This window comes from Panthera pardus, unplaced genomic scaffold (assembly GCF_024362965.1).
Source record: "Panthera pardus isolate Hobbes unplaced genomic scaffold, ASM2436296v1 HiC_scaffold_25, whole genome shotgun sequence".
In the NCBI taxonomy this organism is placed as follows: Eukaryota; Metazoa; Chordata; class Mammalia; order Carnivora; family Felidae; genus Panthera; species Panthera pardus.
In genome coordinates this window covers 69838695-69910783 of record NW_026526821.1, presented here as the reverse complement: position 1 = coordinate 69910783, position 72089 = coordinate 69838695, and positions in this window count along the sequence as shown.

The following is a 72089-nucleotide window of genomic DNA, read 5'->3' as shown; positions in this document are numbered from 1 at the left end:
GAGTTACATTAGTCTACATCCTCACCAGCATTTGGTTTTGTCAGTATTCCATTTTGTCTATTCTGGGAAGTGTTCAGTGGTATGTCATTGTTAGTTTTACAATTTCTTAATGAGATAAGATGTTGAACATCTTTTCATATGCTAGCTTACCATCTGTATGTCTTGTATGGTGAAATATCTTTTCAAGTCTTTTGCCTATTTTCTTATTGTTGGGTTTTAAAAGTTTTTTTATGTATTTTGGATAAAAGTCATTTATATGATGTACTTTTGCAAATATTTTTCTCTGGTCTGTCATTTGTTTTCTTATTCTCTTGACATTGTCTTTTACAGAGCAGAATCTTTAAATTTTCATGAAATCCAGCTTATCAGTTGGTTCTTTCATAGGTCAGGTCTTTGGCGTTATATCTAAAAAGTCTTTGCCTTATTCAAGGTATTCAAATTTTCTCATGTTATCTTCTAGAAATTGTATAGTTTTGCATTTTTTTTTTTTGAGAGAGAGCACAAGTGGGGGGAGAGGCAGAAGGAGAAAGAGACAGCAGAAAGAGAGAGAGAGAGAGAGAGAGAGAGAGAGAGAGAGACTCCACACCTAGCACGGAGCCTAATGCAGGGCTCCATCTCATGACTGCTCATTTCTGATATTAATACTCTGTGTCCTCTCTTATTCTTAGAGCCTGGCTAGAGGTTTATCGACTTTATTGATTTTTGCAAAGAATCAGCTTTTGGGTTTGTTGATTTTTCTCTGCAGATTTAGTGCTTTCATTTCCACTGATGTCTGTTCTAACTTGGACTATTTTAATTAATATTCAATTTAATATTAATATCAATTAATTGATTAATATATATGGAGTAATATTTAATTTAATATTAATCATTTTATTTTATTTATATATTTTTTAGAAACTCTCATATTTTCCATAGTGGTTGAACTCTCAACCATTTTCCATAGTGGTTGAACCAATTTATATTCCCACTAACAGTGCACAAAGGTTCTCTTTTTTTCATGTCCTCACCAATACTTGTTATTTTTTCTCTTTTTGATAATTACCTTTCTAACAAGTGTGAGGTGATATCTCATTTTGGTTTTAATTTTAATTCCCTGATGATTAGTGATGTTGAACATTTTTTCCTGTACCTCTTGGCCATGTGTGTGTGTTCTGTCAATTCCTTTGTCTTTTTGTAATTGTTTTCGTTTTGTTTTGTTTTTGTTTTGCTATTGAGTTATATGAGTTATTAATGTATTTTTGAGTTATTGATGTATTTTTATATTAACCACTTAGATACTGATTTTTCAAATATTCTCCCCCATTCATAGGTTGCCTTTTCATTATGTGATTTTTTCCTTTGTTGTGCAGAAGCTTTTTAGTCTGATGTAGTCCCACTTGTTTATTTTTGCTTTTGTTACTTTTGCTTTTGTTGTCAATTCGAAAATATCATTGCCAAGAACTTCATCAAGGAGCTTACCGCCTGTGTTTTCTTCCAGGAGTTTTATGATTTCGGGTCTTATATTCAAGTCTTTAATCCATTTTGAGTTTTGTTGTTGTTGTTGTTTGCAGATTGTATTTTATTTTAGGACATGTGCAGAGAAACTGTTGGCTTTTACCTTTTATACCTCAGCAACAATGGATGATAACAGAAAGAAGCAACGGCAGCTCTTCTATGTGCCAGACAGTGTTTTCTGCACATTATTCAGTTAATTTTCACAACAACCACAAGCAGTAAATATGATTATTGTTCCACTTTATAGATGAAGAAACTGAGGAATAGATTATGTGATATGTTCAAGGTCAGATATGTGCAATCCTGGTGCTTCCAGGATTTGTCCTGGCTATAGACCATCAAACTCACTCTTAGTCACAATTCTACCTTCATAGTATTGGCCTCTCACAGAATTTATAAGTTTGATATTAAAAAGAAAAAAAAAAGCAAAACCCCCAGAAAAACAAAGAAAATGGGGACACCTGGGTGGCTCAGTCGATTGAGCGTCCGACTTCACCTCAGGTCATGATCTCACTCACAACTTGTGAGTTTGAGCCCATGTCAGGCTCTGTGCTGACAGCCCAGAGCCTGGACCCTGCTTCAGATTCTGTGTCTCCCTCTCTCTCTGCCCCTCCCCTGCTCATGCACTGTCTCTCTCTCTCTCTCTCTCTCTCTCTCTCTCTCTCTCAAATGTAAATAAACATTTAAAAATAAAAACAAAAACAAATAAAACAAATATCTGACCAACTTGAAAAGTATGATCCTGCCCATATTTATTATCACTATTAATATTACTTTTATTATCATTATTTTCCAATTTTGTATTCCTTTTTTAATGTTTATTTATTTATTTTGAGAGAGAGAGACAGAGTAAAAGCCAAGGAGGAGCAGAGCGAGAGGGAGAGAGAGAATCCTAAGCAGGTTTTGCACTGACAGCACAGAACTCCGGGCAGGGTTCGATCTCACCAACCATGAGATAATGACCTGAGCTGAAATCAATAGTTGGGCACTTGACTGACTGAGCCACCCAGGGACCCCCCCAATTTTGCATTCTTGACTTTATTTTTTTAATTGGGTATAAGCTCTGCTATTTTTTTTTAATTGAACTATGTTAGTTTCAGGTGTACAAAATAGTGATTCAGTATTTTTATACATTATGAAATGATCCCCACGATAAGTCTAGTTACAGTCTGTCACCATACAAAATTAAAATGCTGTTGAGGTGCCTGGGTGGTTCATTCGGTTAAGCATCCAACTTTGGCTCAGGTCAATAAAATAAAAATAAAAAATAAATAAAATATTGTTGAATATATTCTCTATGTTGTACATTGTATCCAATGACATTTATTCTACAACTGGAAGTTTGTACCTCTTAATCCTCTTCATCCATTTCACAAGCTCCCTAATCCCTTCCCACTCTGTTAACCAAGAATTTGTTTCCTCTATCTATGTCTGTTTCTGTTTTATTTTGTTTGTTCATTTGTTTTGCTTTTTAGATTTCACATATAAGTAATATCATACAGTATTTGTTTTTCCCTGTGTGACTTATTTCACTTAGTATAATGTCTTCTGTCTCCATCCATATTGTCACAAATGGCCATGTTTAATTTCATTTTTATGATTAATATTCCATTGTACCTATATGCCACATCTTATTTATCCATTCATGTGCTCATGAACACTTAGGTTGCTTTCATGTCTTGGTTATTATAAATAATCCTGCACTGAAGATAAGGGTGTAAATATCACTTTAAAATGGTGTTTTCATTTTAACTAAATACCTAGAAGTTAAATTGTCAGATCACATGATAATGTTATTATTATTATTATTATTATTACTATTAATGGCTACACCAAATTCCATTCCCACCAACTGTGTACAAGTGTTCTGTTTTCTCCATATCCTCACCATCACTTATATTTTGTCTTTTTGATAATAGCAAATCAAACTGGTGTGAAATGATAACTCATTGTGGTTTTCATATGCATTTCTCTTGTGATTAGTGATGTTAAGCATCTTTTCATGTTTCTGTTGGCCATCTACACATCTTCTTTGGAAAAATATCTATGTAAGTTCTCTGCCCATTTTTTGATCAAGTTCATTGCTTTTTTGATAATAAGTATTATAAGTTCTTTATACATTTTAGATAGTAACCCCTTATCATATATTGGATTTGCAAATATTTTCTCTCATTCAGTAGGTTGCCTCTTTATTTTGTTGATGATTGTTTTCATTGTGCAAAAGCTTTATATATATATATATATATATATATATATATATATATATATATATATAATTACTTATTTATTTTGATGGGGGGGAGAGGGAAAGAGAGAGAGAGAAGTAGAGAGAAAATCCTCTCATTCTGTGTGGAGCCCAATATGGGGCTCAACTCACTGCTATAAGAACATGACCTGAGCCTAAATCAAGATTTGAAGTTTTAACCTATTGAGCCACCCAGGCACCCCAAAAGCTCTTTAGTTTGATGTAATCCTTTTTGTTTATTTTTGCTTTTGTTACCCTTGAATGAAGAGACTTGTCAAAAATATATATACCACTAACACCAATGTCAAAGAGTTTACTGCCTGTGTTTTCTTTTAGCAGTTTTATGGTTTCAGGTCTTACATTCAAATCTTTAATTCACTTTGGATTTATTTTTATATATGTGTACATGTGGATGTGGATTTTATATTTTGCATATGTCTAAGATAGTGATCCAGTGTCATTCTTTTGAATGTAGCTGTGAAGTTTTCTCAGCACAGTTTATTAAAGAGACTGTCTTTTCCCCATTGCATAATCTTGCCTTCCTTGTCCTAGATTAATTGACCATATTGGCATGGGTTTATTTCTGCACTCTTTATTTCATTTCATTGAACCATGTGTCTGTTTTTGTACCAGTACCATACTATTTTGAATACTAGAACTTTGAAGTACAGTTTGAATTTGGTGAGTATGATTCCAGCAGCTTTGATCTTTTTCTTCAATGCTGTGTTATGTATTCTGGGTCTCTTGTGGTTCTATATGGATACGGAGATTTTTTTGCTTTATAAAAATTCCTTTGGACTTTTTATAGATGTTCCATTAAAATCTGTAGATTGCTTTGAATAGTATGGATATTATAACAATATTAGTTCTTCCAATTCATGGACAGTATCTTTTCATTTATCTATGTCTTCTTCAATTTCTTTCACCATTGTCTTATAGCTTTCAGTGTATAGGCCTTTCATCTACTGGTTAAATTTCTTCCTAGATGTTTTATTCTTTCTGATGCAATTGTAAATGGGATGATTTCCTAATTTGTCTTTTTGATAGCTCATTGTATTAGTGTATTGATGAATGGATAAAGAAGTTGTGATATCTATCTATCTATATCTATAGGTATAGATATATACATATATGGAATGGAATATTACTCAGCAGTCAAAAAGAATGAAATCTTGCCATTTCCAACAACATGAATGGAACTACAGCATATTACACTAAGTGAAATAAGTCACTCAGAGAAAGACAAGTTTCATATGACTTCACTCATATGTAGAATTTAAGAAACAAAACAGATTAACATAGGGAAAGGGAAGCAAAAATAAGGTACAGAGAGGGAAGGAAACCATAAGAGACTCTTAAATACAGAGAACAAACTGAGAGTTGCTGGAGGAGTATTGGGTGGGGGGGATGGGCTAAATGGGTGATGGGCATTAAGGAGAGCACTTGTTGGGATGAACACTGGGTGTTATATGTAAGTGATGAATCACTAAATTCTAGTCCTGAAACCATTATTACACTATTTGTTAACTAACTTGGATTTAAATCAAAAAATAAATAAATTTAAAAAAATTAATTGTGATAGATTTTTAAATATTGATTTTGTATCCTTCCATTTTACTGAATTTGTTCCTTAGCTCTAACAGTTTTTTGCTGAAGGCTTTATGGTTTTATACATATAATTTCATGTTAACTACAAACACTAAAAGTTTTACTTATTCCTTTCCAATTTTCATTGTATTTCTCTTTCTTGGCTAATTACTTTAGCAAAGATTTTCAATACTATGTTGAATAAAAATGGAGAGAATGGACATCTTTCTATGGTTCCTGATCTTAGAGGGTAAGCTTCAGTTTTTCATCATTGAGTATCGTGGTAGCTGTGGGCTTGTCATGTTTTATGTAGACCCACTTCGTTGAGAGTTCTTTTGTAATGTATGTTGAATTTTGCCAGATGCTTTTTCTGCACCTGTTGAGATGATAATGTAATTTTTATCATTCACTTTGTTAATGTGGTGTATAACATTGATTTATTTGAGGTTGTTAGAACATTTTTGCATCCCTGGAATAAACCCTACTTGATCATAATACATGATTCTTTAATGTATTGTTGAATTTTCTTTGTTAATTTTTATTGAGGTTTTTTACATATATGTTCATCAAGGATATTGGCATGTAGTTTTGCAAGACTAGCTTTGTATAGGAGATGGTCATTGTTTAACTCTACCCTAGCTCTTGGTTATATCTTAAACTTTTTTTAATTTTCCAAGCAGCCTGTTTTATTTTTAGTGCCTCTCTGTAATTTAGAGTTTGCCAAAATGTGCCAATGTCGCAAAGGAGATTTCAGTTGACACCTACATTCAGGCTGATCAGAAGCTAGATCCTCAGGCAGCAGCATTTAAAGTATCCAGATATACCTACTTTAGTGGAATGCTGAGCAGTGGGTTTTCTGTCATCTGCTTTGAGCCCTGGTATGATACCCAGTAAGAACTGTTTCATTCTGTGCTACAACTCCATTTAACCTGTGAACACAAGCCCTGCTGGCCACCAGAGAAAAGGCTATTAAGGGATGTGTTATCTTGGTAGCAGACCCAAAACCAGGTGCCAGGCTTGCATGCAATGTACTGTCTCTGAACCTCAAGCAGGGAAGAGGGATAACATAGAGTTGGCACCTGCCTACCTCCCCAGTTTTGAGAGAGAATTGTAGTCAGTACCTAGATGTGTATTTAATTAGAGGCCTGCCTCTCAGACCTCTACAGCAATGAATGTAAGTTAATAAACATCTTGCATGGATACTGGTAGCCTAGAGTGAGACAGAGAGAGTACACATATGCCATTGGAGAATACCTCAGTAGGTGGGAGCCTGGCCCTCAGGCTGAAGCTCCCAGTCAATCATATGGGCCTTTTTCAAAGTTGGCCTGTGGGTATTTGTCCTTTATCTCTGTGATGTCCCCTGTGATGACAGCTGACCAGAAACTACTTCCCATTTGTTGTGGTACCATGGGTAATATGGAATCAAGCCTCACTGGTCACTAGAGCCAGGCAATCAAGAGGCATCACTGAGGCAGCAGCCACAAAATCTGAAGTACCAGGCATAAAAACTGGGACACAGACATGTATACAAGCCTCCAATTTTAGAGAGTATTTCATTAGAACCTTAAGTGTGTTAAATTGGCTGCTAGGCCCTCAGGGTGATGCTTTAAGGTAAACAAACTAGGTGCTTTCCCATAAAGTCTGGTTGTTTGTAGGTCAGCCGCCTGTGCCCTGGGGTCTGGGCCTAGTTTGTCTGTGTATGTAAGCTCCTTAAGAATTGTTTCTCTGTTAAACAGCCTTGGGGGTATCTTGTGTGTAAGCTCTATTGGCTTTCAAAGCTAGATATTTTATGTGTAAGTCTTAAAGCTGAGGTTACAGCTGTGGAGTTCTAACTTTTCATTCCTCAAGGAGAAGCTTGGGGTTGTGAGTTCCCTCTATACTTTGGGTTGCTGAGCCAGGTGTGGTATTAATGGTGACATTCTTTCTCAGCTTCTTCTACCCCTTCAATGTGTTTGTGTGTGTGTGTGTGTGTGTGTGTGTGTGTGTGTGTGTGTGTGTGTGTTGTTTCCCAAAAGTGTAGGAGTTAGTTGCTCAACTAGTTTTGTTTTTGTTTTTCAGAGGAAATTGTTCATTATGTAGTTGTAGATATGATGAGTCTGTGGGAGGAGATGAGTTCAAGATACTCCTGTATTACTGTGTGAAACTGTTTAATGACACTAGAGCTTCCTTTGACAAGAGTTTTACCATTGGCTCTCATAACCATGAGGTCCATATATTTCCATACTTATTCATTCTGACAATATTACTTTATTACAGGCTGTCCTATGAGTTAAATATTCCTTTCCTAAGTCTTTCAATCTTGCTAGAGGTTTATCATTGTTTTATTTATTTAAAAAAATTTTTGAAGATCAAGTTTCTTGTTTCATTGATTTTATTATCTTTTCTTTTCCCACATTCAAGTATAATGGAAAATTATTGACATTTTCAAATATATTTCGGGCTGAGTACTTACCATCATAGTCTCAACTGAAAAGAAAAAGAAAAGGGGAATAAAGGAAAGAGAGTGGATACTGAAATTTGCATGAATTTTTTTTTAGAAAAGAAATAAAAATAATTACGCTTAGATGTAAAGAAAGATTGTTTAATAGTATATTTAAAAAAAAAAAAAACGCCCTGAAACCTGAAAATATATAGCAGATGCTTCATGATATAGGAGATGAATGAAAATATAAAGATAGTGGTTTCTTACTAGGTATTACCATTTGGGTAAGGGCCAAATAAATATTCACTAAGCATTTGATGTTATCAATTTAAATTTACAAAATACAAATTTAAGTGCTATTTCTGGATTTAAAATAAGTTGTAAAACTTCCAAACCTGTAGGGAAAAAAAAAGTTGGATTAAAGAAAACTTAAAAAAAAAAGAGTAGAAAAGAAACACAATTAAAAATAATAAAAATAAAAATGTTAAAAAATGTTAAAAACAAACCCTGAAAATTAAAAAGGAAAATAAAGTTGATTTAACTCTATCATTAATCATGATAAAATTGATTCATGTGATTTCCCTCACAGATTTTACAAATTAAATAAATAAATAGATCCAACATATTCTAGCTGTATACTACCTAGGAAATAACTTTTACAAATAAATAGAGAACTCACAATAAAAAGATGAGAATAATATAGTGGATAGAGACACACACATGTTGCATATTTTTTTTTGTAATTAACGTACATTTTAATAAAATGATATAAAAATGCAAAAATTAGGTGCTATTCTAACTATTCAGAAGAAAATTTATATTAATTTATTTTTATTAAAAAACAAAAGACGGGCTTCTGGGTGGCTCAGTCAGTTAAGCGTCCAACTCAATTTTGGCTCAGGTCATGATCTCACGGTTGTGAGATTGAGCCCTGCAAATGGCCTTTGCATTGAGCATGGAGCCAGCTTAGGTTTATTTCTCCCCCTCTCTCTGCCCCTCCTCAACTCACTTGTGCTCTCTTGCTCTCTATAATAAATAGAAATACCATATGGTCCAGTAATTCCGATACTGGGTATTTAACCAAAGAAAATGAAAACATTAATTTGGAAAATATTTATGCACCCCTATGTTTATTGCAACATTATTTACAGTAGCCAAGATAGGGAAGCAACTCATGTATCCATAGATAGATGACTAGATATAATAATGACTATACATTTATATAATGGAATATTATTTAGCAAAAAAAAAAGAGTGATATCTTGCCTTTTGTGACAATATGGATGGATCTAGATGGAATTATACTAAGTGAGATAAGTCAGATAAAGACAAATACCATACAATTTTCACTTTTATGTGAAATCTAAAAACACAACAAAAAAAAAGAAACCTGAATAAATTCTCATAAATAGAACAAACTAATGTTTGCATGAGGGGTATAGGCAGGGGAATGGGTGAAACAGGTAAAGGGGATTAAGAGGTACAAACTTCTATGAATAGGGCAGACAATATGGATGGACCTAGATAGAGGGGATAGTGCTAAGTGAAGAAAGTCAGAGAAAGAGAAATAACCGTATGATTTCACTCGTATTTGGAAGTTAAGAAACGAAACAAGTGAACAAACTAAAAAAGAGACAAATCAAAAAACAGACTCTTAACTATAGGGAACAAACTGATGGTTATTAGCGGGTAGATGGAGGGGTAGTGGGCAGGGGATGGATGGAATAAGTGAAGAAAATTAAGAGTGCACTTACTGTGATAAGCACCGCGTAAAATTGTTGAATCATATTGTATACCTGAAACTAATATAACACTGCATGTTCATTATACCTCAGTAAAACAAAACATTGTAAAAGACGAACATACTTCTCATTATAAAATAAGTAAGTCACAGAGATGAAAAGTATAGCACAGGGAATATAACCAATAATACTATAGTAACATATGGGTACAGATAGTGACCACACACACAAGACTAAAAAAAAAAAGAAATAAGCATTTAATCTCAGAAGATAAAGTTAAAAATGTACAAACCACAGTAGAATGGTTGATGTGATTAAATAAATAATAAACAATAATAAAAAGGAATAAGAAGTAGTATAGAAGATAAATAAAATCAAATAAAATCAAATAAAAAGGAATAAGAAGTAGTATAGAAGATAAATAAAATCAATAACATTACCATTAAAGCAAAGTAATAGCTAAATCCTTACTAGTATTATTTTTTAATATGATAAAGTTTGATTAAAAAAGATTAATAAAGAATATAAGAGATTTTTAAGGTTTTTGACAGTCAAAAGAATTTTATACCAGAAAAATTTCATGTGTTAAATATAATGTATAATTTTTGGATATTAATATACCAAAACTGATGAAAGTGAAAGTGTAATATGCATAGCCCAATAGCCCTAGAAGAAATTACGAGTCAAGGAAATGCCCCTAAATATTTACTGAATTTCAACATATTCATGAATGAAATTTATTTTTATTTTTACATTCCTGTACTATAGAAGCCCATGCAGAGAACCAAAAATATATACTATCTTCCAGGGAAATGATACTGAAAAAGAATCAAGATTTTTAAAATAAATGAATAAGTTACAAATAAAATAAAGGCTTATTTAATCTTCTAGTGATAAAATATGTATTATGTTATAATCAAGCAGTAATTAACAGAAAAGCATAAGTTTTTTAATGAGCAGATATATTCATGAAATAATATTAATATAGAAAATAATAAATCCTCAGAAATTATTTTACTAGATTTTCTACAGTAGTATTTGATAAAATTGAACATACATTCTTGATTTTAAAGCATAAAAAGCTAAGAAATCATAAATTTGTAGCTATTTAGAGACCAGATAATCATTCTCTTAATTTTATGAAAGATACCCACAAGAAATACCCAACAAACATCATGTTTAATAGAATATTTGAAATAGGCACATAAAAGTCTGGGACCAACCAAGATGACTATTATCACTAATGTTACTGAGCCATGTATGAAGGCCTTAGCCAGTGTAATAAGAACAAAGATATATTAATATTGTCAAAGATAGAGACTCAACACTCACTATTTGAAGTCTCTATGATCAGTTACCTAAATATTTCAAAAGAATGGCTAGAAACACTCTCATTCTTTTCTAAGTTACATCAAATCCAACAGTGAATCCTATTGTCTACTTCCAAGACATATATTTTTTATTTTTTTTTAAATTTACATCCAAATTGGTTAGCATATAGTGCAACAATGATTTCAGGGGTAGATTCCTTGATGCCCCTTAGCCATTTAGCCCATCCACCCTCCCACAACCCCTCCAGTAACCCTCAGTTTGTTCTCCATATTTATGAGTCTCTTCTGTTTTGTCCCCCTCCCTGCTTTTATATTATTTTTGCTTCCCTTTCTTTATGTTCATCTGTTTTGTCTCTTAAAGTCCTCATATGAGTGAAGTCATATGATTTTTGTCTGTCTCTGACTACTTTCACTTAGCATAATGGCCTCCAGTTCCATCCATGTAGTTGCAATTGGCAAGATTTCATTCTTTTTGATTGCTGAGTAATACTCCATTGTATATGTATACCACATCTTCTATATCCATTCATCCATTGATGGACATTTGGGCTCTCTGCATACTTCGGCTATTGTCAATAGCACTGCTATAAACATTGGGGTGCATGTGTCCCTTCGAAACAGCACACCTGTATCCCTTGGATAAATACCTAGCAGTGCAATTGCTGGGTCTTAGGGTAGTTCTATTTTTAGTTTCTTGAGGAACCTCCATGTCAGTTTCCAGAGTGGCTGCACCAGCTTGCATTCCGACCAACAATGCAAAAGAGATCCTCTTTCTCCACATCCTCGCCGACATCTGTTGTTGCCTGAGTTGTTAATGTTAGCCATTCTGACAGGTGTAAGGTGGTATTTCATTGTGGTTTTGATTTGTATTTCCCTGATGATGAGTGAAGTTGAGCATTTTTTCATGTGTCGGTTAGCCATCTGGATGTCTTCTTTGGAGAAGTGTCTATTCATGTCTTTGGCTCATTTCTTCACTGGATTATTTGTTTTTGGGTGTTGAATTTGATAAGTTCTTTATAGATTTTGGATACTAACCCTTTATCTGATACATCGTTTGCAAATATCTTCTTTCATTCTGTCAGTTGCCTTTTAGTTTTGCTGATTTTTGCTGATTGTTTCCTTCTCTGTGCAGAAGCTTTTTATTTTGATGAGGTCCCCATAGTTCATTTTTGCTTTTGTTTCCCTTGCCTCTTGAGACGTGTTGAGTAAGAAGTTGCTGTGGGCAAGATCAAAGAGGTTTTTGCCTGCTTTCTCCTCGAGGATTCCAATACTGTGTTGAATAACAGTGGCAAGAGTGGACATCCCTGTCTTGTTCCTGACTTTAGGGGGAAAGCTCTCAGTTTTTCCCCATTGAGGATGATATTAGCGTTGGGTCGTTCATATATGGCTTTTATGATCTCAAGGTACACTCCTATCCCTACTTTCTTGAGGGTTTTTATCAAGAAAGGATGTTGTATTTTGTCAAATGCTTTCTCTGCATCTATTGAGAGGATTATATGGTTCTTGTCCTTTCTTTTATTGATGTGATGAATCACATTAATCATTTTGTGGATATTGAACCAGCCCTGCATCACAGATAAAATCCCACTTGGTCATGGTGAATAATTTTTTAATGTATTGTTGGATCTGGTTGGCTAATATCTTGTTGAGGATTTTTGCATCCATGTTCATCAGGGAAATTGGTCTATAGTTTCCTTTTTAGTGGGGTCTCTGTCTGGTTTTGGAATCAAGGTAATGCTGGCTTCATAGAAAGAGTTTGGGTTTTTCCATTTATATTTTTTGGAACAGCTTCAAAGGAATAGGTGTTAACTCTTCTGTTCTTAAATGTTTGGTGGAATTCCCCTGGAAAGCCATCTGGCCCTGGACTCTTGTTGTTTTTGTTTGTTTGTTTGTTTGTTTGGGGGGCAGATTTTTGATTACTAAATCAATTTCTTTACTGGTTATGGGTCTGTTAAAATTTCCTCTTACTTCCTGTTTCAGTTTTGGTAGTGTATATGTTTCTAGGAATTTGTCCATTTCTTCCAGATTGCCCATTTTATTGGCATATAATTGCTCGTAATATTCTCTTATTATTGTTTTTATTTCTGCTGTATTGGTTGTGATCTCTCCTCTTTCATTTGATTTTATTTATTTGAGTCCTTTCCTTTTTCTTTTTGATCAAACTGGCTAGTGGTTTATCAATTTTGTTAATTCTTTCAAAGAACCAGCTTCTTGTTTCATTGATCTGCTGTACTGTTTTTTTGGTTTCGATAGCATTAATTTCTGCTCTAATCTTTATTATTTCCTGTCTTCTGCTGGTTTTGGGTTTTATTTGCTGTTCTTTTTCCAGCTCCTTAAGTCGTAAGATTAGGTCTTGTCTGAGATCTTTCTTCCTTCTTTAGGAAGGCCTGGATTGCTATATACTTTCCTCTTATGACCGCCTTTGCTGAATCCCAGAGGTTTTGGGTTGTGTGTTATCATTTTCATTGACTTCCATATACTTTTTAATTTCCTCTTAAACTTCTTGGTTAGCCCATTCATTCTTAAATTTTTTTTTTAACATTTTATTTATTTTTGAGACAGGGAGAGACAGAGCATGAACAGGGGAGGGTCAGAGAGAGAGGGAGACACAGAATCTGAAACAGGCTCCAGGCTCTGAGCTGTCAGCACAGAACCCGACGCGGGGCTCGAACTCACGGACCGTGAGATCATGACCTGAGCCGAAGTCAGCCGCTTAACCGACTGAGCCACCCAAGCGCCCCAAAGCCCATTCATTCTTTAGTAGGATGTTCTTCAGTCTGCAAGTATTTGTTACCTTTTCAAATTTTTTCTTGTGATTGATTTCGAGTTTCATAGTGTTGTGGTTTGAAAATATGCACGGTATGACCTCGATGTCTTTGTACTTGTTTAGGGCTGATTTGTGTCCCAGTATATGGTCTATTCTGGAGAATGGTCCATGTGCACTAGAGAAGAATGTATATTCTGCTGCTTTAGGATGAAATGTTCTGAATGTATCTGTTAGGTCCATCTGGTCCAGTGTGTCATTCAAACCCATTGTTTCCTTGTTGATTTTTTGATTAGATGATCTGTCCATTGTTGTGAGTGGGGTGTTGAAGTCTACTATTATGGTATTACTATCAATGAGTTTCTTTATATTTGTGATTAATTGATTTATATAATTGGGTTTTCCCACATGTGGCGCATAAATGTTTACAATTGTTAAGTCTTCTTGGTGAATAGACCCCTGGATTATGATGTAATGTCCTTCTGCATCTCTTGATACAGTCTTTATTTTAAAGTCTAGATTGTCTTATATAAGTATGGCTACTCCACCTTTCTTTTGTTGACCATTAGCTTGATACATGGTTCTTCATCCCCTTACTTTCAATATGAAGGTGTCTTTAGGTCTAAAGTGGGTCTCTTGTAAACAACATATGGATGGATCTTGTTTTCTTATCCATTCTGTTACCCTGTATCTTTTGATTGGAGCATTGAGTCCACTAATGTTTAGAGCGAGCACTGAAAAATATGAATTTATTGTCATTATGATGCTTGTAGAGTTGGAATTTCTGGTGGTGTTCTCTGGTCCTTTCTAATCTTTATTGCTTTTGGTATTTATATATTTATTTATTTATTTATTTATTTATTTATTTATTCATCTTTTCTTCCCTCAGAGAGTCCCCCTTAAAATTTCTTGCAAGGGGGCGCCTGGGTGGCTCAGTCAGTTAAGCGTCCGACTTCGGCTCAGGTCATGATCTCACGGTCTGTGGGTTCAAGCCCTGCGTCAGGTTCTGGGCTGACAGCTCAGAGCCTGCAGCCTGCTTCAGATTCTGTGTCTCCCTCTCTCTCTGACCCTCCCCCATTCATGCTCTGTCTCTCTCTGTCTCAAAAATAAATAAATATTAAAAAACAAAAATTAAAAAAAAAATTCTTGCAGGACTGGTTTAGTGGTCACAAACTCATTTCATTTTTGTTTGGGAAATTTTTTATCTCTCCTTCTATTTTGAATGACAGCCTTGCTGCATATTTTTCTCATTCAGCACATTGAATATATCCTGCCACTCCTTTCTGGCATGCCAAGTTTCTATGGATAGGTCTGCTGCAAACCTGACTGTCTCCCCTTGTAGGTTAGGGACTTTTTTTCCCTTCCTGCTTTCATGATTCTCTCTTTGCCTGAGTATTTGTGAATTTGACTATGATATGCCTTGTTGATGGTCAGTTTTTGTTGAATCTAATGGGGTCCTCTCTGCTTCCTGGATTTTGATGTCTGTGTCTTTCCCCAGATAGGAAAGTTTTCCACTATGGTTTGCTCACATAACCCTTCTACCCCTATTTCTTCTGGGACCCCTATGATTCTGATGTTGTTCCTTTTTAAAGAGTCACTGATTTCTCTAATTCTTAAATCATGCTCTTTTGCCTTAATCTCCCTCTTTTTTTCTGCTTCATTATTCTCCATAAATTTGTCCTCTATATCACTGATTCTCTGTTCTGCCTCATCCATCCTTGCCGCTGTGGCATCCATCCATGATTGCAGCTCAGGTATAGAATTTTTTTTATTCCATCCTGACTAGTTTTTACTTCTTTTATCTCCACAGAAAGGGATTCTAGTCTATTTTTGACACCACCTAGTATTCTTATTATCGTGATTCTAAATTCTGGTTCAGACATCTTGCTTGTATCTGTGTTGGTTATATCCCTGGCTATCATTTCTTCATGCTCTTTGTTTTGGGGTGAATTCTTTTGTTTAATCATTTTGAAGGGAGAAAAGGAATTAATGAGGTAGAAAAATTAAAATTAAAAAAATAATAAATTTAAAAAATATTAAAATTAAAAAATTAAAAACACACACACACAAACTGAATAAATAATGCTAGATCCTAGGTGTGTTTTGGTCTGGGTGTTGAAAGTGGTTTGATAGATTAGAGGAAAAAAAAAAGGAAATCGTTTGAGAATGTGAAATACTGGATACACTGAAGTAAACCAAAATTAAATGATGGAAGTAAAATAGAATATGAAAAAATTTACACAAAAGTAAAGAATGTAGTATAAAAAATTAAAGAAAAATATTTTTAATAACAATTGAAAATAAAAATAAATTTTTCTCTTGCTGTATTAAAGAAAAGAAGTGAAAAAGAGAAAAAAAAAAAGAAAATTGAGTAGATGGACCTGCTAACACTTCGTTTTCCCCTAGAAATCAGACTATGAAGCGCTTTATAGTCCATAAACTAAACAGGTGGTGAGACTTGTGTTCTTGAAGAGCAAGGTTTGCCCAGTTGGGCGGGGCTTAGTGTAAAGGCTCCCTTCTTCCCTAGATGGCGATGCTAGTCTACTTGTTTGGATTGTTGTGGTGTACCTAGGTGCGTATGCACGTGCACGGGACCGGTGAAAATGACGTCACCCAGCTACCCAGTCTCTAGTATAGGAACTCTGTTCTCCCGATCAGCAATCATGCACCTGTCCTCTGTCTTCAGCTTTTGTCCACTCCCTGCTTTTTCACTGTCTGTGACCAAGGCCCAGGCAGTACCTCTCTCCCAAGTTTTGTCTCAGATATGACTGTTTTCCCCAGCCCCTTACTTCTGAAGAACTGGGGCTTTCACCCATTCTGCCCATCTGCGGGAGGGTCTCACCGAGCAATGGCCGAATGTTGGATGCACCCAGGAACGCTTGCTGGATCCTGCTGCTGCTGGTGCCCCAAGATTGTGGCCAGGTGTCAGTCTGCCCCAGAAAAAGTTCGCGAGATAATGTAGCAGCAGCGTTTCAGGGATTATGGAAAATCACAACACACATCTGGCACCAGGCTTCACACTTAATGACCTTGTTCCAGCACCACCGAATGTGGCCATTCTCTGGGGTCTACTGGGACCATGTGGCCTCAACAGTCTCTACCAAATGTCCTTCCAGCAGTGGAACTGCTTTTCCCCGTGTGGCCTGAGAACCTCTGGGACCCCCCTCTGCTCCTGGGGAGTCACCCTTCCCACCAGAGCACTGCCAGGTATCGAGCTGCAGAGTTGCAGACTCTGCACTCTCCTTGTTTACAGTCTTAGTGGAATTTAAACCCTCTCCTTTCTCCTTTCACCCATTTTAGTTTAGTCCCTGCAGCTGTTTCCAATTTTTCACTTTCTCTCCAGCTGCTTTTGGGGAGGCGTGCTTTTCCTGTATTCTACACGCCCCCCTGCCCCATCTCAGTCCTCTCTCTGCCCACAAAAGTGGCTTCCTGCCTGCTGCAGTTTCTTGCTCCCCACATTCATCTCTCCATGCCACATACTTGCTGAATTCTGTGGTTCAGGTTGTGCAGATTGTTGTGTTAATCCTCCAATTAGTTTTATAGGTGTGTAGGATAGTTTAGTGTTGGTCTGGCTGTATTTCATGGACGCAAGACACACAAAAATCTTCCATGCTGTTCTGCCATCTTGTCTCCCCTCTCTACTTCCAAGACATATTTGAATCTGACAGCCACTCATCTAATACTAACTTCCTAAACCTAGACCACCAACATCTGTTGCCTGGACTACTTTAATAGTCTATTAACTGTTTTTCTATTCTTTTCTTGTTCCTCTCATCCCACCTCGAAGTCCTGCAAAATCTGTTCTCCAAAATCTCTATCTCCAGATAGATCTTTAAAAAGTGCAAGTCTGATCATTTCACTTTTTCCTCAGACTTTGCAGTAGTTTTCCTCTCACACATAGGGTAAATCCTGAACAAGACCTATAGTGCCCCCTTTCATCAGATGCCTGGATAACTACAAATTCAGATACTTCTCTCTCCCTCACTTGCTGCAACCTTTCTGGGACTCTTTGTTAATGTTCATATTTCCCTGACTCAAAAAGTGCCTCTACATTTTTGTTTCCTTTTCCTTAAGTGGCCTCAACAGTCTCTACCAAATGTCCTGTAACCAAAATTTGTATGGCTCATTTCTTTTTTCATTTCTGTTTCACCTCAGATGTTATCTCTTTATAAAGGGTTTTATGACCAACTGACATGAAATACAGATTTTCTCAGCACTTTCCTCCTACCCATATGACTCAAACATTTCTTCATAGTTTATATCATGGTGATATCTGTAAGTATAACTATGTTATCAATTACTGCATATATCATTTATTTGTATGTGAGAAAGAGAGAAAGAGATAATGAGAGAAATTTTGCAAGAGGGGGGAATCTGTTTTTCAGAACCTACCTCTAGTTCCTATAGTGAGTACTCAATAAATATTTGTGGGTTTGTTTTTTTTTTTTTTTTACATTTATTTATTTATTTATTTTTAGAGAGAGAAAGAGAGCTAGCAGGGGAGGGGCAGAGGGAGAAGGAGAGAGAGAAACCCAAGCAGGCTACATGCTGTCAGTGCAAAGCTGGACACAGGGCTCAAACCCACAAACCGTGATTACCACCTGAACTGAAACCAAGTCTGATATCTAACCAACTGAGCCACCCAGGCACCACTCAGTAAATATTTGTTAAATATGATTAATGAATATTATATGATAAGTGTGATGATTTTATTCTGTGGTAGAAAGGTTATACTAATGAGTTTATGCATTGTGAAAAATAAGTTAGATGCATATGACCAATGTTATTAACAGATTTAATAAATATAACCAAATAAAATTTATTAAAATATAATAAAATACATAATTATATTCTATAGTATTAACATATAATAGAATATAGAAATAAGTTCTATTTTGGCAAAAGTTTTTCAAGTATAACACCTTGAAGCTATAAATAAAGGAAAAACAGATTTGGCTACATGCAAATTTTAAAATCAATATTGAAAAGGCAGCATACACAAGACTGTAAAAACACAAAATTTATAATATAAAAGATCCAAAACTGATTAATTTTTAAGTATCTGAAAAGAATATAGAAAAAACAAAATAGATCTTAAGAAAATGTCAAATAAAATGTATATACATTTCAGAGAAATGCATTGAACAAATAAAAAAATTGCCAAGCTTTATAATAATACAGAAAATATACATCAAAATGAGATGCAACTTACCTTTTAACAGATTGACCAAAATTAGAGGATTAATAATATCCAGTGTTGAGCAAAATTTGACTAAATGGGCAGTCATATGCTACTGGTGGAGTTGTGAAAGTCCAACTTCTTTTGATAGTAATAGTTTCAAAATTTTAAAATAACTATACTTCTTTATTCAGAATTTCTGCTTCTATGTATTGACCTGAGAAAAATACTGTTACATATGAACAAAGATAAATTCATATAATATTTATTGTTGTATTTTTATAAGGGTTAAAATTAAATACTTAAGTTAGTTATGCTACTTTTATTCTATGGAGTATTATGCAACCATTGAAAAGGAGGCAGATCTAGAGATAATGGTATGGATAGATTTCCCTATTGTAGTTACGTGAGAAAAGAATATGTGCAGTATAGTTCTGTTAACATAAAAAATATTTATAAATGCATGTTCATATCTAAACATATTGATTAGCAGATAGGTAGGTAGGTAGGTAGATATATACATAGATACATAGATGTGTGTATGTATGTGTGTAAGCAAATATACACCAAACTATTAACAGTGGCTATATCTGGGCGGTTTATGGAATTGGTCAGAGTTGGATGGGGAAATTTTACTTCTCACTGTTTATATTTCTTTCTCTGTACTCTCCTCCAGTATTCATTTATATTCATGCAAAACAATAAATAAAATAATTAGTTGACAGGATATTTACTATTGGCTTTCTCCAAAGTATGCTCAGTGTAATATGCCCAACATGATTTAAAAATACAATTAATTATATGTTCTTGATAAGCAACTTTTTTAAAAATCTACATTACCTATAAAGGATTGTGTCAATTTATATTTTTAACTTGAAATTTCCATTAATGTTTAGCATTATTTTTCCTAATTTCTGTTTTCTTTCATAAGTCAATGTTCTATCTAATGTTAAAAAAGCAGACTAAATATGATGGTATAAGTTTATAAGCAAACTTTTTCATGAATGAAGGTTATATTTAAACTATACATTAGCTGCCACATATTGGAAACCCAGGATAAGAAGTGAACTAAAGTGATTGAAGAAATAGTCAACCCACTTGAATATTAGCAAAGCTTTAACGATACCTCTATCTTATCCATTCATTTCCCAACACTCATGTGTCATAATGCTTTGACAGGTCTCATCTCTGCCTACAAAAATGACTTCAGAGTCCCTTGACATTTTATCATGTAGATTTACATAAACAGTCACTTTTCACAAAAGGAATGGAAAAGAGAAGCAGGGTTTATCTAAGAGTTCTTTGATTTTTTTACTTGATATGGTGTGTGAGCTGTGGGTGAGCTTAGCTGTCTGATTTTAGAATACCTGGGGAAACTAGAGGCTAATGATCTCAATTCCTTTAATAATTTTGGGGAGTATCTATCCAGAAATCTGTACAGATTGAGATAGTAATTCTCAAATCTTCAAAGGTCAATAAAACAAAACTTGCCTTTCAATTATATTTTTCTTTCAGTATCTCAAAATGGATCTATATTTTGTCCAAACAGTACAATTATATACTTCCCAACTGGTCATTTGATTTTTTTCCACAAATAGTATTCTGTTCAAATCTGTTCATTTAAAAACAATCCTTTATAAATATCTCTTCACCTTTAGGAAAATAAATCAGTAGTGGAAATACCAAGTGATTACTTTGTGTATGTATAATTAGAAGCTTGTTGGGCTCTATTACTGTCCCATGAATTATCTACCAAAGCATGGTGGGATTAATTAGAACTATTACATGAATCCCAAGAGTGATTTTTTTCCCCCTTTGGTGCTGAATGAATGTAACTACATTAGACACACAAATCATCAGACTCTATAAGTTAATCAGTTCTTCTAAGGCAGTACAATAAAACCCTGCCAAGGCCATTATGTACTCTACGGATTTGTAATCCTGTCTTGGTTTTAGAAACATAAAGACCATTAGGCACTTTTTTTTTTGTATTTGCTCTATAGTCTCAGTAATATGATAAACCTAAGAGATCAAGACATCAAAGATGAACCAAATGCCAAGACTAATTTTGATAAATATATATTCATTGTGATTGGTTGGCTTCATATTCCTTCTTTCCAAGATTCATTAAAAGACTATTTTTCCCCTCTAATTTTACATAGTTTTTGATTTTTTTAATGTTTATTTGTTTTTGAAAGAGAGAGACAGAGCATGAGCAGAGGAAGTGCAGAGAGAGGGAGACACAGAATCCAAGGTAAGCTCCAGGCTCTGTCCAGTCAACACAGAGCCAGATGAGAGGCTTGAACCCCCCATGACCTGAGCCTAAGTCAGATGCTTAACCAACTGAGCCACCCAGGTGCCCCAAATTTTACAGTTTTTGTATGTAGACCACATTGCACAGAGTTTGAAGTTCAGGCATTTATAGAGGCATTTCTTTTTCATTTTAAAGAAGCAACAATATACATTACTACACATACCATTTGTTAAAGAGTAAAGATACAAGATAGCTTTTTTGTTCAACCTTTCAGAAGAATATACTTGGTCATTGCTATCCAATGTGTTCCCATAGCATACATTGACACTTAACCTTAGCACAACTGTCTCCCAAATAAACCTAAACTTTTGTCCAACCTCAGAGCAGCTGCCCCAAAGGGCTGTTGTGAGGGCACACAACATAACCCTAAGGAAAAAAAAATACTATATTTTTAATACTAAACTAATAAATATTATTGTATTCTAAAGATGTCATGATATATAATGCCACTCAAAACCCTCTGCAATCTGGCCTCTGTAATGATGTATATTTCCCTGGGGCGCCTGGATGGCTCAGTCAGTTAAGTGTTGACTTTGGCTCAGATCATGATCCTGAGCCATCAATCCGGCTCAGTCGGTTCATGAGTTTGAGCCCCACATGGGGCTCTGTGCTGACAGTTCAGAGCCTGGAGCCCGTTTCAGATTCTGCGTCTCCCTCTCTCTCTGCCCCTCCCTCGCTCACACTCTCTCTCTCAAAAATAAATAAATAATGGGGCACCAGGGTGGCTCAGTCGGTTGGGTATCCGACATCGCCTCAGGTCATGATCTCACAGTCCATGAGTTTGAGCCCCACGTCGGGCTCTGTGCTGAAGCTTGAAGCCTGGAGCCTGCTTCTGATTCTGTGTGTGTCTCTCTGTCTCTCTCTGACCTCCCCCACTTGCTCTCTCTCTCTCTCTCTCTCTCAAAAATAAGCATTTAAAAGCATTTAAAAATAAATAAACATTACAATTTTTTAATTAAAAAAACAATGTATATTCCCTATAAATTTCATTAAAATCTATGTTTCCCCATAAATCCTTAACATAAATATATTATCGTCCTCACTTATGGAGATTCCCCTTCAATATCAATCTGCTCTTCAGTCTCCCACCCCCCACTGAAATGCCATCCCTGCAACACCCCCCCCCCCACAACTCCCTACTTAGTTAAGATCTAGATCAAATTTCGCATTTTTTAAAAGTCTATCTCAGAACCTCCGACAATTATGGCTTCTTCTTCATGATCAAAAGACACAAGTTTGATTTCAATTAAACTTTTGCAAAGTAGGAGAAAGTGACTCTGGAATGCTCTCATACATACCAGTACTTATTTGAATGAGTACACTTTGAATAAGCAAATCTATGGTGGGTAGAAATGCAAAAATCCTGAAACCTCTAGTAATATATGACCTCCCTCTTGATTCTATTAAATTGTACCAGCTCCAATGACCAACTTCCCAAGTCCTTATAACCTGGTCTTTTTAGATTTCAAATATCATTAGAAAGAATATTATTGGGCTCACATAGCTCATGCTTTGTGGGAGTGTCATCTAACATCTATTTTAAAAATATTGACCAACCCTTCTCAAATTAAGGGGGACTCAACATCTAAAGAGCAATACAGTTAATCACTATGGCATAGCCAAAAAAATATGGAAGTCTCTAGCTTTTGACTGTGTCCTGAACCAAGAGCATGCAGGTAAATAAAATAAAGGAGATACCCACAGATCATAAAAAAGTTGATAAAAAGTATAACTCTGACATTTCAGGTGATCTAGGTTAAAGGAAAGGAATGTAGTTAGAATTGGGGGCTTGTATCTCTTCCCCAATTTGTAATTTTTCTAAGGGAAGGTGAGGGAAAAGACTTGAAAAGGTTGAGGTTGATGGGGTGCCTGGGTGGGTCAGTTGGTTAAGTGTGTATTTCGTGATTTTGGCTTGGGCCATGATCTCACGGTTCTTGAGATTGAACCCTATATTAGGCTCTGCACTGATAGTGCAGAGCCTGCTAGGGATTCCCTCTCTCCCTCTCTCTGCCCCTCCTCTACTTCCTCTCTCTGTCTCTCTCTCTCTGTCTCTCTCTCTCTCTCTCTCTCTGCCTCCCTTTCTCTCGAAAAATAAACATTTCAAAAAAAAAAAAAAGAAAAAAGAAAAGGTTGAGGTTGGAACACCATGGTTGCTATATATATATATATATATTTTTTTTTTCTTAGCATTTAGGCTCTTTAGGTTGTTGATTTCAATTTGGCTCCACAGTTACCTGAGTAATCATGCACAAGTCCCTTACTTCTCACTGCTATCCCTTAGGTTCCTGATTTGTAAAGTGGAGATATTATGTAGCCTATGTCTTAGGTATTTATAAGGACCATATAAAACACTGCATACTTTGAAGAGTTTCTATCACTCAGTGAGTGGCAAAAAGTGTTAACTTTATTATTTCCTCACACTGAATACTTTACACTCTCCTTTTCACACATTCACCCTCCCACCACCCCCAGAGAAATAGTCATGTCTTCAAACTTAAGGTGAGCAGAGAGGTTTCAGAAATACACATCAAAGTTAAGGAAGTCTTAATGCCTGAATGCCAAGGATGCAGTTTTCTATTCATTCAGTTTACCTTGCCTGCTGTTAGCTAACTGCATTTTCATCATATTGTGCTACCTCAATTATGTTGTCTGCTCTTCAGGGATTGTGGCAAATGGATATGCTAGAAAGAAAAAAATGAGGCTTTTTGTTTGAATATAGGTTTTAGATCAACAATTACTTGAAATCTCTTAAGTTTCCATTCTCATTCCTTACAACTAGGTTAAAACAACAAAAATTAAAATAAACATACAGGAGAAAAAAAGTGAAGTGTAATCAAATTCCTTGCTATTGCCTCCCTGGGACAAAAAATGGAAAGTTCAACTCAAAATAATTCTGTAGTGTCCTCTTTTCTCGGTCCCTCTTCAATTAACCAGATTTTGTGAAAAGTGTCCCTCCCTAGAGTTCATTGATCTCCCTAAACACAGCTCAACTTGGCTTCATGGTATAGTCTCTGCTTCTTTTGAAATAGAGGCAGAATCCAAATTCTCTAAAAAAGTAAAGAGGGTTTTTTTGTCATTTTTCCATGAGCTATAAATATAGCTCTGAGAAAAATTAGCAAAATATTTAAATTCTAGCAAATCGGTGTTAATCAAAAGGTTGTGGTGTTTCAGTCAATGTTGATTTGTCTGTACATATCTGAGGATATTGTTGCCATTTCATAATGAAGAGAAAACCAATATAAGGATATAAGGAAAGTCTGTATACCATGATATATGTATACATAGGCAAATAATTATCCTCTTCTTGTATTTTCAGTAGTTCATTTTATTTTGGATAATCTATGCTTGTATTACCATGAATATTTCAGGAGAGAATTTTGCTTTGAGGTTATTGATTGCCTAACACCAGGACAATGGGTGTTGAGCATACCTTATAAACAAGAATAGACTAACTTCTCTTGGAAACAAAATGGATCCCAGAATCTGACCTTTTTACATACTGGAAATTAATTTATGAAAAGATACTATTTCAAATAATTGGAAAAGGTTGAATAATTTAACAAGTTAGGGGGATACATTTGTCTAGGAACTTGAAGGAAAATAAGTTTTAGAGTCAGTTCCCCACAGACAATTTGTGGATGAATCAAACATTTAAGTTTAAATGTTAAAATTATGACAAGTATTAGAAAAAAAGTTAGTGGAAAGCATAAAACTCAGATGCATAATATGACCACATTTAAATTTTAAAACCAAAGAGATACACTAACCACAAGCATGCTGTTGAACAGTAAACAAAATAAAAAGGAACATTTACAATAAATTAACTGAAGTTACTAATATGCATATTACATAAAACATATTCAATGTTACTAATAGTCAAACATATGAAATATAAAATAATAATGATATATTATTTTCCCATCTACATCTAGCCTAGAGAATAATATGGGGAAAATATCCACTATAGGAGGCTGGCAGTTAGAATCTGTATACATTTTTTTTGAGGTTAAAATACCTTTATTTATTTTTACTTATTTATTTATTTGTTTGTGTATTTATTTATTTATTTATTTATGTATTATCATGGCTGGCACACAGTGTTATAGAATCATGAGGGAGGAAGACAGAGCAGAGGAGCTCTAGACTAGACATCAGGAGGCTTGGGTCATAGCCTCTTACAGCCTCTGTTAGTCTGGTTATGCACAGATCAAGTCTTATCCATCCTATACCCACTGCCTACAAAAGTGTTCACAGTGGGCATGAACTTAATAAGCATGTGCTTTTGTTTTAGGGTTTTAGGGTTTTCCACCCCCTGGACATAGCTTCTATAAGGAAAAAATAGGTGTGGAGAAAAGCTAAGGGGTTATAAAAGATTTCCATCCCATGCTGTACACTGTTCTACCCCCACTCAAAGCTCAATACCTGCTCTTGACATTGCATCTTGCAGCCCACTGAAAATATGTGTCCCAAACTCATACATCTACCCTAGGGAAATTCTCTGTTTGGAATTGTTAGACATGCATGTGCTCACCCTTAGAGCAGACTTTATGTCCAACAAAATAGAGTTCTGTGATTAGTCAGACGAAAATACTGCTTTTTCATCATTCTCTCTTCTCATTATACTACTAGATTTATGTCCAGCCTTTCTTTATGTTCTACATGTTTCTTTTCTTTTTCTTTTTTTTAAAATTTAAATCCAAGTTAAGATGTAGTGTAATAATGGTTTCAGGACTAGAACATAGTGATTTATCACTTACATATAAACCCAGTGCTCATCCCAACAAGTGCACTCCTTTGTTACCATCACCCATTTAGCCCATCCCCCCACCCCCACCCCTCCAGCAACCCTGTTTGTTCTCTGTATTTAAGAGTCTTTTATGGTTTCCCTCCCTCTCTGTTGTTATCTTATTTTTACTTCCCTTCCCTTTATGTTCAACTGTTTTGCTTCTTAAATTCCACATATGAGTGAAATAATATATTTGTCTTTCTCTGACTTAACTTCACTTAGCATAATACCCTCTATTTCTATCCATGTTGTTGCACATGGCAAGATTTCATTATTTTTGATCACCAAGTAATATTCCATTGTATGTATACCACATCTTCTTCATCCATTTATCAGTCAATGGACATTTGGGCTCTTTCCATAATTTGGCTATTGTTGATAGTGCTGCTATAAACATTGGGGTGCATGTGCCCCTATGAATCAGCACTGCTGTATCTTTTGAATAAATACCTAGTAGTGTAATTGCTGGGATGTAGGGTAGCTTTATTTTTAATTTTTTGAGGAACCTCCATACTGTTCTCCAAAGTGGCTGCACCAGTCTGCATTCCCAACAGTGCAAAAGATACCACCTCACCCTTTTCACAATATATATACATTTTTAACAAAATTAAGAAATCTGACGTTATGTGACAAAATAAAAAGTAACCCTTATTTGACCCAAAAGTAGTTAATTTACACTTACTTATCCTGTATAGCAAAACACCAGTATATAAAGATGTAAGTACTACAACAGCATTTAACTGAAGCTTTACTATGCATAAACTGCTGCCTACCAATAAATACATTTTCACATTTTATTCCAAGGTCCCCAGAGGGAATTGCTTTAAAAGTATAAATTATCTTCTTAATTTTTCTATTTCAGGACATTTATTGCAGCATTTTTTGTTAATATCAAGTATATGTATGTGTATCTATACATGTGTAAAGAAAAGATTGAAGCAATATAAATGGTCATAAATATAGGAATGACTACATATATAAGGCACATCATATATCAGGTGTTCCACAGCTATTAAAAATAATAAATGTGGATGCAGATATTAACCTTGACAGAAGTCTGTGATAATTTGCCTAATGAAAAGAGCAAGTTTTCGAGTGATAGACACAAGTGGACTGTATTTATAAAATGAAGAACCAAAAGCTTATATGTGAGTAAATCAATGATCAAGGGCTTGCAAAAGGATACAAAACCTAAAAAGATAATCAAACTGTTGATATACATGACTCAGATAGTGAGATTGATGTGCTTGTGTGGAGAGATAGGCAGGAGAAGGGAGAGACTATTTGTTTTTCTTAAAAACATTTATAGTATTTCCAAAAGTGATAACACAGTCATGTTAACAAATTTGGATGGTAAATAGTAATTCCAGTATAAAAGTGGTGCTTAATGAAGATAATATTCTTAACTCTAAAATTAATTAACTGAGGAATTCTTCTAGGAAATGTTGAACTTTTGCTCACTTATGGGGCTTTTGCTCACTTCCTAGCCTGAACTTTATCATCCTTGCTCTGACTCCCTAAGCCCCAGCTTTTCTAATCTTTGGTCAGATGTATATCTCTCTGATCTCAGTTTGTTTTCCCTTTGCCTGAACAACTTTTCCCCCTCCCCCCATTGTCTAATTTATTCTCATTTGTTACAAAAATATGATTTCAAATATCACCTCTGCAGAGAAACAGCTGTATAAGGCATACTGCCTCCAATATAAGGTGAAGTAATACCTCTGTAACTTTGCTTTAAGTTTATTTATTTATTTTGAAAGACAGAGAGAGAGAAAACAGGAGTGGGGGGACAGAAGGAGACGGAGAGAGAGAGAATCCCAAGCAGGCTCTGCACTGTCTGCATGGAGCCTGATGTGAGGCTCAAACTTGAGAACTGTGAGATCATGACCTGAGCCAAAACCAAGAGTTGGACGCTCAACCAGCTGAGCCACCCACATGCCCCAAAGCATACATAAATTTTACAGTTCCTGTGCTTTCTCTTCATAGCACTTACTGCAGTTGGTAATTATGTAAATGTGAATTTTTTGAATGATGTGTGGTTACTTTTGGGATTATAAACTCTGTGATAGTAGGAAATACCTGGTTTGCTCATCATTTTATTTGGTGCCGTGAACAATTACTGATGTCTAAGGTGGTATTTAACTAATATATGTTGGATAAATGAATGAAAATAACATTGAGTTTACGCCTCAAAATGAACAGGCACTGACATCAAAACTGGACCCACCCAGTGTTCTAAACCTCTCCGAACTTCACAAAGACCCTGAAAGGGCAAATAACTCAGGGAACAATATTGTGCAATATTCTTACATGAAGTGAACTTTCAGTGACTTATTCTCTGAGTCTTCCTTCACTTAGCACCTGAAAAGACAGGAAAAAAAAATACCCCCCCCACCCCACCTCACAATCCACTATATAAACAATGTAAAAAAGATGTTATAATATTCATTAAAAAATAGTAGGAGGAAGATAGAGACAGTTACCTTTAAAACAGGAAAATAGCCCAAAACTTTTTGAAAGATTTCAATAGGTGAGGGCATTCTTTCTCTGTGACATGTTATTAAAACCAAAAATTTTAGCATTTGGAAATGTTACTGAATATTAGACTGTGAAGCAACAGATGCTAGGAGCAAATCTCTGATATTCAGTTCACTTCTTATCATATTGTAGATTATAAAAAGTTTCTTAAATATATATGAGTAAAAAAGAAAATACCATGATAAGCTACCTGACATTATCCATTTGGGGAAAAAAAATTGCAAAGCATAGCCAAAACACAACAGATACAACCTTTCCCTTATTCTGTATTTTGGACTCATGGAAAATAACAATTAATCATGGCAGTCTATCAGTCTGCACCTGGATATAGCCTCAAACTCCTTTTCTGGTAAAAACTGCAGGTGCTATCCACTAATCTGAGTTTTACTGAAAATTGACACTCCTTACATAGACTGACCAATGATTATAGTTAAGTTACCAAGTAAGTGGCCTTCAAAACTGACCAAAGTTTGTGGGAATAGCCTTGTTGAAAGCAAAAATCAACTGATATGAGTCTGTAATTAATAGTAGTCTGCGATTTTCTAGTGTGGTCTTCCTCTTCTTTCTGGTCTGAATACATCTGAGCATTCTTCTGATGGGTTATCAGGCTTAAAACGAGTTCATCTATTCACTTTCCAGAACAAAATGTCAGGTTGTTTTCTTTTTTAAAAAGCTGATCTTTTGGCCTATTATGGAGTGTAAACGGCAGCAGATATTCAAAAACATTGATGCATAACTCATGTGAAAGTGTCCATATTTGTCATATTTTCTTAATATATGAAGTAACAATTACTGGGACATCAAGAATATCTCAAAGTTTCCTTCCTTTTCAAAATCTCAGACTAAGATTTGTTTTTTTTTTTCTTTTGTCTGCCAATGAATAGTCTCCTTTAACAAATTTCTTTACCTGTTATTAAAACTGTTGTTATTTAAACTTCTCTGCACCTGAACTGTTTTCATCCTTTCCAACCTTGCACCCAAACTCTCCTCAGGTCCACGATTGAGCAAGAAAACCCCAGAGTGAGATACCAGTGTTCCATTAGTTATAGGACAACATACAGAAGCATTCTGATGCACCATGAAGAATCTTTATATAAAGTGTCCATGTGCAAAATCATTAACCTGCTAATACTTCACAATGTTGCAATGTCAGATAATTATTTTCTTTTGTGCTTTATTAATCATGATTAAAGCAGAATCTAAGGACTTCACTCCTGCTCTTCCACAGAGATGTGTAAAGGAACCCACACATACAATTTTTTTCTAATACTTTTGTTGACATTAGAATGTTCTGCTTCAATACCTTCTTGTGACTTTTGTTCCTCTTGTGGTCCTAGGAATTTTTAGTTTTTATGTAAAGGTAATTCAGCAGATGATAGATAGGGCTATATTCTCTATCAAGTGAGCTTGTCATAAATTCATTAGACCCAATGGAAGAATCTGATAAATGACATATCTGGGTCTAATGTGTCTTGATGGTGTTATCTAAGTGTTAGTTCCTTATTGAGATTTTTCTACCTAGTTCAAACCCTTGATTTTATAATTGTCTATTGCAAGGAAGTCAGCAAATAAGTTAAAGACTGGCCAGAGCAAATCATTGATTCCATGTCTTGATAGATTAAGGAAATGTATATAAATACTAGATGAGAGAGAATGATTAGTTTATGGTAACACCCAGTGATAAACGTGTGTTATTTTTCATTTATGAAGCTAAACCATGGGACTGTTTTTTTTTTTCTTTTTTCCCACAGGACTGTTTTTCAAACTTTCATTAAACAGCACCCTTTTTAAATTACTTCTTTTATTCACCCACCAATAAATGATATTTGTTTAGTAAATGAGGGCATGTACAGATTATAAGGCCAATAAATGGCATAAGACTTTTTAATAAGTAAAAAAAAAAAATCGTTGACATAAAAAGGTTAGAAGTTGAATTTGAGGCTTCATCTTTCAAATTCTTCATGTTTTGGTTGCTAAATTTCATGGAAAATTCCATTTCCTTATATAAAATATTTCATATTTTATTTTATTTTATTCAGTTTATTTATTTTGAGAAAGAGAGAGAGAGAGAGTGGGGGAAGGGCAGAGAGAGAGGGAAAGAGACACTCCTGAGCTGTCTCTGCACTGACAGTGCAGAGCCAGACGTGGGGTTCAATCTCAGGAATTGTGAGATCATAACCTGAGCCAAAACCAAGAGTTGGGCACTTAAATGACTGAGTGACCCAGATGCCCTTAAAATGTTTCATATTTCAAATATAACAAATTTTAAACAGTTCATCTTCTAATATCCAGATACTTTCAACCTCATTAATCCAGAAGTTTAAAAGAAGAGTAGCATGAAATTTATAAAACTACTATTTTGATTCCTTATTATAAATAACAATCTTTAAATAAGAAATATTCTAAACTTGTAATAACTGCTGGAAAATCTATAATTAAATGCTATTATGACAAATTATGTAATTTCACACTTATAATTGCACAGTTGGCTGCTGTATTTATGAGAAATATCAGATTCACCTAGCATCCAAATAAACATAACCTATAGATATTGATGTAGTATGCTTATTTGTATACACTTATGGGACTAGAAATGTACAGGTCCTAATTTTTTTTAAAAGACCAGTGCAGATCAGTAAACTTCCTAATTCATTATGTATTGATAATTAATTAAAGTCTCCTTCAGAGAAAGTGTATTTCCAGATATATGCAAAAATGAGATAAACTGGAAGCCCGAGTTGATGCATTACTGATTTCCATTGTGTTTACTTCTTGTATATAATATATATGAGTCTGCTTTTTGCTTTGCTATCGTACTTTAAAATATAAACAATATTATAAAAATAATTTGACTCTTTTTTTTTTGTTGTTGAACTCCACATTCGTTTCACAATGTTGTGTGGTACTTATGAATCTCAGTCTATCATCTCAGGGGTGCTAAATATTTTGTAAAATGTCCCTCTATCTTTATCTATTGCATAATAATTTATTTTACATCTAATTCTAACCCTCATCCTATAGAAGTAGCATGAAATTCAACCTCAGTATTCTTTTGTATTCTTCCGCCTTAGAATTATGAGAAGTATCCCAGGGCACAAAAAAAGCAGGAACCAGATCGATTTCAATCTCCCTTGACTATCACTGGTATTTTCCTGTTCAAGACCAGTTGTCCCTTGGGGTGGCCAGTAGCTTTCCTACTTTCTTACCAAGTAGAAATATCCTAGGCTTTTGGTAATGTAAACATCCTGATTCCTTGGGTCTAGCCTACCTTGGGTGCATTCAGAAACAGTATACTTCTGAAAGTTCGCCATTTACCTGAACCTTGGGTATTTTCCATTCTGGGCGTATACACTAATCTTCACTGCCTGTTCAAGGAAAAATTCAGTTATGAGCTAGCCTCTACTCCAAATCAATGATCCTCTCACTTCAGAATTTGTAACACAATCTCTTACATTGTTTGAGTATTTCAAAAGATAAAGGAAGAGGCCATCTAATAGCAACTTTTCATTCTTCCTACAAAAGCTTCCAAGGTAACAGAACACTAAAGGTGAAGGGGGAATTAAGGGAAAGATACAATTATAATATACCAAATATACCAAATATAATTCTGATTATTCTATAAAATTGATACTTAAAATTTCAGTAAGTATTCTGCTATAACTTCATTTCATTCTCCAATTTCTTTTTTCTCAGATACTTTGAGCATGGTAAATCAAAGCCATGTGTTCTGATGAGAAGAAAGTGACATTCTAAAGTTTTTGAAATTCTGCTAGGAAAATTATTCTTTCTAAGTTGTGCAGCGTGTTCTTTTATTTTAGCTTTGTCCTTGATCTCTTCACCCTCTGCATCCTTCCTCAATGGCAGTGGAGCGAACTTTTCCTGAGTCTTTTCCAGATAGCCTTACATCTAATTGCTAAATCTTTGCCTTAACTCTGAATTAATAAAGAACAGTAACAGAATAGATATAAGAGAAAAAGTGAAGGACGATGGAGGAAAAATAGAGCAGAAAGGGAGGTGAGAAACAATAAATAAATAAATAAATAAATAAATAAGAAAAAGAAACAAACTGGAAGTAGTTTTAGAATACTAATTGGCATAGGGGCGCCTGGGTGGCTCAGTCGGTTAAGCGCCCGACTTCAGCTCAGGTCACGATCTCGCGGTCCGTGAGTTCGAGCCCCGCGTCAGGCTCTGGGCTGATGGCCCAGAGCCTGGAGCCTGCTTCCGGTTCTGTGTCTCCCTCTCTCTCTGCCCCTCCCCCGTTCATGCTCTGTCTCTCTCTGTCTCAAAAATAAATAAATGTTAAAAAAAAAAAAATTAAAAAAAAAAAAAAAAAGAATACTAATTGGCATATTCACCAGCTTGGGTTTGTAATAAATGTAAGGCAAATAGTATTTTTATTCCCCTTATTTTCTTCCCATGATACTTTAGTTTTAAATTTAAATATGTATTTGATTCTTGGCTGCTTTCAAACAATTATTAAGGATATAAAATGCAGTGTCTAATATGGTCTTAGTTTGAATAGAGGTTTATTGTGTATTTTGTCAGTTGGAACCTATTTGAAGAGCTAATGCCAAGTTCTTGGAAGAGAAAATTAAGATAATACAATAAATATAGTTTTTGTATTTGTCTGCAAATAATATGAAAACAAATGATTTTATATGGATATTAACAAATTTCTTTTTTTTTTAAGCTTTTTTAAGTTTATTTATTTTGAGAGAGACAGAGACAGCATGAGCAGGGAGGGGACACAGAGAGAGATAATCCTAAGCAAGTTCCACATTTCCAGCTGTGGAGCACAATGCAGGGCTCTAACCCCTAAATCGTGAGATCATGACCTGAGCCGAAACCAAAAGTCGAATGTTCAGTTGAATGAGCCACCCAGGCACCCATGATCTTAACAAATTTCTTAAAACTAAACAAAGGCAGCAGACCTATAGCATGCCAACAGAGGAATATGACTAGCTGAGATACCATAAAACTGCTAACACCGTAGAATGTCATTTCCATGCCCCACATCCACTTTGTCATCAAAATTTCATAATTAGAAGAGTCCAAAACATGGCCCAAGCCAATCACAGACAGGCATATGGTACTTGGATTCTTTTTTTTTTTTTTTTTTTTTTTTTTGGCTTATTTATTTTTATTTTGAGAGAGAGAGAGACAGAGACAGAGAGAGAGAATGCACAAGTGAGGGAGGGGCAAAGAGAAAGGGAGACCGAATTCCAAGCACAGTCTGCACTGTCAACACAGAGCCCAATATGGAGCTTGAACTCATGAACTGTGCGATCACGACCTGAGCCAAGATCAAGAGTCAGATGTCTAACCAACTGAGCCACCCAGGTACCCCTGTACTTGACTTCTTTTAGTCAGTAGTTATCCAACCTGTGCTTGAATGCCTCAATGACAGAGGATTTAACCTGCAGTGCCACCCACCCATACTCATGTTGGTTGTTTCCTAACGACCAGCAAGATCCTCTTTGTATTTCCAACTAAATTGGTTCACATTTCTGATTTCTACAACAAAGTGTTGGATATATAAAGTGAGATTACATTATTTTATTTCCATATAATGATCCTGTAAACATTTCACACAGCTATGGTGTCCATCTGTGAATTATTTCTCACCCTTCATTTGAAGATCCTTCAGTCAAACCTTAAATGATTGACAGGGCTAGAGTTCCTATGTTCCTTTTCCTCAGAGTGCCTCTATTTTACTTATGATACATGGAAACTTTGGGAATTAAAAATATGACAATATTTGGCAATGTGCAACTAAAGAAAGGATATAAAATCCAGGGTGGATTGTCTAGTAACACCATTTAAGCATTTAAGTACAAACACACTTTTTTGTATTTCCAATCTTCACTGTAAATATTTATCATCATCATTTTTCTGAGCCATTGCTGGCCCTGGTCCAGATTGCTGAGAATACAAAAGGCCCAGACTTGTTAAGTGATAATATTGGGAGAAGCAAATGGAGAAAAATTAAGCAAAATAATCCAAAATAAAGATATATTGTAACAAAGTATCTTAATACAAGATAGACAAAATTAATGTGGACTTGACTTTTATGTAGTAATAATAGAGTTTATAACATTACTATACTTACATAGTATTCTTTGTTTTAGGTACTGTACTAAGTGATACATTCTTGTGAAAAAAAGAAAGGCAAAATCCTTATGTGAAAGAGGAAAAATACCAACCCTTTCATTTGTCCTTAAAATATGTGTGTTTAAGTTTTGTATACTAACTAATATCTTTTCAGTTTCTGATTTCATAGGCATTAATTTTTACAATAAGCAAAATATTTACACCAATAATTTAAATTTATAGAAATTATAAGTGTAATTTTACCTTACATGTCTTTGGGTAATGTGTAATTTTATTACATTTCACTAAACATAATTAAAATAAGCTATTCATATCCTTATTGACGTGAATCTAAGATCACTTCTGTATAAACAATGATACAAGTTTAAATAACTTGACTGTGTTGTATTAACTGAACCATCTGTTCAGTTTGTAAAATGCTTTACATGAGAATACAGGTTCTGTAATACAGCATAGATTAAATATGAAACAGGAAAGGATAAAAGAAAGATTTTATATCTAATAATCTTAGATGACTTAGTTTATCTAAGATGTACAAAACATCCAATATCTTCTTGACTTAGGGAAAACTCAGTAGTCTGGACTTTGTTTATTACCCTGATTTGGATAAATTTGCTAAATACTTTTTTTCATATTGAAAAATAATTTTAAAAATGTTTCTTTCCTTTTCTTCCAGCCACTGTCAATAGTCTCTGTCTAGAAGAGATCTTGCTCCATCAAATTATAAATTTTTAATGTCTTCCTTACATTACAAATGAGACTGGTCCACACAGGTGGAAACCAAAGTTCTCAGTGACATCCAGCCCAGGATGCGTATCCAACCTGTTATATATCATTAGACAATGGGGTTGTGCTAGAGCAGAAAGATGACTTGTTGAAGACTTACCCTCATCTTTTACAGTCTGCACCTGTTCTACTTCAGTGACTGGCATAGATTCCAAGTATGACAAGGGAATGCTCCCTGATTATTTCCAGGGAGCCTTACTTAACAAAAAGTGCCTTACTTAACAAAAAGTATTAAATAATACCAACAGGAGATGTTTTCAGTCTTCCAAAATATAATTTTTCTGCTTGTTGACACGGTGACTACTTTCTAGATTTTTAAATTTTCTTTTTTTCAGGTATGTGTTGGTTCTATTTTTAGTCAAATTGACTACTGCTATCAAGACAATAATTAGATACAATGACATACTGATAGTTTAAAAAATAAACAACATTCCCAAAATGCCAATGAAGACAACATATTAACTAAGTTTTTTAGCACAATTAAGAAGTGTTTGATTTATTTAGCATTATCAATTCTTTCCATAGACTTTATCATTTGATGAAAATGGTGAACTTCTTACGTTTAGGAGGACTTCAAAGAAGAATTATTACCAACTAGTTCCAGGAAATGATCAATTAATTTACTATCACAGACATAAGCACATTTAAGACCATACTTTCAAATGCGATATTCATCTAAAATTATCTAAAATCAATTCACAGATTATTTTTTTTCCAAAATTAATGAAATATAAGGAGAAACACAAAACATTTCAATAGATCATGAGTACAATCTGTGACTCAGGCCCTGTCTTAGCATAAGGACTTTTGATTCAACTCATCCTAATTTTGAGAGTCATTATTTGATACTGTCTTGGAGTAATTAGGATTAGTATCAAAATCCTGTTTGTGGAATTCACCAGTTTTGTTTGCTTGTGTGCCTGTTTGCTTATTTTAGACAAGTTGTTAACTATCTTTCTTAACCTTAGAGTTTTTGTGTTTGTTTTGGCTACATAGTGAATTATAGTGCAGGAAAGTGGTGTGTTTCCTGGGTTATTGGTCTCCTGTGTTGTTGACAGAGGCAGAAAAAAATAGACAATGAGAGTAGCCAGGAGCCCAGGTGCAATGACCAGTTTGATTCAACTCATTTGAACTCATTTGTTGTTGGTAGCAAGCATAAAAATAAGATCAACTATTCACTAATGCACACTCTACCTAGATTCTCATTAGTAGGGAACTGGGTTAAGTAAACTAAGATGCATTAGTATTATGAAAAACAATGCATCATTTAAAAAGATTATTTAATTTTATTTCTGCTTCCATGGAAAAATCTTCCAAGAATATTCCTTAATGAAAAGGGCTTAACATTACGTAGAATGTAGCATCTATATTAAAACACACACAGGGGGGCACCTGCGTGGCTCAGTCTGTTAAGCTTTGGACTTGATATTGACTTAGGTCATATCTCACGGTTCATGAGTTCAAGCCCTGAGTGGTGTTCTGTGCTGACAGTGTGGGGCCTGCTTGGGATTCATTCTCTCCTTCTCTGGCTGCCTCTCCCCTGCTCACTCACACATGCTCTCTCTCTGTCTCTAAAATAATTGAAAAAAAATACACACAGGAAAATATAGCTGTAAATACACATAATTCTATATATTTTTATAAGCATTTTCTAAGCTAAGTGGGGAAATGGAAGGATATCTTCTGGAAAGATAAGGATCAGATTTAAAATAGTGGTTACCTCTGGGCAGAACACTCATTTTGGATTGTGTGTGCATCAACAGAAATTTAAACTTAATGAATATTGTCTGGTGAATTTAAAAATAGGAATGCATTCAAAATGCATAACGGCAACAACAAAAATAAATGTTTTTATATTATCAAACACCTTCCAGCAAAAATACAGGCTGATTTCCATGTAGGTGTTCAGTGAGACATATTGTAATAAGCATCAAGCATCACTTGTAATTGGCACATATTTTGAATACAAACCAGCTGAAAGCAGTTTGTTTTCTCAGGTAAAATATTATTTCTACAATCTTGTTTATCATCATTTTTAATTTAGAAGATTACTTACACCATATCAAATATTAACCTTTCTTGTACCCTCATTATCATGAATACAGAATTAGAGCCTGCTGGATTGATTATTTATTTTTCCATAGGACACAGTTAAACTGAACAAACACAAAATACCAAACAAGTAAACCATATTGACTTTACTTTTAGTCTATTAATCAGGGCTGTTTAGGCCATAAGTGACTAAAGGCCTAACTCAAAATAACTGTAAAGAGAAATATAAAGATATACTGGAGTTGTTTAAAAAAAATTAAGGTCACTTTGCAAGAACCAGACAAGCTCTGAGACCTTCAAAGACTAAAATCCTTGACTATACTCGTTCAGAGTTCTCTCTGATCTAGCTATTCATCTCTGTTGGGCATTTTTCATTGGTAAAGGAGTTCAAAGGTAATCATCTCCCATACCTTGCAATTCACCTCTTCAGCTCAGGGGACCAGTCACAATCACTTCTACTTCTGATCAACATTAAAAAGAGAATTCCCCAGGGAAGAACTCTCCGAAGTGTGAGTCAAATGCCCTTCCCTGCCCGATCAGTGAGGCATGAAGGAATTGCCTTCATGAGAGGCATGAGAGGAATTGCAGGAAACCAGATGCAGTAAACGCACTAAGATCTTGCCGCTGGGATTTAGAAGGAGCAGATTTCTCTCAAAAATGAGGAGGAAGTGAGGAAAGCTGCCTAGAGGTCTAATACATACTACTACAATGAAAATGTCAGTAGGCATACAATGTAATCTGTTTTAATTGTTATTGTTTGCCAGCTGATATTTTCCCGGTACATTATTATGCTTCCAATCTGGCAGTCCTGGATTTGCTCCTTAATATTGCTTGATCATTTAATATTTCTGCATTTGACATCTTTTCTTTTTTGGAGGCATATGTTTTACTATTTAAACCAACACTTAATTCTACTTCTGCTTTCCCATTCAGAAGACTAACTTGACTTCAGAATCAGGTATATTTAAAGGGTTAATACTGTCATATAAGCTTGTAAATATTTTTTGTGCTTTAAGATAATAGAAACTTTGAATAACAATTAGTGAATTTTAGGGTACATATCTTGGTCTGCATATACTGGATTGCATTTATTGACCTGCATAAACTGAGCAGAAAATGTCAAGAGAAGCTCCATTCTTCAGTTTAGTACTTGTCCATCATTTTTTTCTCCCACTGGCACAGTATATAACAACAAAAATAAAACAAGTGTTTGTGTTTCAGAGCTGCCTCACTGGTCTGCTACTGGAGCCCTGGATTAGAACACTGTGGACCATATTCTCCTGCCAGTTTCATGATTTGACTTAGGTTGTTAACAATGTGACAGCTTGATGCCACCATTGCTTTTCAGATTTATTACCTTCAAGGAGAAATGAGTTAAACCCCTTCTGAGGTCATAGAATAGGATTCAGTGCATTTGTCTTCCATAAGACATCTTATTGTTAACCTTCTTCACATATGGCCCTTATATTTTTGCTCTCAATTTCTGGCTTCTTTTCTCCTCTGGGAATTTACCCAATTATTCTTCCCATTTCTTTCTTCTGCTTTTATCTATTACCAGTCCAAAGGGTCAATAAAATTGTTCAATCCTTCGGTATCCTAAAAAAAGTATCTTAACCCCCCTTCTTATTCAAGTATCATACTTTTATTTTTAACTAAAAAAGTATTCTAAAAAATTAAATGTAGGTTTTCAGATTCCAATTTCTTATTTTTCTATTCATTCCTCCAAGTACTGTAATCTTATTCTGTGCCCATAAATAGATCTTAAAAGGGAAATGAAAGATCTTCAAGTTGCAAAAATCGACCACAGTCTATTCTCGGTCTTCATCCCTACCAAATATGCAGTATTGAGCAGCATCTTGAGGCTCACTTCATCTTTACCTGTGATGATACCATATACTACTTCTCTTATCTCTCTTCCCCAACTTTGAAACATTTGTTACTTCAATATTTACTTAAAGCCTTTCAGTGTTAGGAGCTAGTTGTTTATTGACTTCCCTTTCTTTTCCTCACCTTAATTAAAAGCATTTATTATACTTTCTTTTTCCTTAAACTGTCCATATTTACTCTTCCCTGTTTTATGAGATACAATTGCCGTATAACATTATGTAAGCTTTATGTGTACCACTTGATGATTTCAAACACATATATATTGTTAAATGATTACCATAATAGGATTAATTAATTACTTCACATATGTTAATTTTTGCATGCATTTTTCTCTTTTTATTCTGTTCTCTTTCTTTGCAATGTTATCCATTTACATAAATTTGACTTTCATCTATATGACCACAACAGCAACATCACTATTGATGATATTAGTACTCCCTCTGAAGTCTGACACCTTATTTTCAAATTTCAAATTATTTCAAATAAACATGTTTATTAAGATATTTCTCACTGACACTGCAAACTTATAAGGTTGATGCATGAAATATTAGTATTACCTCCCTAGTCTGCTCTGTCATTTCCTATCTCAGGAAATGTCTTTATAAGTTACCAAGATAACCAAACTATTATTGATCTTAATGTGCTTCTTGGCCACTGTCTTTCCTTTTATCCTCATATGTGAGATTTCTTGACTTAAAATGTCTGTCTCCAGAGTATCTTTGCAATCTTTTTGTTCCATTCCAAGGAAATTTTCATGGATCAGGTATTTGTAAGTGCATTTCTATTTTCTAATTTCTTTCTGTGAGTTCTCTGATTTCCCTCATTTCTTATTTCCCAGCCATTCTCCAAGACTATGATTAGAATTTTCTTAATTACAAAGGATCTTGTCATTTCACACTATTGTTCAAAACTCTTCCTGAATTTAGGTAAAATTTTCTTCAATGAATCATTTAGAATCCTCCCATTAATATGTAATATTATCTAAATTTTCCTAAAAAGTCTGTTTCTTCTTAACAGAATTCTTACCAACCTTTAAGACTTTGGTCAAATGTCAAGCCTTTCCTGACGCCTTTTCTAATGCTCTGGGGCAAAAAAAGGTTTCTATTCATTTGAGTCTGTAAACCAATTAAGAGTTCTTACTGAAATGTATTATAGAGGAAAATTTCTTTTTCTTTTTTTTTTCTTTTAATGTTTATTCATCTTTGAGAGAGAGAGAGAGAGAGAGAGAGAGAGAGAGAGCAGGGGAGGGACAGAGAGAGAGAGACTGGATCTGAAGCAGGCTTCAGGCTCTGAACTGTCAGCACAGAGCCTGATGCAGGGCCCAGACCCACCAATCTTGAGATCACTACCTGAGCTGAAGTTGGAGCTTAACCTACTGAATCACCCAGGCCCTCCTAGAGTAAAATTTATTAATGCACAAATTACACATATCAGTGCAGCTCTTGACATGCTTACTTTCCTTAAATTTTTGTTGAATTAAGGTATTATGAAACCTCCATGCTTGTCTATATTGGCTGTATGGTTAATCAGTAAAGTTACAACTGGTCTAGAGTTAGAACCACTGGACTACAAAGATTTGATTATAAGACCAATCCTGAGATTTGTATGATATTTATATTGCTTATATTCATTCCTTCCCTCTGTAAATTTGGGGGATTATATTCAAAAACCTTAGGATGGCTTAGTCAGATGAACTTGATTCTCAGAAGCCAACACTTTTCTACTTTTCTTCTGGCTCTTGTTCATATTGTGTACTTATCATATTGTGTACTACCTCTAGTCAACAGATGGAGATAATTCTATTCATTGTTGACTTTTCTCATGGGGGAGTTGTTTCTATGATCTCTTGAGAAAATCACTTTCTAAAGTGACAGTTTTCACAGGGTTGGCACTCTATCATGAGATTATTCAAGAATAGTTCCTTCAGTGACAATTATCACCAAATGGTGGAATGGCTTTGTTGAGAGAACATGAAAATATTCTGATGACCTGAGTTCCACTTCTGATTCTTTTTATGAAAGTTACAATTTTTATTTGTCTGTATTTATTCTATAAAATAGAGATAGGAGAATGCTTCTATATATCTCCATTCATGGGTTTTGCTACTTATACTGTTAGTTTGAGCTACTGCTTGCTTGTTTGTAAAGGAAATAATAATTCCTACCTTAGAGAATTGTTTTAAAAATTGAGCAAAATAATGTTTTAAAGCACATATTATAGTTCCTGGTACATGTTCAGTGCTCAACAAAATGTGGCCATATACTACTTTGAAAACTCTGAAGTGAGGGAACAAGAACTTGGCATAAAAAAGAGACTTAATAACCAGACATTATTGATAGAATTTAGGGAGACTGTGAACTTCAATGAGAAAATATATCTTTATTAAAGTCCCTAGTGGAAATTGAACATTTCCTTCTATTATGAATAAAGGCAACAGACTACAGTAGAACTGTGGTCTCTATTACACTATCATCAGTAAAAACCACAGATATTGTCCTATATTACAGCTATTGCAGATATTTTGAAACAGAATGTGCATTCATTATTACTTCAAATTACACTACTTATTATACCTTCTGCTAGATCTCATTTTTAATGTCAATAAAGAGGCATATATATAACTATATTTCAAATTTATATTTATAAAAATAATTTTATAATTAAATTTAGATAATAATTGGTTCAATTAAAATTCTATGTGTTTTATTTTGTGTTTTCAAAAACGTTTTCTGGGAAAGAGTCTATTTGCTTTACCCAGACGGCCAAAGAAGTATGGCATAAAAATGGTCAAGAAATCCTGTCTTAGTTGTTCAGCATGAGAATAGTAAAACTGAATGTCATCTATGAAACTGTGCATGTTCAAAGGTATATTTTTTAAATGGTGTAATTATTATTATTGAGATGGAACAGTTTTGGCCAGACACACCATACAAAAATATCTTTCTAATTCCCCTTCTTCAATGGCTCCAGCTGCCTGTGGCATAAACACTTTAGACAGAGACTCAGTCTTCTTAAGTTTGAAATTGGCTTTTAATTAAAATGGGAAGCAATTACAACTTTGTGCTATGAGAACTTAAAACTCTTGCCTACGAATGTTTGTTCACTTTCTTTACAATGTAGTTTTTCTAGGCAGCAAATGTAGCTAAGGATATTATCTATCTATCTATCTATCTATCTATCTATATCCAGATATAGATGATATAGATATAGATATAAAGGCATAGATACAGAGGCATAGGCTCTTGGAGAACATTTAGAGTTTAATGAAATGTGTTCTAACTATTTTTTTCCCTTCACATTCTCTTTTCCCAGATTCAAAGAGCCTTATTAATACTCAGAAACCACCAATGTGGCATCATGCTCTAAAGTATATTTTAATGTGAATTTGTTGGATTTTGTAGTTTAAGTTCAAATAACAACAACAACAAAATATCTTGTAATAGTGACAATGCAGTGAAAAAAAGTCTGGGGACAATTTTTTTAATTATTAAAAATGTTTATTTATTTATTTTTGAGAGAGATAGTGAACACAAATGGGGCAGGGGCAGAGAGAGAGGGAGATACAGAATCTGAAGCAGGCGCCAGGCTCTGTGCTGTCAGCATCTGCTGTCGGCTCAAACTCAGGAACTGTGAGATCATGACCTGAGCCAAAGTCAGACACTTAACTGACTGAGCCACCCAGACACCCCATGGGACAAAAATATTTTTATGCCCCACAAATTATGTGCATTTGATGGCTGCCTTTTTACCCTATGTCTATAGACATGCTTCAGATACACTATATATACGCATATACATGAAAATATTTGTTCAACTACAAATCCCCCAGATTTTAATTTATTATGAATGCATAACAGATGTTGTTTATTTGTTATAGAGCCTATAAACTAGCTCACATTCTAATCAGAGGGACAGACATTTTACCCTAAAATCCTGGGAAAAGAAAACAATATAGATGCTTATTTAACAATATTCAGATCTTTACTGGAACAATCTAGTAACTCTTTAGGTAAATTGTATTTACATTGAAAATCAGAGCTCTTTAGTAAAGTTGCAAAGATAAAATAATGAAGAAATTTGTGTAGATGAGAAGGGGAAAAACTACCCAGTTCTTCAGAAATTAAAAGTAAAATGTAACATTAAATCTAATAGAATGGATAGTTTTTGTCAATAAATTTCTTCTCTTAAAATTCAGTTGAAAAGACAGTGACTTCAAAATGTGTCTTGAGCATTTTCTTATTTTAAGTCATTATCTAAAATGTATTTAACAGTTTTGTAAATACATAAACGGAAGAAATGAAAGCCTAAGTTGTTCAGAGTGAAAGAGTTCTTTCCCACTTTTAGTTTATTTCTACCAATTATTGGTAGCATTACTCTCTTTAACCATGTTTGCGTCCAGAGGTCTGATAATGATTAAAACATTTCAATGTAATATTTTCCAAAGAGATTATGCTACCTTTAGATGCATTTATATTTACCATTTGCCTATCTATATTCTCTATTTTGCTGAGCTTATCCCTAGAGTTTCTCAAAACACTAATCTTTTTTTGTTTGTTTTTTGAGAGAGAGCAAGAGAGCATGTACAGTGCACATGCATGCAGAAGAGTGGCAGAGGGAGAAGGAGAGAGAATCTTAAGCAGGCTCCACACCCAATGTAGAGCCTGAAGAAGTGCAGCTCAGTCTCACAACCATGAGATCACGACCTGAGCTGAAATCAAGAGTCAGACGCTTAACCACTTCACCAACTGAGCCACCCAAGTACCTTTCAAAACACTATTCTAATTAAGCATACCTACAAGGTAATTCTAGATTAGATGATTCTATTACAGGAATTAGGGTTGGGTAGGCGACATTAGTGACTGAAAAATATTCTTGTTAGGTAGTATTCAGTACTATTTCTGTGAAAGAGGCTATTTTCAAAATACTACAAAAATTTGATTTTTGGATTGATTCTAATAAAATATGGTTGTGGCATTATTTCTGAAGCCACTATTTTAGAAATAGCCATTAACTTTATGTACTAAAACAAAGCAACAACAACAAAAGAAACAATTTCCATCAACTGTAAATAATTTCTTTAAGTAAATTTCATTATGCTAATCTAATAACAAAGCTGATCATTTGCTCTTATGCTACCAAGCTACCTGGCATAGCATTTAATATTTTTCATGGTTCCTTTGTGTATGAATTTCCATAAAATTATAAGTACTTATGATCAATAAAAGTGAAAGCATGTTGGTAACTCAGTAATCACATTCAAAATAAGCATTTTACTTTAATTCAAAGAAAGTTTTGGTTCATAATTAGATGTAACCAGAATACAGACTGGATTATTCCTTTTTTTTTTTTTTTTTTAATTTTCTTATGTTTGTTTATTTTTGAGAGAGAGACAGATCACAAGCAGGGGAAGGGCAGAGAGAGGGAGACACAGATACGAAGCAGGCTTCAGGCTCTGAATTGTCAGCACAGAACCAGGTGCGGGGCTTGAACTCACTGATCGTGAGATCATGACCTGAGCTGAAGTTGGACACTTAACCAACTGAGCCACCCAAGAACCTCTAGACTGACTGGATCAATCTTAACAAAAGCTTAAAATTTGTGCAAGCATGAATGTGCTTTCCAGTTTGTGTTATTCTGCTAGAGAGTGATACCCAATCCTTTATTTTACCTTTGTTTGTCACAGTGTCCACTTTACTCCATCAAAACCTGCTTCTATATTCTACACAATGAATTGGACGTGATAGGCAATGGATAAAGTAATGAATAGATCCTGAAATCCAACATGAATAACCTAAATTTGAATTTTAATCATTATAGTATCTCTCTTAACAATGATGCTTATATTTTAAACATTGTTTCTTTTTTGACACTTCATGTGCTGATAAAATAATTTTAAGTAGTGGAGGCCTTTCTTAACATGCTTGGAGACAGTAAATTATGGTGCAAAATGTCAGTCCAGAGTATGAATTGCTCACATGACAATTTTTGAGAAAATGATTGTGTTGAAGATATTTAATCTACATGAACCTGAGTTTATCTATAATACGATAATAATGCTCTCAAGGATTTTGTGAAGACTAAATAGTAGTTTGAAAATATGTGCAACCGTCTGACAGCCAGGAGACTTAATAATGCAAGCTTTCTTCTCTTGAATTTGTATCGTATTAGCAACCATCATCTCAACCAACATACTTGATCATCCTTACCCAGTGGTTAATAGACAAATACAAAATGACTATGATCTTATATTATTTGTTATTCTGAATTGTATAAGTGAACATTTGAAAATGATAGAACCTCCAAATTTTTTTAATTCATACTCTTCTGGCTATCATCACATTATTAGGCTTTTTTTTTTTTTCACCCAAACACTAATTAGTTAGTTGGGGTACAATTTATCAGATAGCACTCTTTGAAATCCTTCTAACACAACACCATTAATCTCAGTTATAAAATAAGTTTCATTTGTATATATTGAAGGTCATGCCTGTTGAGATAAATTATATAAACACTATATAAACTACAAGTTGTGGTTATGACTGAGGAAAGGGATCTGGGAGATTTATACTTTGTTTCTAAAAGATACTAAATGCTTTTCTAACTATAATCCAAAGAGTTATACAGTATTTATAATAATTAAATAGTATACTGTAAGCCAATCAGACAAAAGAAAGTATACTTATATACTGTACATTATACTAAAACAATAAAGATTAGAAAAGGAAGATGATGTTTACCTATGATATCTTCAATGGTAATCAAGTGAACTACCAAATGTTTACCAAATTCTGAAATATTTTGTTGAATAGATTTACTCTGAAATCTGGGGCTCTGGAAAGGGAGCAAAGGAGGCAGATTTTGGAGGAGAATTGAAACTTGGAAGAAGCAACTAGCATGGATTGAGATTCTTCCTATAATGGCTTTATCCTGACAGCAGACTGTAGTTGCAACACAGCCAAGAGCAACTAAAACCCACATCAAAAGCTTGCCATTTTCCTGACCGGATGAACTGAAAGAGTCATCCACAACATCTTGCTTCCACAAAAACACTGCACACAGAAGTGACTGAGATTATAAACTATGCCCAAATATCTAGTTGACCTCTGACCTGCACATGCACACATGAGACCCAAAACATGCCAGCTTTGAAGCAAAGCGAGTTGGGATGAGATTTGTACTGTTGCTCACGTTAAGTAATCAGAGTTTTCAGTTTGACTTTTAATAAGTTGTTGCCTTGCTAAAAAAAAACAATAATATTTTTCAGAGAAATAAAGAAGACTATAGATTCTGTGACATAATGACATAATTTGCACAATTTTCCAAAATATAATCTAAGAGTGTTTGCCACACCAAAACAAATGAGCTAACAAATAAGCAAACAACTCTAGAAAATGTAACCCATTCTGACAGATAGAGACGACCAGCGAAAGTCAACCTCAAGATAATGCAGATCTTGTACTTATTAAACAAATCCTTTAAAGCAGCTATTATGACTATATTCAACTAGACAGGTATTTATGCTTTTAATAAATAATGTAATAGAAAACAGCAGAGGGATAGACACTATAAAAAGCTGAAAATGGAAATTCTAAAACTAAAAAATATAACATCTTAAAAAATACTAGATAAGCGTAATACTAAAATCAATGAACTTGAAGATAAAGCATAGAGATTATCCAATCTGAAAAACAGAAAGATTCAGATATACCTCTATATCTATAGTTACTATTATGTTGTATACTTACATATTATATAATATACTATATTATATGTTATATTATTGTGCATGTATTAGAAAAGGAAAGAAATTGAGAGTCTACTTTAGGGACTTGTGGAACAATGTAAAATGGTCAAAAATATATAACTGGAGCTCCAGAAGAAAAAAAAAATGAATAAGAATATGACAGAATTATTTGAAGAAATAATAGCCAAAACTTCTCACATTTGCTGATAGACATAATTTTGCAGGTTAAAGAAGGTCAGCACAAACCAAAATAGATCAATATGAAAGAAAATAAAAACCTAGACTCATTACAAAATGATGAAAAAAAAAAGATAAAGAAAAACTCATGAAAGCATTCTCAGAAAGTGTCTTATCAAATACAAAAGCATAATATTAGAAGTACTAAAGATTTATCAAAAGTATATCATCCCAAAGACAATGGGATGGCCTTTTTAATGTGCCAACACAATTTTTTTTAAAAAAGAAATCCTATCAATACTGACTTTTATACATGGTGAACGTATCCTTTGATAATGAAGTCTAAATAAAATAAAATACTACTTTACCAAGCAGATAATAAAAATAAAGAGCCTACCATTCCAGAGAGATTTATTCAACTACACAGCCTAGAACTCAGAGGTAACAACATGTGGAGCCAAAATAATGAATGGTTGGTTGGAACAAAGATCAACTTTTAAAATTTCCATCTTTATTTGCATTTCTCTTATGGTACATATTCCATTTTGGATTATACTAGTTTTATGCACATATATTATCTATTTTACAAAATGTATGAAGAATGAGCTGTGTCATACTTGGTGGTTTTATAGAACTTTGTACTTAGAGGTGCAAAAATAACAGCTGAACTATATACTAAGTAAATACTATCATTGTGTTATGGTGAAATAGCAAAGTATTCTCTAATATTGAAAGGCATTTGTGCAGATCTGATTTATTTTTTCTTTCCATCATAAATTTCCATTCAGATAAGAAGAAAAATTAAAGTAACATTTTTAAGTCATTGTACTCAATAAAAAGAGAGTTTTTGCATTTGTATTAAATCATAGGTAATTTATAAAATAAGTAGCATGAAACAAAGGAGTATTAAAATAATCAGGGATAAGTGGCTAAATATGCTGACTAGTTTTGTTCATTTCTTCAGTTATGCTCATTGGGTCATGGTATATGTATGCATTTATTTCAACTTTTCTTTTGTGGAATGGGAGTAACCATAGTATACTGATTTAAAGAGGGGGCTCTCAAGAGAGAATGCCTGAATCAGATCGTCAATTTATAATTTTCTAACAGCAATTCTTGCATCATTTTCTTCACATATATGTTTCATTTACTTCATTAAAAAAATAGTTGCAAAAGTTTCTACCTTGTGGGACATTGTGAGCATTTAATACAAAATATATGTGTAAAGCACTTAAAACGGTGTTTAATAGGCTTAGAACAGAATAGACTTTACTAAATGTTAACCATACTAGTGGGAATAGGAGTGGTGATAATAGAAGATTATCTAGTATAGTGGTAGAATTAATAAAGAGTTCTTTCTTACCCTTGTGGAAACAATAAGAATACAGATTCTGTTGGTTTTTCCTCTCTTATATTTTTCAAGTATTTCCTTAAAAAAAATTACAGGCTAGGGACGCCTGGGTGGCTCAGTCAGTTGAGCATCCTACTCCGGCTCAGGTCATGGTCTCATGGTTCATGGGTTTGAGCCCCATGTCAAGCTCTGTGCTGACAGCTCAGAGCCTGGGGTCTGCTTTGGATTCTGTGTCTCCCTCTCTCTCTGCTCCTCCCCCACTCACACTCTCTCTCAAAAATAAATAAACATTTAAAAAATAAAAAAAAAAATTACAGACTACATATATGAGTGTTGGGCAAACGTGAAATTTTTTAGAAATATTATTATAGGGGCGCCTGGGTGGCTCAGTCGTTTAAGCGGCCGACTTCCGGCTCAGGTCATAATCTCGCGGTTTGTGAGTTCGAGCCCCGCGTCGGGCTCTGTGCTGACAGCTCAGAGCCTGGAGCCTGTTTCAGATTCTGTGTCTTCCTCTCTCTGACCCTCCCCCGTTCATGCTCTGTCTCTCTCTATCTCAAAAATAAATAAACGTTAACAAAAATAAAAAAGAAATATTATTATACATTTCTGTTTAATTGAATCTCTGTTTTTGTCTTGTTTTTAAAAGGTAACAGAGTAGGATTTAGAGTATGCAAACTCAGTTTTCACTTTTTAGAAAATATTTTATTAAAGACGGGTGTTGTGTGTAAACAGAGGTGGGTTTTTTTTTAACTCTCAAGTCCCTTTGTATATTTGTGGAAAAATATAGTGGCAATGTGTGAGATATACACAGCAATTGGATACAGGCTTCATCACCATGCTTAAAAGAATAGTCATTTCTTTCTTGTGAGTAAGTAGCAGCAGGGTTTATGATGAAAAGATTTAAAGGAAGCAATATGCAGTACGTGTGTCTTAAAATTTGGTTTATGATGACCTTGGGGCTGGAAATAATAAGAGAAGCAGGATGTCATATGTTTAAGAAAATTTTTTGCTCTTTGGAGCAGATAGAAAGCAAGCCAGAATAATGACGGTCTGACTCTGATATCATGAATCAAAAGATAATTTTGTACAAGCCAATACAATCCAGCCGGCCATCCATTCTGTTTTATTAAACATCATCCCTACATTAGGTAAAGTATCCTTACTAGAATTGAGAATCCTACCGTCACCCATATACACACCAATGTGCACGCACACACACACATACACACACACACACACACACACACAAATACACACATGCACACACACAACTTTAGCTCTGAATGCTGGATGTAGGCCAAGGCTATTGCAGTTGGCATTGTATCTATTTCATCAGGAAGCATCCTGAGACTTAATCTCAGTCCTCTGACCCCCACCAATGCAGGAAAATGATGACAAAGCCATTGCCCAGAAGAAGGTGTTATCAACATGCCAACTTTAAGAGAAAGTAGAGCTATACCTTTGAGAGTTTTCTATTGGTGAAGGAATCGCAGCAGAAAGATGGAAGAAACAGATATTTGTTCCTATTTCCTCCATTTTTGTCTACCCATTCAATGAGCTCTTACTTTTTTAGGTGCCTGGTGTTAAAGTGGAAGGACGCTGTATGTTTTTTTAAAGTTTATTTATTTATTTTGAGAGAGAAGAGAGCATGTATGAGTGGGGAATGGGCAGAGAAAGGGAGAGAGAAAATCCCAAGCAGGCTCTGTGTTGTCAGCATGGAGCTGAACTCAGGGCTCAATCCCACAAACCATGATATCATGACCTGAGCCGAAATCAAGGGTTAAGCACTCAATTGATTGAGCCACCCAGCACCTCAAGGCCATAAATTTTTCAAGTAAATGTGCAGAAGAAATTCTGTAAGACAAACTTATTTAACCATATATTTAATAAAAAGTTGTTAACATGAATGGTAACTTACTGTGAATGCAGATTAAATTGCCTTTTTGAGTTTATGCTAGTGTATGTCACCATCTGCAAATACTGAGGAAGGAGCTGAGCTGATGTTAACAAGTGATATCTCAAGAGGACATACAATGAGCACTTTTTTAAATGTTTATTTATTTATTTTTGAGAGAGAGAAATAGAGAGTGAGCAGGGAAGGGGTAGAGAGACAGGGAGACAGAATCCTGAACAGGCTCAATGCTGTCAGAGCCCAGTGTAGGGCTTGACCCTATAAACCATGAGAATATAACCTGAGCCAAAACCTGGAGTCAGAAGCTTAACCGATTGACCCACCCAGTGACCCTTACAATGAGCACTATTAAAGTCAGGACCATATTAGATAAATTTTGAACATTAAATATGCAAGGTCTCTCTGTGTCCTGCCCAACTCTTCCTCATTTCATACACTTCATTGTCTTCCCCTTTCCCAACCCTCACACCCTCCTTCTCATGAACACTTTAACTTACTAACTTCATGGTCTTTTTCCATTTCTATAATGAACATAACTCATTCCTACAAAGGGTCCTCAAACTTATATCTTATTTCATTAGATTGTATTCCCCTTCTAATCACTTTGCTAGCTTTTCTCTCCAATAAGGTCTCAGTTTAGGTATTATTTCCTTAACTTCCTCGTTGTCTTTTCCAAAACCCTCTTCTACATCAGCTTTCATCTCTGATATTATATACTGCAGCACCTTGTATCTTTTTTTCAAAGCACTCATCACAAATTGCCATTAATTCTTTTAATCTTCTGTTTGTTTATGCATTATCTTTTCTCCTCATTGGACTCCTCTCCATAAGAATGGTAACATTTATGCTATATTCACCATTATATCTCTTGTTGGAAACGATAGCCAGGCTTAGTTTCTCGGCCACTACACAGTCACAGAAGAGGGGCCTTGGGCCTGGAGATTAAGTCTTCACAGCCTGTGCTGGGCTTGCCATATGAGAAAACGCTGTTCCTGTTCCAGGCTAGATGTCCACTCATTTTTTCTGCTTAAGATGCTTACTGGCCCTCAGGCATGCCCTAGTATATTTCAGACCCCAAGGAGATGATGCCGAAATCATTCCATTACAGCACAGTGTGGCTTGCTTAGAGTTACACAACCTACACTGTCAACTGCAGATTGGAGTCACAGTTAGGCCATGGAAGACTAATGCATCGCAAGGGACTAGATCTTGTACACTCTCCTCTCTTGCTCCAAGTAAAAGCTGTGCAATTTGAACCAGATTTGTGTTTTATCTGTTATCAGAAACCTTGAATCTTACACTGGTCTATTTTCTGGGTGGCACTTATATGCCTTTTGATTTTAGCTGCAGGCTGGCCACTGGTAAAAACCTTACTAGTTTTCACAATACCCAACACACAGAAGATGCTCAATAAATATTTATTTAATTAATAAGGTAGGAATAATGTAAGTCCTGTTATCAATACCTGCTTATATATAGTAACCAGTCCCATAGTTAGGAGAAATTGGGAGGTGATATGAAAACTTCTGTATGTAATATTTTTGTGTTTTACCCTCGTGTTAATTCCATAGCAAACTTTATATCATCAATTACATAATATGCTTTAACCATATTAGATATATCAGGTAAAGAATACTCCTTTCAATAATGTCTCTTTAGCCAGATTTATTTCTGTATGGACATTTTAAAGGCGTATTTTCTCTATACTTGACTCATCACTACCATTGGGTCTTTATAGGAATACCTAGGTTAAATGATAGATCACAAAGGTAAAGGATAAAAGAAATAAAAACTATTAAATCAGTGTTCTCATGCTATGCCCAGAAAGATGAAGACTTGATCTTTATCAAAGCCTGAAAACATATGACAACTAGAATATGTTTTTGAGTTAGAACTGAATACCCAAAAGGAATAAAAAAATAAAATAAAAGCAGGGAAATAAGAATTAATTTTGATTATACTCTAAGAAAGATAAAAGCAGCACCAGATGTCAATGAGAAATTGGACCTTCCTGCCTACCGTTGAGTTGGCAGCAGATGCCTTTGTGGTGTTCATACCTCCTCACCCCATTCTCATGTGGAGTCTGTGCAGTAAATACTGTTTAGCTTAGCAGTCTATCATTTTCCCTGTTCAAGTCTTCATTTAGAAAGGTAAGATTTTGCCCCTGGCTTGCTGGACTATTGCCCTACATAAAGATAATTAGATTCTAACAGAACAGAAGCTAATTTGTGGGTTTAATATAGTGCTGCTTTTAGATAGTAATAAAATCCTTTTCTAAAACACTAAGTGCACATCAGCATTAACATAAATCAAGTAGTTTCCAGCCTCACATCTGAAGGGTGTTTTCCATTATTTAAATCCCTAGGGATGGTACAATATCTATGGCTACCTAATAATTCCCTGTTAAAAATTCAGTTGATACCACTTTACACTTGAGTAGGAATCCAGAGGGTTTTCAGGAGTTAGAAAATGTAGACTAACTTGATTTGTTTGGTGTGACCTTTTTACTTTTGAGTTTTAACTTAAATCATTGGATTGCCAGAATTAAAATTTCTGTATTCACTGTAGAGTTCACTTATGTAAACTTAAATCACATTTTCCTTAGTAATTAAAAAAAAATTATACTGTGAAATGATTTTTATCCTATATGTGGAAGTTATCTTTCACTTGGCATATATTTGATAACCTAACATACAAAAGGTGTGAATTCAAGACCCCTAATAATGTACAAAAAAGATAAGCAACATCCAGAAAAAACACTTACTCCATAATTGTGACTTCATGATGCCAAATGGCCAGGTCATTCATGGAATAGTCTGTCATGCAAAGAACATAGGTGAGTAGCCACTTGATAGGGATTATTTTATTTTATTTCATTATATTTTCTCATTATACTACATGGTAAATATACTGGCATTGAACAATACATTTTGGAATCATGATCAAGATCATTTTCATTCTTCCTGAAATGGCATCATTATTTAAAGCCCATCCACAGGAAAATTCATATCTCAAATGTAGAGAACATTTTAAAACAATGAGCCCACCATTGGGCTTTAATCATAGAATATTACTGTTGGAAACATAATAAATACAATATAGTCATACCATGTATCATATTTTCATCTAACACATTTACTTCAAAATGCTGCATGACCCTATTCCATCTTTGAACACACTTCATCATCTAAGAAGTGGTTTTTTTTTGTTTTGTTTTGTTTTAACAACTTTATTGAGGTATAACTGAATACAATTAACATATTTAAAGTGTAATTCTGGATAATCTTTGAAATAAGTATGCAAGTATACATGAAACAGATGGTCAACATAATGAACAAATTCATCACCCACTCAAGTTTCTTGCACCATTTTTTTGTGTCCTCTTCTCCCTGTCCAGTCCTTAGGCTGGTTTCATTCTCTGTCTTTGAGGGAAAAGATTCAGTCTTTCCACATTAAATAGTATGTCATCAGTGGGCTTTTCATAAAAGCTCTTTATTGAGATGAAGAAATTTATTTCTATTCTAAGCTTTCTTTGAGGTATTTATTTATTTATTTATTTATTTATTTATTTAGAGAGCTGGGGAGAGTGACAGAGGGAGAGAAAGAATCTCATGCAGTCTCCATGTTCAGTGCAGAGCCCAACATGGAGCTGAATCCCACAACCCTAAAATCATGATCTGAGCTAAAATCAAGAGTCAGATCCTCAACGGACTGAGCCACCCAGGCATCCTGTGAAGTATTTTTTAAATTAAGAATTAATGTCATATTGAAATTTCTGTTAAACCAACATTGAATTCCAAAGTACATTTGGTCATGATGCGGTACCCTTTTTATAAATTGTTAGATTTTATTTATTAAAGTGATGTTAAGAACTTTGCGTCTAAACCTATGAGAGGTATTGGGTCTGTAGTTTTCTTTGTTTATAATTATGTTATCTGTCTTTGACATCAGAGTAATGCTGATCTCACAGTGAGCAGTAAAGTATCCCCTACTCTTTAACATTCTGAACAGTTTGTACTGAATTGGTATTACTTCCTCCTAAATGTTGCCTATATCCTACCAGTGAATCCATCTCATCATGGAATTTGATTTCCTTATTGACTCCTGGATGAATAGTGGGTTATTTAGTTTTCCTTAACTTACTTATTTTGGTTTTTAAGATATCTATTGATTTTTAATATACATCCATTGTGGTCAGAGAATATAGTTTGTATTACTTGAGTCTTTTTAAATGTATTGAGACTTTTACAATGGACTGAAATATGGCTTACTCGGTAAAATTTCTGTGTCCACTTGAAAATAATGTGTATTCTATTATTATTGGATGAGATGATTTTTTTAATGTAATTTAGGTCAAATTCCATGATAGTATTGTTCAGATCTTCTCTATGCTTACTAATACTCTATCGATTTATTTCATCAATTATTGAGAGAGAAGTATTTAAATTTCTTACTATAATCTTGGATTGTGTATTTATCTCAGAGTTCTGTTTTCATGTATTTTGAAGCTGTTATTAGGTACATAAATATTTAGGTTTTTTGTATTCTTAACAGATTGACCTCTTTGTCATTATGAAATGACCATCTTTATTTCTATTAATATTCTTAACCCTAAAATGAATTTTCCCTGATATTATTATAGGCACTCTTACTTTCTTTTGATTGGTGTTGGCATGCCATATCTTTTCCTATCTTTTTCATTTTAATATATTTATGTCTTGTAGTCAACATAGAACTAGCTCTGTTTGCTGGTAATCAAATCTGAGAATCTCCACATTTTAGCTGGAATATTTAGGCTATTTAATATATTTATCCGTATAGTTAGGTTTAAGTCTGTCATCTTGCATTTGTTGTCTGTCTTATTGGTTCATTTTTCACTTTTTCTTTGTTGTCTGCATTTCTGGTGATGAATATATTTTATGATTCTGTTTTATCTCTTTTGAAAGCTGATTTGCTACACATCTTTGGTATTTATGTAGTTGCTTTAGCCTTTTAACTTGTTTCTTTAACCTATCACAGTCTACATCCAAGTAGTATTATACCATTTCACTTGTAAGAACACCCTCCACACACCTTTGTTATTGTAATACATTTTACTTTCACATATGTTAAAAATTCCATGCTACATTTTTGTTGTTGTTCTTGTCCATTTAAACAGTATATCATCCTTCAAGGCATTAATCTGGGCAATCATTGAGCTTACCTCATTTGTTTTCTGTCTCTTGGTGACCACTGTCCTTCATTACCTGGAGTATCTTTTCCTATAATCTACTGGTTTATAGTTTCTGTTAACTTTTTGGTTGTTTCAAATGGGAGGGAAAATCTGGTCTCTGTTATTCCAGTGAAGCCAGAAACGAAGAGCTGAGACAATTTTAATTTAGCCACAGTTGTTTTAGAACCATTGTATTTCAAAACCATTATGTTTCTCTGTGTAACTTCCCCTGTTGATCTTGATTTTATCTCCTGATACTATACACAAAGACCTAATCTGTCTTCTATGACCTAGTCCCTCAGGTTTTTTTTTTTTTTTAAATATGTATATATAATCAGTCCAGCCTTTTGGATTTTCTAAATGTGTCACTTATGCAATTGCTTAATATGGTTTGAATATGTTTAAGGTGATTATCTACATTATATCTTACTTTATGAAACCATGAATATATTTCTAGTCTTAAAGATTTATGTTTTAGCCACTATCAGTCTAGTATTGTTCTGGGTTTTTTGGTATTCATTTGTTTAAGCAATCTTCGTAACAATTCTTGAGTTAATTATTCTGTCTTCTTTATAGGAATCTACTTTAGTGACTCATGCAGTTGATAATCTAAATGCACATCATTAGGAGGAAGGCTAAATAAATTATAGCTTAGCCATATAATAAAATAGTATGCAGCTAATGAAACTGATGACAAAGATTTATTTTTATTGACAAGGAAAAATATTTATTACATTTAATCAAAAAAGCAAGTAGGAAAGCAGCATTTTTATGCAAATTAAAGGTAAACAATATATTAGTTTGATTTAAGTCTTTTTACCTAAGGAAAATAGATGAAAATATTTATAACAGTTTTGAGATGCTATATCTATTTGTATAGTTCTGTACAAAGATGTGCCTGAAATATATGGGATACATGTTTTACTTTATTGTTTGGTTTTCTATTTGTTTTTTGATTGGCTTTTTTGTCTATGTGTTTATATGCATGTGTGTTTATGTTTGGTGAGGGGTATTTACAGTAGGCACATATGAATTATATCAAGTGGGAAAAAAACATTGAAGACATTCTGCTTATGTAATTAAAAATAAAAGCATTGGTTTACTGGAAATGTATTTTAGATACACATTCAAGTTTGCAATTTAATGCATATTTCAATGAATTATTTCATTCAGCCTGAGTAATAACAAAAATAAATTTTAAAAACTACAAGAAATTTTGAGTGTGAGTGAATAGTTTTTCCTACTTTTATCTCTTTAACTCAGTCAAATTTTATTTTCAATATTATAAACCTCAGAGGTTCAGATGGTACAGGTTAATTTTCAGTAGCACAGCTGAATATTTTGGGGCTCATCCAAGCTGAGTCTTTAGAGACTCGTTGAGCATTGGTGTGTGTTGACCCTGTGGCTCTGTTTTCTTCCTTCTTCTCAGCAATATTCAAAGCTAGACTCATGCAAGGAGAATACTAAATAAGAGCATCCAGCCAAGTTTTTAGGTTTTTACATTACATTTTGTACACTTACTTTATGTAGTTAAATAATATATTTTATTATTGAAAAAGTTATGCAAATGCAAGGAATGAGTTTAAAAATAAATGTAGAATATGTAAAGAAAATAAAAATTATAAGCTTAACTTCAGAAATGATTATTGTAAATATTCATATCTATATTCTTAGATAGAAAAAAATAAACTAATTTTTTTTGCTTTTAAACTGCTTTGTTTATTTTCTTTCTTGTGGTACATTTAACTATGCCAATAAGTAAGTTTCAAAAAAATAGTTATTAGGGACTGCTAGTATACTGTTTAATTAATTAATTTTCTCCTGTTAGTAAATTAAGTTGCCAATATTTTTATTTATTTTTTTTTTATAATTTTTTTTTAACGTTTATTTATTTTTGAGACAGAGAGAGACAGAGCATGAACGGGGGAGGGGCAGAGAGAGAGGGAGACACAGAATCGGAAGCAGGCTCCAGGCTCTGAGCCATCGGCCCAGAGCCAGACGCGGGGCTCGAACTCACGGAGTGTGAGATCGTGACCTGAGCTGAAGTCGGACGCTTAACCGACTGAGCCACCCAGGCGCCCCTAGTTGCCAATATTTTTAAAAATCTTTTTATTTTATTTTTGAGAGAGTGTGAGTGGGGGAGGCACAAAGAGTGGGGGGTAGGGCAGAGGATCCAAAGCAGGCTCCATGATGACAACATTGAGTCATACGTGGGGCTTGAACTCACTAACCACGAGATTACAACCTGAGCGAAGTTGGATGCTCAACCACCTGAGTCACCAAGGTGCCCCTAAGTTGTCAGTATTATTAAACAAACATTCTGAAGAATAATTTGTATGTGAATCTTTGATGAGTTATGGTTATTTTTAAGATTGAATATTTAGAACTAGACCAAATTTTATGAATATTTTATTATTATATTTTTTATGAATATTTTAAAGACTCTTATAAAATTGGAATAACAGTTTACATGTCCCAGAAAGTACCTTTTATGCTTTGCAATGGTTAATCCATCTTCTTGCAACATGCCCAGAAAATTCTATGGAAATGGTTTTGTGTTTGTGGGGATACCATGACCTTTTCTTATTTTTGCCTCACTAGAATCTTTGACACACAGAGAATATGATCAGCTTGGTAAATACAGAGCTTATCAAATACAATCATGATAATCCAGAAAAATTCCAAAAATCTCATTTTGTCTGAATATATGATTGCCTTATATCGTGGTGGTACTGCTTATGTCTAACATCCCCAGCAAGTAGTAATCAATGAATTCTAATAGTAATTGGTTCCATATTCTCAAGATACTAAATAGGTTTTTAGCTAAGAACTGCAAAGTCTGCATACCACAACAATGTCTATTGTTATTTGGGCATCATCTTCTAATTGAACCCATCTATGCTTATTTCCATTTATGATACTTATTCCAATAAGCTATCTGGTTGTACTTTCTAAGAATCAATCTGTCATTTCTTAATCTCCTTTCAGGGAAAGGAATCCAAGCTTTGAAAGCATATGTGTGTTTTGTATATTTTTTGTAAAAATGCACATTTTATCTGCTCTTGCCCATGAAGGAAATATATGTATGTATGTGTGTATGTGTGTGTGTGTGTGTGTGTGTGTGTGTGTGTGTGTATATATATATATAATATATTCCATTTTATATCAATTAAGAACAATATCAAGAAAGGGGAAAAAAAGAATATATAAATCACCATCGGTTTTTAACATGATGATAAATTTGTATTCTGTTCTTTCCATACCAATCTGGTAAATGTATTTATAGCAAGAATCATTCTCGGGTGTCTAAGAAATGTAGATGTCTTTGTTTTTCCATATATGAACTTAGTTTCCATGTAAGCATTATTCTGCAGAGTGATGGGAGTTGATCAAATTAGGTTTCCTCTTTATTTTTCAAGTGATTGCCTTTAATCTTCTGGGCTAATATGGTTTTAAACAATCAGTGAAAAAAGGAGGAAGGACAGTTATATTTGGTCTTCAGTCTTATCAGTTATCCATGATGGAGATAGCTGGGTGATAGAAGCATTTTTATTTGGAATAATTTTAGTCTAGAGTGGCCACCGTTTCCTCTTGACCACAAGAACTCAGGTTTCTCAAGACTCTGTGTCATATCAGTGCCAATCTAGGCAACACTGGAGAGCGCCCACATCTCTTCAGCCACACTGCAGGGCTGTCCAAGGTCCTTCTGCTTGGACATCCACACCATTTATACTTTTTATCTGCTCTTGCCCATAAAGGGAACTTGTGGTCTTGTCACTTCCCTGGGCTTGACTGGGAAATGTAATACAAACGCCTTATACCTCCAGGTTGCCAAATTCTTTCAGGCATTTCTCTTGCTTTCTTACTTCCAGGCCTCAGGCACAGGGGAAATGGCCAGGGCCCCTTTACAGCAACTCACCAAATTCTCCTTATTTTCAGTTTGATTCTTCTCCTCTTCTTTCTAGTTTAGGTAAAATTTATCAATTTCTAGGGCAGGAAAAACCAGCTATGATATATTTGTCAAACCTTTTGTCTTAGGTTTAGTCCATAGTTTTTGAAAATCAAAATTAAATTGGATTCTTTTCATTTCTGTATTTTTGCTTTATCATCTCTTCATCTGAAGAATCCTGGCTGCTACCTGAATGTTGATGGAGAGAGGGGCAGGAGGAAATGTTCATAAAGTTCCTGAATAGAAAATAATTACATCAGTAAAAAAATGAAAATTTATCACATTATATCTTTTTTGACAACATCCTTTGTATCTTTATTCTTCAGTTGATTCAATTGTAACCATAACGCACTTGATCAACATTTTAGTCACCTCATCTCTGAAAAGGAGGTAATCCCAGAAACGAAGTGACAAGATTGTAATGAAAATTAAATGAGACAGTGCTTGCAAATATAATTCAAGTTTGAAGCACATAATACGTATTAATGTAAGCTATTATTATTGGCTAAAATTTTGGAATAAACCAAGCTATCACCCATCTTAGTTCCTTACCCCATGATTCTTCATATAATTTAGTCTTTCTCATAATTTCAGGGGCTCAACAATGCTAGTTGGATAAATCAATGTATGAACGAATGTATGAATGAATGAATAAAGTTATCATTATCCCTTTTTTAGTATTAATATCAACATAAAGCTTTACTAATTCAATATTCAGTACTTTTCAGTTTTGTATTAAATATTTAAAGCCTTATACTTATGAAGCATTATTATTTACTCACAAATTTGCCATTGGCATAGGAGAAAATTATATATGAGTCAATTTTGCCTATGGTAAAACTCATTTGTATCCTTTTCTGAAGGACAATTAATGATGAATAGGGAAATATTACATGCAGAAGAGTCTGTTTCAAAAGGCTTCAGGCAGAACTTTCAAATCTGGTTCTCAGGCATCATTTCAAAGTTAACACACAACACCACTCATTGCAACACAGGAGATCTGACTTTTGTGGCCCTTCAAATGACTCAGCAACTGATATTTGACCCACATGTCTTTGTATGGTTTGTCCTTATAAAGGCCAAGAGGAATAATATTCACTTATTAAAAATGAATCTTTAAGTTATTACACTCATTTAACTTTTAACAAATGATTTGTTGTGACATTTTGCTTGTTTTAATATATTTACATATTTCCTTATATCTGCTTTATTCAAACAAAAATTTTAATCAACTTCTTCAAGATAATATATGAGGATAAATGTAGCACATGCTTGAATTATCAGGTAAAACATGGAAATAAGAAAGGCAAACTGGTAGAAGAAGCACTAGATTAAGTACGGATTCTGCTACCAAACAGCTAAAATGTTTGAGAGTCATTTCACTGACTGGACCTCTTTTTATATATATTCAAAATGACTGTTCAAGTCAGTATAATCTTAGTTGCAACTGGTAAAAAAGATCACTGAAATTAAACAGTGTAGGAAGTTTAGTTGTTCACATACCTATACATTACTGGCTTAGTATAGCTCCAGGTGAGGCTTTTCAAGTAGTTCAACAATATCACGAAACAATGGTTTCCCCACATTTTTCATGGAAGTATGGATTAAAAAAAATGGTATCTTTAGCTCCATAGGGGTTATTTTATCTTCTGACTGGGTGTCGTAGTAGACTCATAACGTCAAAAGCAGTTTTAGATGCTCATTTTCTTACACTACATGTTGAGATTTTTCCTTTGAGTGTAGACAATTTCTTTGGAATCAAAAAATAATTTTAACCATATTTTTTTAGTTATCTTCTTGTCTACCTGTGGTGAATTAAAGATACCCATAGATACTTTTTGACACTGCTTCCATTAAAAAAAAATGTCAACTATGTCCTATCCCCTTGAATCACAAGTGGAAGTTCTATGACTCCTTTGACCAGTAGATTTGCATGAGTGGTATAGAGCCAGTCTCTGAGCCCAGACATGAAAATACTGGCAATTTCTACTTCTTACCACTTGGAACATTCACTATTAGACCTAGCTGCCATGTTATACTTAAGCCCAGTGAGCAAAAGGCCCTTATGGAGAGGATCTGAGGGCACCTGAGTGCCCTCACCTGCCTTGAGTGATCTGCCAGCCAACAAAGTAGGAATTTTGCCAGCCATTTGGGTGAACCATCATGGAAGAGGATCTTTCAGTCCTTTTTGAGATGCCCTAGCTGATGCTTTATGAAATAACGAAAGCTATCTCTTATGAACTTTACCGAAACTGCAAATCTGTGAGTACAACAGATGCTTGATATTACTTTAAACCCTTAGGTTTTTGAGTGGCTTGTTTTATAGCAACAGTTTACCAGAACACCATTCTATCAATGGTGCAGGTTTCAATAGTTATTTTTTTCTTATTTCATGTGCTTCTTTCTGATGTGTGATGTAGTAACTTCCCTGAGTGTTGTTGGAATACCATTTTAATTGTCAGCTTCAATATTTATTGGTATAATGTTTGATAACATTAGGTTGTTTTATTTTTGATGAAAGAAACCAAGAGTGTTATTTTTATGTTCACTGTGTTTGCTTCAAAATGACATTGTACCTTGTCAAGTTATCTTGGATCTATTATTTAAGTGTGTAGAATAAAACATATTGAGCATTGCATAATGTTTATCAACATAAAACTTAAACTTTAATGGCATGTAATCAGGGCAGTCTTTAGGGTATGCAGGACCCTGGACAAAATATTCTATGGCATTCTTTTCTCTATGGTTTGAGCCATGTAAATTGATTTCTTCCACACCAGACTGGTGACCCAGTCTTACACAGTCCCATAAAGAGATATTTTTGTACAGTGAGGGACTGGCTCTGGGGCAATCCATAAGCATGCGTCCTGAAGATCCCAGGAGTATCTGGCCAACCTCTCACAAAGTGCTGAAGAGCGCTTCAGGGCCTACATTGATCCTGTCCCAAATTAGGGCATGCTATCCAGATGGCACCACCAGACTGACACTGTCCCAAACACCAGGAAAATTTACAGATTTTCAAGGAAACTATTCCAAAACATGCTGCCCTGAGAAGTATAGGACCTAAGGCAGAAGCCCTGCCTGCCTGGGTCTAAAAGGAGAACTACTTGCAATTCATAGTATATATTCTTACTTTGAGAGATTGCATGGAAAGAAGTATAGCTCTTATTACTTTCTTTTGGTTTATATAGTTTTTGTGCTGTCAAAATCACTGAAGAATTGGTAGTGTCATTGCATGTGAATCCTAAGTGATTTTATCTATTACCATTTTTTAAAAATCTTGTTTAAGGGAAATTATTTTATTCACCTATGAAAAATACATTTTAAAAGTAAATTCACTTCACCTGAGATAATATTTATACACATAAATTTAGGTATATTTATATATTATTTATATGTATACATAACATACATATACTATATACATTTGTATTTAAAATACCTGAAACTTTGTATAATGTTATTATAGCAAAATATATCTTTTTATTTTACAACCGACCCATATTCCATCCAAGAACATGCAACTGTAGATATACATTAGTCTTTTCTGGCATCAACAGAGCCTGGATACTGGAGCAGTATCCCCACTTGTATAAGCTAGGACACAGATGTGCAGAGATAAAACTTCTGATCATTAACCACGTATAAATCATCTAAAATTGTGAGCATAGATGGCACAACATGTTTACTTCAAGGATTATATTAACATGAGTAAACCTTTGAGCACAATTAATTAATTCATATTATTCAAATAGGTTAATATTTGGTAAGTAACATATATGGGAGAATATGCTTATTAATATTAGTATGATTAAAATGTACATATTCTTAAATGATAAATTCAAAACAAACAGTTGCAGATTGTCCTAAGTACTCCCTACAGGTTTCAGAATATAATGTGAATTCTTCTGCAAAAGATAATATCAGATCTTATCATATTTTAAGAAGGCTATTTTCTCCTCATGATATGTTGAAGGACACTAGCATGAAAAATCCTCTGATTGGCCCGATCTTTCCACTTGCTGTTCATCTAGAGGGAACACTGATACTACCACAAAATATCGTCAGAGAGAAAATTCTGCAAACTTTAAAAATAGTTCTAATGTCAGAAGTTCTAGTTTCTTTTCTAAGTTTCATTACAAATATTAATGAAAATGTCTCAATTCTGGAAATATTTGTGGCTGAGCAAAATATTGAATTCAATACCATTCTGATTGTGATTTACAACAGTTAATAGGAATTATTCTATTTAGATGTTTAAGAGGCTTTTCTCATTTCCTTCTTCAGGTTCAATCATAAATGGCTTAATCATTCAGAAGACATTACTGAATTAGATTGTATTAACTGCATAACAGAAAAAAAAGGGCAATATGGAAACAAACTGAAATGCTATTAGGAAGGAACTAAGTTCATTCCCTTTAATTTCTTTGTTGATTTGTTGAAATTGTTGATGTGACCTCAATCAGGATTTTCATTCTGTTTTGTTCATCAGTTTCTCTTCACATTAGGAAACATGCGTTTATATTTTTGAGAGAGAAATAGAAGGGTTTAATATATGTTAGAACGGGGATTCCAGACAACTGCCTGAGTTTAGAACTTAGGTCAGATTCAAACTTTGATATGAGGGACCATAGAACAAATACAAGATTTTATATTAGGGGTAAAAATTCTTTGTGTTAACACCAGTCACGAATAGGAAGATGCTGTTTTATGGAGAAAGGAAGGAATAACTAGTGACAAACATTAATGAGATAAAAGAAGTGACAATCCGCAAGGGTGGGTAAAATTTGAAAAAAGAGCCATCGCCATTTATTTCAAATACCAGTCTGTGTAGGAAGTAATAGTGGACAAGTGCTGTATCGATTCATTTATATTCAGAACTTTGAAGCAGGTGAGGAATGTAGAAATCTCCTAATTGCTTATTCTTTTTAAATATGTCTGCAGTCCTGAAAAGAGTTATTCAAAAATCACTTAGCTGGTTTCTAGTAGAGCCAAATCCATATTCACAGGTCTTGTGGTTTTTGATGAAACTATTGTTTTTGCACCTCTCTTTGCTTCTTCTAAAATGAGTGCCTTACACTTGAATCGTTCTTTATCTTATCTGAAGTTATTTTAACATCTATTGCTTGATGCTCCCACGTGACACCATGACCCTCACTTCCCTCAGTTCATTTCCCCAACATTATCTTGCATTACTCTCCCTGCGCACTCCATGCTTCATCCAAGCTAAATCCCCTTGGTTTCTCATACCCACCATACTCTTTCCCATCTCTCCTGTCGTCAGAAAAGGGATTTGTAAATCCTTCTAGTGCCTGGGACATTTCTTTCCTTCCTTTGTCCCATTATCCCCTTAGACCTTTACTATTCCTTATGATATATTAAAATTAACAAAGTGGGATGCTTTTTAGTTCAAAATGCTTCATACTCTGTGGTTATAAAAATCTGGAGTGTGCTGTACATCTCTTAACTTGAGGGTTTGAATAGCTCTTGTCACAGACCTGCTTTCTCTCCCTGCCTTTCAAATATTATTAATGTGAAGTCCATCTAAGAAAATTTAAAGTAGAATATAAATCAGTAAACAAATTAGATGATTACAGATTGTGATGAGCACCATGAGTGTAATAAACAAGGTGCCAACTGGAAGAAAATGGGAAGCCACTTTGTGTGCATAATCAAGGAAAGCATCACTAAATACGTAATATTTGAATTGAGACCTAAAGTTCAGGGTAGAGCCAGCCAGGGAAAGGGGTAAAGGAAGAACATTCAGGACAAAGAAGTAATAAATGCCTAAACCCCAAGGGGAAAATGAATTGATACATTTAAAATGCAGAAAGAAGCCTAGTGAGGCTATAGAACAGTGCATGGGGAGAGTGTTAGAAAATGGGTTTGATTAGGTAGATCAGGATAGCAGATCACATAGATCACTGTAGGGAGGACTAATAGTTATCATTTTTTTATAAGCAGCAAAGGATGTCAACATTACATTTTAAACTGCAGAGAAACTATCTGGATTATATTATTTCCTTCATCCAAAGAATAGCTAGATTGACAATTTAACAATTAATGGGCTTTGATGAACACAAAGAATAATAGTAAAGTATGTAGTGAATATTGACCATTTATCATGGTGACTCAGCCTAACGAAAGTATACAGGATTAACTATCAAGTCTTAAAACTTTCATATGGAAGAGAATTAGAAAGGGAGGGGTCAACTTCATATATGGTATGTTTTTTTAACTCCCTGATAATATTTTAATAAAATTTCTCTGTGTATTAGAGTATATATTCATACATGTATATCTGTGTGTACCTAGGAACTGTGCCTTTCATATAACTTTTCCTATGTGGGTAAAGCAATAGAAATCTGTCCTTCCTGTTTTCTGATTAGAGTGAAAAATGCATCAAGCAATTCCTAGTTATAAATTTACACAACCTACTTTCCTTCAACTTGTTGATCCAAAATATATGACAGGTTAGAAGTAATAGGTAAAAGTAATCATCTTGTATGACAGAGGAGTCATTTTAAGATAGAAATTGGAATCCATCTAAATCAGCCATATGTGCATATGAATGGGAGTGTTTAGGAAACTCTGGGGAACATTAAATACCCCCAAAACTAACTTTACCTTGTGTTGCCAGAAACCAATTTTTTATTTATAACCTCTTTCCTGGAACTATTTTTTTTCCTATTCTCAACAATTAATCAGAGTATAGGAGAGTATAATATAATTGCGATGATTTCATTCATGACAGGTAATAGTCATGGAACTGTCCTTGAGGCTATAGGTTGTAAAGACAATCATACCTAATTGTCTTTACTTCCCATCTTCTCCTTTCATTATGTATCCACTACTTTGGGAGAACAGTTGATTAATATAAGGGAATTAAATAAAAATCCAGTTCCTGCTTAAAGAGAAATCAGAGTCAGGGTTGTTATTAAGCCAACATGCAGCAAACCACAAGTTTTATTTGTTTTGGTTTTCACATTAGTTACTTAGGAAGTAAAAGACCCTTTGTTTTACATTTATAGAAGTCTTTAAATAAAATTTAAGTTGTGTGAATGGATTGATGTAACTGCCAAAAACTTAAGGCAACTTTCCACTGCATCATTTTGTTTTCCACATTTGCGTTACAACTTATCTTTAGGAATCCTTTACTAATTTATTTTTTTAAGTTTATTTATTTTGAGAGAAAGAGAGAGAGAGAGAATGAGCATGGGAGGGGCAGAGAGAGGGAGATAGAGAATCTCAAGCAGGCTCCATGCCATCAGTTCAGTGCAGAGCCCAACATGGGGCTCAAACTCACAAACCATGAGATCATTACCTGAACCAAGATCAAGAGTCAGACATTTAACTAACTGAGCCACCCAGGTGCCCCAGGAATCCTTTGCTAATTTAAAGCAGTGATGATCAATTCAAGACAAATCATCAGTAGTTAGTTTAGGGCTTTGTTTTGCTTTAGAAATCAATAGACTGTATATGAAACGTAGACTGCATAATTATATATAACAAAGGTTATCTCATAGTTTATCTGTTTCCCTATTTAATTAAATGAGAATATTATAAGGTTTAAAGTGAATTCAAATATCTTAGCACGATTCATGTCACATTATATGCTCACTACTCCCTCCTTTCATTCGCTCATTCCTCTTTCCCTCCATTCTTCCCTCCCTCATTTTCTTCTCCATTCTTATTTAGCTTCTACCTTCCCTTTCATCTGAAAACTAAGCTGCTTGGGATCAAGGACTTTTACCCTACTTTACAGTGCACAGTGTCTAACATAGTGCAAATAGTAGGAATTCAGTAAACGCTTGTCCATGGCTTTAGGGGAAAAATATTATCTCTCTGTTCAGCATAAAACTTTACCTTCCAATTTCCCCACAGAGAAGCACAAAAAGTGACATTGTCTGATTCTCCTTCTGTATCTATTTAAAGTAGTTCAGTCTATATACTCCAGGAGCTTTTCAATCTGAGTCATTGTATACTATGTCTTTATTATACACACTTAACCACTGCCTGACTAAGCTTTTCCTCCCCCCTGTCTCTCCCACCCTCTCTCCTCCCTAGTCTTCTTTTAGCTCCCAAACTCCAACAGCTCTCTTTATGGGTAATAAAAAAATGAAGAAAAACACTCTCCCTCCTATATTTTTTAATGTGAACATTCAAACTGTCACAGCAATATGACAAAATTTTCAAAAATAGGAGATGTTTGCTTTATTCACAGCAAGATTTCTATTTACACAGACACACACACACACAGTTGAATGGAAAAATGTGAAAAATGAACATGTATGCAAAACTTTTAAAAAAGCTACAAAGACACACAAATGAGAAACCTTGAAAACTAAATTTCAAATTTTAATTTACAAAAATTCAAATTCATCCTTTTGCATTTTAACAGCTAATAGTCAACATGCTTTTATTCTGCCATCATTTCTTCATGTTTAGCACTATTTTACATACCACCTGCATTAAAAGAGGCACCATAGAAATGGGCTTTGAACTTAATCAGAGCTTAGATACAATTATTTAATTCTCTCCGATAAAAGATGAACAAAATGATATTCAGGGAAGCTGCATGACTTTCCCATTTTATTTTAAGACATAATGCCATCCTTCAAGGCTCTCAATAATACATAAGGGGAACACATACACACACCCATATACATACATACACAAAATGTTCAGATGAACATAATGAATACAATACATAATGAAGGTTCTGTTTTTTTAAATTGTGTTAAGAACACTTAACATAAGATCTACACTCTGAACACATATTTTAAGCATATGATATAGTAGTTTTAACTGTAGGTGCAATGTTGTACAGTAGATCTCTAGAACTTAGTCATCTTGCATAACTGAAAGTTTATACCCCTTGAAAAGTGAAAAGCAGCTCCCCTCTCCCTCAACAAAATCCTTAGGATCTTGTTCTCTTTGATGCTATTGCAATTGTTTCTTGCTATCCTTTTGGAATAGTTTATTTTTACTGTATGGAAATACAACTGATTTCCAATGTTAATTTTATATCCTGCAACATTACTTAATTTGTTTATTATTTATAAGAGTATTTTTTTTGTTTTGTTTTGTTTTTCAGGAATCTTTAGGGTTTCCTACATATAAGATCAAGTCATTTGCAAATAGAGACAATTTTGCTTTTTCCTTTCTGATTTGGATGTCTTCTATTTCTTTTTCTTGCCAGAAAGCTGCGGTTAGAACCAGTGTTATGTTGTATAGAAGTTATGGAGGTACGTTGGTAAGTTAATACATCTCAGCTGCTGAATTTGTCAACTTATTTCATCTCAAAATTTATTTATTTTTAATGTTTTTTTTTATTTCAAAATTTAAAACAATTCTCCAAAGTGAGAATAGTTTCACTTGACTTATTAGGCAGCTAAGGTCAAGAGAAGATGAGATATTTTTGGAAAATCTCCCAGTTGAGAGGCAATGGAACTAGCTTCTGATCCAGCAAATATGTAATTGTCTGAATGTCTCCAAAGTCCACATTTTTACATGACTTGACACTATCTCTCTAAAGAGATAAATTTTTTTAATGTTGGCAGTTACCAAACAATTTATTTCAGAAGAAAGTGTTAACTCTATGATACAGAAACACATTCATAAGAGAATTAAAAAATGGCTAAATTAATAAGTCCTGAAGCCATTAGGAAGACTTTCCAAAGAAATGTAATTTTGGAGCTGAGCCTTTTTTTTTTTTTTGATGGACAGTGTTCTAATGTAGAACTTCATTTCTCATATCTGGTGCACTTCAGTTTGGGGAATATTTTTAAATATCTTAAAAATTATCACTTTTTCTTTAAAAAAATGCCTCTAATCAATGTATTTATTACTTGATAAATTACATACTTTGACACCTAGGTGGCACCAGTGAGTAATTCCACTGACATCCACAGTCTTTCCACAATTTTGCCAGTAGCTGAAATTCAGGGCTTTGTATCTGCCACAACGCCTGGTTAAGTTATATTCTGATTTTATAACTGAAATGAACAGTCTATGATCCTATAGTAAGAAAAGATCTTTGAAACAGTTCATTTTCATAGTGATTCAATTCAATTTATAGCGTAATTCCAGTATGTCCTTTAGTTAAACTTAATACAGACTACCATCCAGTATTCTCCAACAATATGGATTCAAAAGATACGGTTTAATTCTTGAGTCTGATGCATTCTTGGAAATCTTTGATTTTCTAGTATTTGTTCCCTCTTTTACATTTAAGCTAACCCAGCTTTATTTTATACTCTCTGTAGATCTTACTTATACAAATGAATTAGTTTTCTAAATTATTTCTCTGCCTTCAATCCCCAGTTTATCTAATTTGTTCTTTTGGCAATAGCCAATGATAACTTTTCTAAAACACAGAAGTCATTTGCTCAAAAAACATATAATGGTTTCCATGGCCAACAAAATAAAGTTAGAAAACTACTTTTCAGACATCAGTTTCCAGTAATATGATTAAGTAGATATACAGGTAGACTCTATTTCTGTGAAAACAACTAAAATTTCTGGGGAAAATGTATTTTAACTATCATTTTAAATGCATCATTGAACTTAGAAGGTAAGGTATACTTGAGATAAAACTAAATGAACATGGAAATTCAGATAGATACATAGGGCATGAAAGCCCTAATGAAAACATCTCCACGAAGGAGGGAGTGGAGGGGATGATCTCCCTATGATTTCCTTGAGAATATAGCACCACAGTCCAAAGTTCACACAAGTAGCTTCTTTTCTAGCATCTTAATTTCACTATTTTAGCTAATGTGTTTTAAGATTATTTTATCTTTTAATCAGAAACAACATATTTTAAGATTTAAATTGAATAACTAGTCACATAAATTAAGTAGTGGACATGTAATGAACAGCTTGATCATTGTCCATTTCCTATGATTCTGGCCATGCCACTCTGGTTTTTTATTTGTTTGTTTGTTTTGTTTTGTTTTGTTTTTTGAAATCACTTCTCTCCTATTCTCAGTCCTTGTGTTTAGGGTGAGGCTTCTGTCATATATCCACCCACTTCCATCCCTACTGCAATTCCAGATCTGAGCAATCAGAAAGTTTCCATTTTCTGCAATGTTGCTTTATTGTTATATATCTCATTAAATTCTGGGACATAAGTTATGATAATTAACAAGGAGACACTCTCTCCCATGGAATTTACTCAGCTCTTACAATGTGTGTCTTCAAATTCAAAAGCCACCAAATGAAGAAAACTTGACAAGTGGCAAAATCAGAGGAAAACAAGACTGAATGATAAAGACAAGGATAACATCCTAATGACATCTATTGGGGCTCTTAGAATCCAGCAATGTCTAAAGACAGGTTAGGTTCTCCCCTTCACTTTTCCATTTGTCTGCACCAATACATTCCTATTTCTGTTAAATTTTTGAGTTGATAAATTTTATTTGTCATAAAAGTAGACAATTTGGTCTTTTTTATGCTATATCCCCAGCTCATAAAATAGTGTGTAGCACAGAGAAGTCTCTAAATAAATGTGTGTTAAATGAATAACTAAATATTGATTGCCTGTGAGCATCAACCTTTCTAGAATCCACCTTTTGTTTCTTAAACAGTTAACGGCTATATCAGGAGGACAAACATACCAGTCTAACTTTAACTGTACTCCAGAATAATTGAGTGACTACTTCTAACTACCCGGCTGTCTTTTTTTCAAAGTCACAGAAATCATTTAGGACCTATGGTGAACTCTGACAATAAAAATGATCATCCATTAACCACCATCAGAACAATGCAAATATTTCTGAACTTACTCATTTGTATTAAATACCTACTTCATATTGGCACTATACTATATTCTCCTTCAAGCCACCTCTTTAATTTCTTCCAGTGATACTCCTTAAGAAGAAAAGGAGCAAAACAATTAAAAATAATTTTGTAATTTCATAAGAAAAATTATATAATAGTATATAAATAATAAATTGGATAAATGACACTGCAAATGACTTACTCATGCCCAAAAGAATTAGGCTAGTACTGTGTGTTTTGTGAGTGTTAATTATTCCTTGACAGAATGATTTCAATGAATAAAGGACCACCAAAATCACCTTGACAATAGGCATTGGGCCATGAAATTCATGAATGAATACAGGGCCTAAAGAATCAAATAGGCCTAATCCAGTTGAGGTTTTAACTGCTTCTCCACATGGTGGGATTAATTTATAATCTTTTCAGTTCAAAATTAGCTGTCAGTCACACCATAGCATTCAGTTTTGCAGAGTAGAAATTACTTGCTTGACAGTCAGATTCATCCACTTTTTTCTCTTCTCTGAGTTCCACTGTAGCAAATGATTACTCTTTTGCTTAGCATCCATGCCATCCAAGTTGTGACGGAGATTTCCAGTGGGATTGGTTGTAAATGAAGGCAGACAATTGAAGCAGATCGCCATCTTAAATAACAATAGTACCCCTGACTCCCAGATGTTCTGTGTACCTGTGGTAAAAGAGAATCCTAGTGGGAAAATGGG